Source organism: Triplophysa dalaica, chromosome 3 (assembly GCF_015846415.1).
Source record: "Triplophysa dalaica isolate WHDGS20190420 chromosome 3, ASM1584641v1, whole genome shotgun sequence".
NCBI lineage: Eukaryota > Metazoa > Chordata > Actinopteri > Cypriniformes > Nemacheilidae > Triplophysa > Triplophysa dalaica.
The window spans coordinates 23,940,505-23,998,460 of record NC_079544.1 but is presented as its reverse complement, the minus strand read 5'-3'; the positions used below and the strand labels follow the sequence as shown (position 1 = coordinate 23,998,460).

The 57,956-nt window shown below is 40.2% G+C and overlaps 4 protein-coding genes and 1 long non-coding RNA gene across 8 annotated transcripts; 4 read left to right on the top strand and 1 right to left on the bottom strand.

Annotated features, from left to right (window-relative positions):
• Positions 1 to 5,164: 5,164 nt before the first annotated feature.
• On the bottom strand, positions 5,165 to 38,759 carry fyco1b (FYVE and coiled-coil domain autophagy adaptor 1b). 3 transcript variants are annotated; one of them, XM_056744459.1, is made up of 18 exons: positions 38,735 to 38,759; positions 33,564 to 33,664; positions 32,131 to 32,237; positions 31,646 to 31,771; positions 26,654 to 26,760; positions 25,907 to 26,050; positions 24,434 to 24,524; positions 21,774 to 23,756; positions 21,538 to 21,630; positions 14,197 to 14,315; positions 13,914 to 14,081; positions 13,667 to 13,810; positions 13,264 to 13,457; positions 12,795 to 12,912; positions 11,813 to 11,899; positions 11,364 to 11,574; positions 7,257 to 7,366; positions 5,165 to 7,176 (listed from the first exon to the last, which is right to left on the bottom strand). In XM_056744459.1, the coding sequence occupies exons 2-18, from the start codon at positions 33,613 to 33,615 to the stop codon at positions 7,101 to 7,103; spliced, it is 3,930 nt and encodes a 1,309-aa protein (XP_056600437.1). In that variant the 5' UTR covers positions 33,616 to 33,664; positions 38,735 to 38,759; the 3' UTR covers positions 5,165 to 7,100. The 3 variants fall into 3 exon arrangements, with proteins under 3 accessions (XP_056600437.1, XP_056600436.1, XP_056600435.1); XM_056744458.1 differs by lacking the exon at positions 38,735 to 38,759 and adding an exon at positions 34,087 to 34,153; XM_056744457.1 differs by lacking the exon at positions 38,735 to 38,759 and adding an exon at positions 33,948 to 34,146.
• xcr1b.1 (chemokine (C motif) receptor 1b, duplicate 1) lies at positions 34,644 to 37,119 on the top strand. Its single transcript, XM_056744461.1, has 2 exons — positions 34,644 to 34,750; positions 35,016 to 37,119. The coding sequence occupies exon 2, from the start codon at positions 35,025 to 35,027 to the stop codon at positions 36,069 to 36,071; it is 1,047 nt and encodes a 348-aa protein (XP_056600439.1). The 5' UTR covers positions 34,644 to 34,750; positions 35,016 to 35,024; the 3' UTR covers positions 36,072 to 37,119.
• xcr1b.2 (chemokine (C motif) receptor 1b, duplicate 2) lies at positions 38,037 to 40,197 on the top strand. The gene is made up of 2 exons (XM_056744460.1): positions 38,037 to 38,060; positions 38,491 to 40,197. The coding sequence occupies exon 2, from the start codon at positions 38,507 to 38,509 to the stop codon at positions 39,557 to 39,559; it is 1,053 nt and encodes a 350-aa protein (XP_056600438.1). The 5' UTR covers positions 38,037 to 38,060; positions 38,491 to 38,506; the 3' UTR covers positions 39,560 to 40,197.
• xcr1b.3 (chemokine (C motif) receptor 1b, duplicate 3) lies at positions 40,072 to 43,687 on the top strand. Of its 2 annotated transcripts, none has more exons than XM_056744462.1 (2): positions 40,072 to 40,116; positions 41,824 to 43,687. In XM_056744462.1, exon 2 carries the CDS (start codon positions 41,832 to 41,834, stop codon positions 42,840 to 42,842), a length of 1,011 nt encoding a protein of 336 aa, XP_056600440.1. In that variant the 5' UTR covers positions 40,072 to 40,116; positions 41,824 to 41,831; the 3' UTR covers positions 42,843 to 43,687. The 2 variants fall into 2 exon arrangements, with proteins under 2 accessions (XP_056600440.1, XP_056600442.1); XM_056744464.1 differs by lacking the exon at positions 40,072 to 40,116 and adding an exon at positions 40,353 to 40,492.
• Positions 43,688 to 54,982: 11,295 nt separating this feature from the next.
• On the top strand, positions 54,983 to 57,229 carry LOC130418151 (uncharacterized). Its single transcript, XR_008906300.1, has 4 exons — positions 54,983 to 55,131; positions 56,006 to 56,175; positions 56,419 to 56,537; positions 56,733 to 57,229. It is a non-coding gene; the product is annotated as an uncharacterized LOC130418151 (long non-coding RNA).
• The last annotated feature ends 727 nt before the right edge of the window (positions 57,230 to 57,956 follow it).

The following is a 57,956-nucleotide window of genomic DNA, read 5'->3' as shown; positions in this document are numbered from 1 at the left end:
GTCACGTGATACACAAATGTTTAAGCACTCCTAAAACGTTATTTCGTTTTGTCGTTTTGATCTGCCTTAGTTAACCCAGGGTGTAATGAGCGCTCAAACTTCATGGCCAATGGCAGCCATGTTTTTTGAGATACGCCAATGTCCTTTGAGATATTCATGTAGCATGAGACAAAAACACACCATACCAAATATCAAGTCAATCGGGCCAAGGGTTGCGAAGTTATAGCCATTTTCTAGCTCATTCAAATTATAAACGTCAAACTTTTTTTATTGTGATCCCGGATTGAGGGTCTACACATATGTTCCAAGACCCATGAAGATATCTCAAACAGTTCACGAGTTATGACCATTTTAGTTAAATATGTTACTTCCGGTATGGACATTATTGCGCCCTCTAGCGACCGGGGATGAAAATTTCATAACTTGATAACTAGTTATATTCACACTCCGCAGAATTCATCAGCGCTGGTTTGGATCCAATCGGGCAAAATTCCAGGGACTAGTTCATTTATTTATTTTTCCCATAAAATGCAAATTAGCTAAAAAATGTACATGCCGGAAATGAAATCGGAGATATACGTTTTTTAAGTTTTGAGCCAATGATTACACTGATATAAAACACTTGGGTGTGCGACAAAAAGTTTAGGGGTTACGGTCGCAAACGCGTTAGGTATCGCTGTAGCGCCCCCTAGGGTCCGACATGGGTGGCTCCTTGATCTGAGTAGCGACAAGGACTACTACCATCTGACTGAGTCTCAGCTCTGTTGGTCTTACGGTTTGGGCAGCCCGATCAGTTTTAGGGAAGAAGTATAATAATAATAAGAAGAATAAAACATAAAAATACATTAGGTTTCAAGCCCTTCGGGCTCGAACCCTAATAAAAACTACAAATACAATAGGTTTCTAGCCCTTATGGCTCGAACCCTAATAATACTGTTAGATTTAGGGTATGGGTAGAGGTTAGAATATGCACGAACGCTAACATTAGGTTTAGGGTTTGGGGACAGGTCAATGTGACAAATTGCTGTTTAATATGCACACACGCTAAATTGGCGTATCATATGCACGCAAAAATAGGCGTATTGTATGCACGCAAAATCGAACTTTGACATGCGTACTACACGATATTGCACAGCGTGTGTTATTTATAACCCAGTTCATGCAACTGGATATGGAGCTGAAATATTCGAGAAAGAATCAATGAGTTTAAATGTCTCTTGTAGTGAAGATATGGGGTCTTGTAGATATAGTATGCCATCGGCGTATAGACTAATTTTGTGATGTATATTTGATGTTTGAATACCTTTAATGTAGCTGTTTTGACGGATGGCTGCTGCTGAAAATGTTGAAAAGGGAAGGGGAGAGTGGGCAGCTTACTCGGTGCGGTGAGAATCTTTGTGATGTTAGTCCGTTGGTGATGGCTGAGGGTGATGTATATAACATTTTGACTCCCCAATTATTATTTTTATTATTAGCATTACCGATACCGTTTTTAATAATAATACTAACAACAACAACCTTAAAATAATTACTGGCAAAACGAGAGGACTAAAAGGGCCGGCTCTCAAACATTGCACATATTTTAACATTTTATCGAAGCTGCTGCAAGTTGTCATGGAAACTGATTTAAAAGACTATCATTAGGAAAGCTGAAAAGTTGACATTCCCTCGCTCACCCCCTTCCACCTCCTCAAACAAATGAACACACCGGATATAAAGGCGACGGAAGTGAACACACCAAAAGCATGTGATTACAAACAACCGATAAGAAAGAGAAAAAATGAATGACTGCCACTACAATCGTCATGTACATCACTTTCTCTGAATAAGATTTGGACAAACGTAAGGTATTCTTTTTGATCCATGATCATAGAAATAATACAGTGTTCCCAAACATAAAAACTAAAATTGAAGTGTGATCACAAGCATGAAAAGGAACAACACTTCATATAAACTATAGTTCCCGAACTCAATGAAGGGCAGAAGAAACAGAACACAAACTACACTAACACAAATGAGGTCTGACTATCAACTGTACAGAACACAAGACCATGAGTATGTTAACACACAGAATAGCAAGAGAACTACACAAGACACTGGTAACTATGGAAACTATTGATAGCACACTAGGTAACTAAGGAAACTGATCAGGTGGAAAACAAGAAGACAACAGTTCTTACTTTCTTAAAGCAAATATATGTCTAAAAACGGTCTATAAATATCTGAAACACCTTATAGCCACGGCATTGCAACACCCTGGCAACCATCATGAGAATAACCTTTACACCGCTGAAATTTCCATTAGATAAAAATGTACAGAGGAAGATACAACAATGTGGAAAACGTCAAAGGAGGGCTGAGAGCAGACGTAGCCCTGTTGAAGAAAAAAGCATTTGCTGGTTGGGTATGCTTTGATGCTTGTTTAAGCTGGTCAAACCAGCTTCAAACATACCTAACCCAGCATAGGCTGTTTTTTTCAACAGGGAGGAAGGACAAAACACGTTAGATGAGACGCAGGGAGCTGAAATAAAAAGGGAGGTCTCGGTTGTCGTTTGACAAGGTGTAAGTTTGTGAAGAACCGTCCCTGTGGACAAACGGCGTGAAAAATGAGACCCACGTCTGCAAGATGTCAGCTGGGATCTTGTAATGCACACTGAATAAACAGCAAACAAGCAAGAGACCCGGAATATGAAAAAACCTATAAAGTGTATTCACACATCAGCCAGGACTGAGCAAGGCGTGATATCGTGTTATTTATTATGGTAATAAAATTCACACATGCTGTATCATAAGCAGATTTCAGGGGCCACGTGTGACTTTAGCCCTTATTTACATAATAAGTATAACCCGAATTCCCATCACCTGCATAGTTTTATGATAATTTTGTAAATAATTTTCACTGAATCATTTGCCAAAAAAAGAGAACACAAAATAATTTAAAACTAATTTAAGGTTACACTTTACAATAAGGTTATATTTGTTAAACATCAATGCATTTACTAACATGAGCTAACAATGAATAATATTTATCAGCATTTATTAATTTTGGTTCATGTCAATGTTCATTTGATCATTTACTGAAACCTTTTTAGGATGAAAAGCTGTAACTGTTAACATTAGGGTAATGCACAATGAACTATATTAACAATTATGTTGGCATTTACTAAGATTGACAAAGATAAATAAATTGTTCATTTTTAGTCCATGTTTGGCTAATGCATTCACTAATGTCAACAAACAAAATCTTTTTGTAAACTGTTACAGAAATAAAAATGAGTTTTCACATTAGGTATTATTTTTTGTGGAGTCTTTCGGCCATGCCGGTTAAGACAAAAAATCAATACATAATGAATATATATCAACAATTCAGCCACATTAAAAATGCTTATTTGCATAATTGTTACACAATGTTGGTTTTTAAAATAAAAGCCGTCAATCAACAGACAAACAGCAGGGGACTATTAAAGGGACAGTTCATCCCAAAATGAAAATTCTGTCATCATTTACTCACCCTCAGGTTGTTCCAAACCTGTATACATTTCTTTGTTCCATCTTAACTCAAAGGTAGATATTTGGAAGAATGTTAGTAACCAAGCAGATCTTATCCCCCATTGACTCCCATAGTATTTATTTTCTCTATATGGCAGTAAATGGGTGGTGAGATGTGTTTGCTTACTGACATTCTTCCAAATATCGTCCCCTGTGTTTAGTAGAACAAAGACATTTAGACAGGCTTGAAACAACCTGAGGGTGAGTAAATGATGACAAGAATTTTCATTTTTGTTTGAACTATCCCTATAACTGTCCATTTAAGTCCACTTAACCACATGCGTGGTGACTTAGGGGGTTGAAGCTCATTAACCTTTGTCATCTTATAGGTTTATTCAGTTATCTTAAAAGAAAGGCTGAGATAATTGACAAGAATTTAGATTTCAAAACATATTTCATACTTCATATTTTTCAGGTGGTTTAAATTAATTCCTTTCAGCAGTTGCTATATAAAAATTCTAGTCATTTTTAAAACACATTTAATTATGATTGTTTTAAAAAATGCACTTTTATGAATCAAAAAATATAAATACCATTAGTCTCATTCATGGGTGTAAATTATAACAGCTGCACTCCAGTAGGTAAGACTGACACTGCCACCCCGTGTTCAACACAACAGACCAAACAAATGAGTCCATATGTTAAAATTTGGAGTCGACTTTAACCTATAGTCCATATGCATAACATTGGAAATGCAAGGTTAAGTCAAGCTCATTGCATTATGGGATCGCAAGGACAGTATACAAGGGTAATCACATGATGCAATGTTTAATAATTTATTTCAAATATAGATAATGTGCAGCATACTGTATATACAGTACTACATTAGTATGATTGTATGCTGTTCAAGACAAGGCCACGAATGAAGAAAGCGAGAGAGAATCCAGAGCAATTTCCTTATGTCTAACAAATATAGGAATATGATGGAAAACACACCGCTTGGCCAGCACTGTGTGTATCAGACCTATAACCGCCACAGGCATTCAATCAGATTACTTGTTGAGCAATATTCTCCAAGTATTACATTTGACCTCCCGGTACTCTATACGCACAACCTTGAAGTGCATGCGAGTCTCTGTCTGTAAATGTAATTGTTATTCGTCTCACACCATTCACCCTCCCCCATCTCTCTCGCTCTGATTTTCTCACTGTATGTGTTGTAAATCTCTGATCATTGTAGGCCGGTCATACGATGTGATCTGATTTACAATAAGATCGTTAACCTTGACAAACGGTCTGCACCACAAACACTGCGCTGAGAGTCACTCCGCTGTGAGCTTAACGCCGCTCCATCTCCGCAGAGCTGGATGCTGTAACCACGGGCAACAGCACCCTGCTGCTGATTGGATAAGCCATGCCTGGGAATAATCAATATCCTTAGTGGATTCACGCATAGAGAACTAATCACTGTGGAGAATGTAAGAATATTTTAGGAGCAGATGGCAAGGCCAGTGGGGCATAAGATGCTGTGCGCTGCAGGGATGCTGTCATGGTAAAGGGATGTTGTTGGGCACACAGTCAAGGAATCTTTCAATCTTAAACATAAAATGAATCCGTTTTAAATCAATATAAGGTGTTATTACTTGATTTGAAATAAAAAGGATTAAACAGATAATCACGCTGCCGTGGGAAGTTTTAATTTTACAGCTTCATTTCAAACCAGTTGCAATATAACATCACTGTTATACCTGGACACATACATTACAATTGACTGTTAGTTACTCCTTAAGTTTACAGTATTCAGATTCGTACCATACAAAAAGTATAAACATTTTTTTTCTTTTGAATGATCTACTGTATTAAAAAGTCAAAAGTGCTATTTACTTTCTTCACCTCTAGCTTGCATTATTTGTGTTATTAGAAACATGATATTATTCTTATTTTACAAAAACACAATCAAGTTATTGCTTATAAATGTTAGTCTGGATTCAAAAACACAATCAGAAAATAGTTTGTTATATTATGATCTAAGTATTACACAAGCTATTTTAGGCTGCATAGAAATAATAGTTGTCAGGTTATCTTTTAACAAAAATGTCATACAAAATGAGTACTTTCGTGCAAACAATTGGATATTTTCCCTAATTGTGAATTCATCAGTTAGAGAGACTTCAAACATTTTGTACCCACTCAGACGTTCCTGTCCTGAAGTCACATCAGCATTTTCTATATCTCACTCTAAACTCACTCTCTCACTTCAATAAAACAAACAGTAATAAAGCTTTTCTGTAGTGCAAACTGTGCGGTCAGATCCTTCATATACGTATAAACATCTGTTTTACTTTTGACCAAACAGCTCTCTAAAGTATTGCAGAGTTCTTGTTCATATGCTTCATGTTTCTGTGTAAAAGTGAAAGTTCACCTAAAAATTAAACCTCTTCTCATTTACTCGCCCTCTTGTCATTTCAAATGTCTATAGCTTCCTTTCTTTTGCAGAACACAAAAGATGATATATTGAAGAATGTTGGTAGCCGAACAACAGTGGTACCACTTCACTTCTATTGTAGGGACACAAAACCAATGCGAGTGAATTAACAACATTCTACAAATTATCTTCTTTGTTTTCTGCAGAAGAAAGTCATACAGATGTAAAATGACGATAAACAATGACAAAAGTTTCATTTTGAGTAAACTATCCCTTTTAATATGTCAGCGGTCTAAGAAATAAGGTTGACACTTCGACTTATACCATAAACCATAAACTTGGATGTGTGATGAAGTGACATTGCAGAATGTGGCTTTGACAAATTGCAAAGTAGGTGAATCTCACGAAAACATGTCAGGATTATATTTAACCCCAACGTAAAAAGTTGCTGTTTTAATCACTGTTTTACAGTTGTCATAATATTTTTATGACGGTTAAGTGCTTTTCCCCTGCAATTTCTCCCAGACATTGCAGTATTTAACATTTTTGAACTATTTTAAATTATTCTTATTATATTGTCATTATTCCGTAGGGTGTGAGTGCGTGAGTGAATGAGTGAGTGTGTGTGCCCTGCGATGGGTTGGCACTCCATCCAGGGTGTATCCTGCCTTGATGCCCGATGACTCCTGAGATTAGGCGCAGGCTCCCCGTGACCCGAGGTAGTTCGGATAAGCGGTAGAAAATGGAATGGAATATTGTCATTATTGTAAACAGTATTTTTTTTAAAGATAACAGTAAACCTTGCAGTGCAGTGATTTCTGTCAAAATCAAATAGAAGCAGACTAACGCATACTGCCATGATGTACAAATACTGTACACTTCAAATTTAAATAATATTTTTTTTCCTATGTTGCAAATGATATTGTCATGATGCAATATAACAGTGGAGCTAATTTGAATGTTGTCCTAGAAAATGTTGACCTGCATAAAATGCTTAATATTTTTAAAGTCAAAATTAATTGAATTTGGGGTTGAAATATAGGGTGGGCATATTCTTGACAGTTTCATGATATTTCCCTCAAAAGACCACACAAATCTTTTGAAGCAGCAACGCAAGTTTGTCTTTAAATATCAGCAGAACCCTCAACATGAAGTCCCCTTGATCAAGTGTGTGATGTTTTCCTGTTTAAGGAGAATCACTTCCATTGCAGACCTCTGGTGTCTCTATACTCAGTTTGTACAGGACTTTCTTCGAAACGAACCTACAAACAAAAAAACATTCAGATTTTAAGTGTGTATGCCAGGAGTTTTGTTGAATGAAAACATATATCTCAGCACAAACCTGGAGAAGGAGTTGTCGAAGATGAGAGTGAATTCTCCAGGGTTCCTGACCTTCACCTGTCCCTGAATGGTTTCCTTATGAGAGTTGCATCTTGTCAGAGAGATGAGAACCTGAAAACGTCAAATCAAGTTTGGAGATTCATTTAATCACTATTTAAGATTTCCTCATCTGTCCAGATGTTTTTGTTTGAGGCGAGAGCAGGTGCTGGGGTCTGAAAGCTGTGATGCGTGTGACTACTAGCCCAGAACGAACCTAAAATCTGTTTAACGGCTAAATTAATTATCTGAATTAAGGGAAGGCTTAGTGTTGTGTGTGAACAACACCATTTATATATAACTACACACTATACGGCACAGCCTCTCGCAGCTTTAACACCGACACCACAAATTGAGACAAAACTTTTGGATGTACAGTAGTAACGTGAGTAAAGCCTGGCTCAGACCACAGGAGTTTTAAAATCATGAAAGATTAAAAATCTGGTTGCAGCACACATATAAAAAGAATCTTGCCAGATTATTTTATTTAAATTCTTAAACAAGCTCACACTCATCAGTGTACAACTAAATATATACTACATATATTTGACATATTCATAGGATCATACAATGCAGTTTAATAAAAGTGTTAATAGTAACCGTTTTAATGGGTTTACTATTTTTAGATGTTGACATCACCTCTACATTTGAATCTTTTTTGTAGCACTACAAAAATAAGTTTGCCCTTTGTAAACTTGCATTTGTGAAAAACTTTGGGGGGTAAAGTTGTGTTTATAAATAAGACTAAAGGTAGCAAGTGCAAAAATAAAAATTAATTGATTGGAAGTTTTTTTGTTTCATAATTGCACATCAAAAGACATTCTAAAACACCCAAACTACAGGATAATATTAAGATTATCATAACAGAGGATGCCTCTTACGTCATCTCACCGGGATACAGAAGTAAACAAAGGGACATCGCAGATAATTTCACGTGATCTACTGTTCCTATTATGAAAAATGTGTATTTCCACCATAGATGAAGGAAATGCAGCGGCTATGCCACAGGTCTAGAGTGTGTAACTGTACCATTTTAACTGCACTACGGTGTATCCGCCATGAAAAGCAAATGTTTCTGTAACAAATAGTAGCAAGGGATTTATACGTTACTATAGCAAAACTGTAGCAAGGTGTGTAACATTCAATACTGGAATGCTGTGTCTTTGTCGCGCTATGGATGATTTTCTGTTTGTCAGTCCAAAGCCGCGAGAACGTATTTTGAGCAGGTGTTATAAGGCTTTTTTGCTAGGGCTGAAGTTATGACTGTGCTTTCGGTGAGTCACTTAAGTTTAATGTTTATTAATAACGGAAGAAAAAATTGTCGCTGCAGAGAATAAAGATGAATGTCAATGTGATTATAAGATACAGCATAAAAACAAACACATAAATCCACGGTATGCGCCAAGGAAATGATGAACTGGGGACCTATGTGGATAGGTTCCTGGATGCCGCAGAGGAGGTGGTCTTTGGGGAGGCGGAGTTGGCGGTGTTGTTTAGCCGGGGCCTCAGGGATCCTATGTAGCCGGCGGAGATGAGGATGCTGAGACCGCTGGACATTGATGTTGTTTGGCGTTATGCCACAGACAGAACGGAGTCCAGGCTCCCAGTACGATCCAGTTACCCATCTTCGCTGGCCGCAATCCCAGAGGATCGTACCCTGCAGGTCGGGGTTGTGGGCATCACTATACCTTCCGCCTCACCCACAGCAGCTTCTACACCAGCAGCTAGTCCTCCCCGCAGACGTAACATCTACCCCGGCACCAAGCCCGGTCCAGAGCGCTGTCCAGTCGCCAGAAAAGCCCTGATCAGCCAAGATGTCAGCCGGCGATCCAGCCGGCCATCCAGCCCTTGTCCAGTCTGGCATTCCAACCGGTCATCCAGCCCTTGTCCAGTCCGGCATTCCAGCCGTGGTCCAGCCCGGCATTCCAGCCGTGGTCCAGCGCGGCCTTCCAGCCCTTGTCGAGTCCAGCATTCCAACCGGTCATCCAGCCCTTGTCGAGTCAGGCAATCCAGCCGGCGATCCAGTCGGCCTTCCAAGCCACATTCCAGCCGCCCTTACAGTCAGCATTCCAGCCACAGTCCAGTCTGGGTCCAGTTCGGCAGTCCAGCCGCGGTCCAGTTTGGCAGTCCAGCCGGGGTCCAGTTCGGCAGTCCAGCCGGGGTCCAGTTCGGCAGTCCAGCCGAGGCCTTGTTTATTGTTCCTCTTGTCCCACCCCAATCCATGTGTAATTCTGTATTGTTCAGTGGTCTGTATCTCAGTCTGTCTTGTCCTGTTAGTCTGCCCCTTGATGAACACCTGGAGGTGTTCATTTGGGGGGGGCTTATGTCATGATTCCGCTATCATGTCATGTTTATTCTTGTCTTGCAGCGGAGTCATGGCATAGCCCTTGGGTTTTGTGTGAGAAAGACATGGCTTTGCTTATATATTGGCTGACATGCGCTTTCTCATGTCTTGTCTGTGTCTCCCGCCATCTCGTGTCCTTGTTACCTTCCCATTTGTGTTTCATTACCCACACCTGTCCCTTGCCAATTATCCTGTGTTTGTTTCCCTTTAAAGCATCCTCTTGTCTATTGTATTGTGCTCTTGGATTGTTTGATGTTGCTGTACCGTACTCTGTTCCTTGTACTCTGTTCGCTAAGAAAGTACGCTGTGTCTTGTTCCCGTTCCCCGTACCCCTGAAACCTATGTTCCTTGTTCTTGTCAACTCGTGTCTAGTAAGTTTAGTTTTAACTTGCCAAATGAGTCTGTGTCCTTGATTTAGTTTATTATCAATCCCGGCTTTTTTTTCCCCATCTTGGGTTTTGTTTTGTCCTTTTGAAATGTTCCTTTTTGTATAATAAATTCCCTGTTAACCCCTTCGGACCCCCGTGTTTGCCTGCACTCGGGTTCTCCCCTCTGGAAATCATGACACTTACGTGGTACATTTAAAACCGACGCGACTTCAACCCAGCTCTTTTACGTATCTGTGAAGGATACATTATAAAGACAATCATGCTGTTGCCACAAATTGTTCCTCCATCTCCTCTGCTCCTTGCAGGAGCTTTTGCGGTCTACATTTTTAAAGGTCTGTCAGTCATCTCCTTGCAGATGTTTCTCTCATTGGCTGTAGCGAAAGTACCAATGTCATCACCCCGATTTTAAATCCTAAATATCAAACATGTTTGATATGATTGGGGCAGCTCCGATATCTATCGGAGCAGATCGGGAGGTGTAAGATTCGATCTGCAATGCCTCCCATTACGTGATAATCTGGGCCGAACCTCGGACCCAATTTTTTCAAAGAATCTCGGGAGGGGAAATCGGGGTAAAATCTAGCCGAGAATCCTGTAATCTGAGCCAGGCTTAAATCAAGTGAGCTCTGGAGGCTCAACAGTTCTCAGAACTCACTATCAAAATTTTTCCTAAAAGTGAAAGGAAATGTCTATTAACTTTACACCTCAAAATGAAAAAAAATATGTTATGTTTGTAAAAGTCCCAGTAAAATAAAAAATGACAATGCCAATTTTTTCATGAAATATTGCAGTGTTTATTGTAAATAGTTTATCAATGTGGGTCTTTTCTTTTTTAAATTTGTGCGCGCTCATAATCCTCAAAATCTGAAAATGCATCCTGTAATGACTATCCATCTTTAATCACGTAAATTCGGCGGCTTGGGCGGTGCATCCGTTAACTTCTCACCTTCAACTGTCAGTCTGCTGCCAGTTCCATTTCAAAATGCAATGGCTGGTTTTATACACCCTATCCAATCGAATCGCAAAGAAAGATGAAAGCTACGCACACTATATTTTTTATTCAAAATTCCATTTCACTCGGAAATGCGTCAAAATACGGAAGTAAAAACGATTGCAACTTCCAGTTCACAGGGACTTTGAAGCTGTTTATTACACGGCTAATTTGAATGCTTGATTCTGATTGGCCAGTCGCGACATTCCAAGGGTTTTTATTTTCAAATAATAATCTGCTTCACGTCGGGTCCTGATCACACTGTCGGGTCTTATTTCTGCGATAACAACCGGCTGCCTGTACATTATCCCTTAATTATGCACCTTGTGATATAAACGACTATGTTACCTTATCCTGTTCCAGAGCCGTGCCCGTGTTCTCTCTGTACACCACGCTGAAGGCAATGCTCTTGGGATCAGAAGAGAAGATCCAGCTGATGGTAGGACCGGGATGAGCAGCAGTTATGAGAACAACACTGTAACAGCTGGACTTGATGAAGAGTTCTCTGAACCCTTCGCCAAACTGAACCACGTCCTCCAGACTGTACGACGCTGACAACCTAAGAAATGGACCGTGTGTGATGTCATCATTTCGAAAACACCCTTTCTACTTGTAACGTGTGGCTTTTGACATTTTAGGATTCAGTACAGATGCTCATGAGAAACTCTTGCAGCCTCTATAGCTCACGCATAATAGTGAATTATTACTTAGAAGCCCATGGGTAAAACTGGAGCCTCGTGGCAGATGTTAAAATCTATGCTTTATAAGTTTTCAGAATGTTGTGTTGAGTGTTTTACGTCATCTCTCCAGATTTCAGCAGGCAGATTTCTGCATCCTGAACAGAGCCAATCAGCTCGTCCGATTCCTCTGTGCTTGTGATGTCACTGTTCAAAAACAAACAAACATAGACTTACATTAACATTTATTTGACTCTTTTTAATCAAGTAACACAAAGAAAAGTGCACATAATGTGTAACAATTACTGCAGACAGAACCAGAATAAAAATCTCTTACGAAATATAGTATTAATATTTATCAATAAATAAAGTATAAATTATAAGGTCAGTGTTTTGTTGATAATTATATAGCGTTTATTTATTGTATTATTATTATGTATTAATAAAAATCTAATTTGAAAATAGATATAAATATAACGGTCTGATCAGAGTAAAAAATTACTACAATACGCTATACAATTATTTGTTGTCTGTAGTGCTACCTTATGTACTCTTTATAGAAAATGTATATTACTATCATTTCTTTTTTCTTTATTTCTTTACTGTTTTGACCCAATGTCTCTATTGCTAAAATGTGTATTAAATAAAGCTGTTTTGCAATACAACGCAAAATTGTGAAAGCACATAGAAATAACTTTGAATCCTTTTCAAACTAATTCCAGAAAAAGATAAATGTTTGATGTAGTTAGCAGTACATTAGCACACTTCAGAATGTGCATCAGCGTGCGGTCGTGTCAAATTTACTCTGATGAATGAAAATGTAATTCAATAATGAAACTGTGTTTAGCTCAGCAGGAGCCCATTTAATTTTGTTTGACGTTTTAGCACAAACAAATTACCAACACGGTACCAACACTCGGTGTTTAAGTTCAAACCGAGTGCTGAGTATCTGTGTTAACAAGACAGGAATGTGTGTGCATGTGTTCTGGTATGACCTACATTATAGTCTGACATGTTACACTCTGAGGATAACCCAAACACTCTTGGGTTTTATATGACTTAATAAAGTAATGAACAATGTGCGTGCGTGTGTGTGTCTCACAGATGTCCAGTCTCAGAGAGTGCAGTGGTGTACAGCGAATTATCATGGATACCGCTCACTTCATCTTCAGATATGATGTCAAACACCGTATCGTCCGGCTGGGGGGTCTTCAGCTCCCCTGTGTGGAAAGTACTCACATTACACACAGAATTATACTGTGATTCGCACAGAGTGGATTACAGATCCAAGTAAAAATATCCCAATCTAATTTTAGGATGATGACCATCAGTATGATTTCAGTCATTCATTTCAATCTTTGACATCAAAATGAAAAATGTTAAGGTGATATTTTCACAGAATGTTCCTTTACACTATGTAAGACGATTTTATGTAGAAAACAATAAATCACATTATTATGTGAAAATGACTAAAAATGCTGTATGATGCATGGCATGCCAGTAGTTGAAGAGTAATGAATTAACGTTCACATAAAAAACCTGTATCTCTGTAAACCTTAATGACCTCTCACCTTTGACTCCAGGTGTGCTGGTTCTGGTAGGACTTGAGACTGTGCTGTAGGGTGGATGTAAAGGACTACCTGGATCTGTCTGTGGGTGGCTTTGCTGAGTGTAGCAGTCCTTACAGCATCGCTCTTTAGTGCCGCCCTGCTGGCCACTCACAGCATACTTGCAGCAGTTGTAACAAAAGGGACGCCCACATAACCTAAAACACAATGCAAAAAAGACATGTCAAGTTTAAAACATGTTTATTTACTTAATGTAATGTAATGTAAACATGTAGCAGTATTTGAGAGCGAGAAGCAGGGATATTATATTTTTGATCAAATTTTTAGATTTTTCTTTTTTAATGTAAATTTTAATTAAATATTTAGCAACTTTGTATTATGCTTTTTTCACTGTAATCTCCTTTACCTGCAGTTGTGTCTGCGCAGTATCCAGCTGAAGTGGTTGCGGCAGCTGAGACAGTATGCAAGGTCTCGGCCTGTCTGATCTACGGCCCTCCGTTTCTGCTCAAACTCTAGCGCATCTGACTTCTGCCACAAAGCATCTTTCTCCCTATAGGGGGCGCCAAAGTTTAGTAATAAATTAGAAGATACAACACAGAAACTATCAAATAAAGAACAAAAACTGTTCAGGAGGAAGGCACAAAAGGCGACACCTTATAAGTTCAATAAGTCTCTCTTCCAGGTTCCTCTTGGTGCGAGAAAGGTCATCTATCTCAGAGGACATCTTCAGCTCCAGGGTTTGCTTCTCCATCGAACTTCTGCTCAAATTCACACCCAGCTCATGACAGGCCTTCTGTGCAAGAGCCGACTGCTCCTCAGCTCTGACAGAAACATTCAGAATGACCGGCATGTTGTGAAATACATTCTGTTATCGTTATTTTGTGCATTCATGTTAAAACTGTGGACTATCTGAAAAGAAGTACAGAAATATCTTACTTCGATAAGTTCTTTCGGAGTGTTTTTATCTGTTCCTCTTTCTGATCAATAACGGTTTCAGAATCACCAATGCGGTTGTTTTTCTTTTCGATCATCTGACTGTACTCGCTGTTGACAGACTTTTAAACATAAACACACATGAGTAAAAATATATATACATTCGCATGCGTAAAGAAAACGTTTAATGATCTTTTTGTGCTCAGAAATCACAGTCAAAGTGTAATCACTTAAAGGGACAGTTCACCCCAAAATGAATAACTTCATGTCATGTCATGACTTCATTCCAAACCTGTATGACTTTTTTTCCACAGAACACAAAGTAATTTGAAGAACGCTGGCAACCAAACAGCATTGACTTCAATTGAGTTCCATTGTATGGACACAAAACCACAGACATTTTTCAAAATATCTTCTTTTGTGTTCCTCAACTCAACTCAACTCAACTTTATTTATATAGCGCTTTTTACAATTTTCATTGTTACAAAGCAGCTGTACATGAGACACATTTAATACAAGTATGAATTCTAAAGCAGCCCCCCCGGCCAGGCAGATAGTGCAAAACAATATGCAAACGGTGGTGAGGAACCCAAAACTCCCATCGAGAAAAAAAACCTCAGGGGAACCCAGGCCCAACCAGGGGATTCCAGTTCCCCTCTGGCAAAAGCTGCTGCCTCTGCACAAGCTCATCAGTGCTTGCACAACAAGGCTTAATAAAAATATAAAAATTAAAGATTATCATTAACAATCTAATAGCATTTGAAGTGTTGTAGAAAAAAACAAAGTTGTCGCGTCCTTTATCCAGCTCTATCCTCTTAGCACTTGTCAGGTCACCGCTTCCCATTCTCAGCTCTGCCATCAGGTCTGGGCATGAACTGCATCCTGCGGTAACCTTGGAACAAAGAGACAAGACTGGCTGAGAGTAGAGTACTGTTCTGCACTCTTTGATGCAACAAGTACATCATTTGTTGTTGGATGTGTTCCTGGTTCCGGTTGATCTAAATAATGCAGCCTAAATCCTCTGAGGATTAATATTATGGAGGTGTAGTGTATGCAAGATTAAAAAGATGAGTCTTTAGTCTAGATTTAAACTGACAGAGTGTGTCTGCCTCCCGGACCGTGCAGGGAAGAATATTCCAAAGTTTAGGCGCTAGATAAGAAAAGGATCTACCACCTGCACTTGATTTTGAAATTCTAGGTATTACCAACTGACAGGACCCCTTAGAGCGTAATGTACGTGGTGGTCTGTAATACAATAGAAGTTCATTCAAATACTGCGGCGCTAGACCATGTAGGGCTTTATAGGTAATAAGCAAGATCTTAAAGTTAATGCGATGCTTTATAGGTAACCAGTGCAAGGTTGACAGAACCGGGGTTATATGCTCATACTTTTTTGTACGTGTAAGAACTCGAGCTGCCGCGTTTTGAACCAGTTGCAGTTTTTGTAATAGGCCCGCAGGGCAACCACCTAGAAGTGCATTACAGTAATCTAGTCTTGATGTCATGAATGCATGAATTAATTTCTCTGCATCTGACAGTGACAGCATATGACGTAATTTAGATATATTCTTAAGATGGAAAAATGCAATTTTACAGGTGTTTGCGACATGGCTTTCAAATGAGAGAGTACTGTCAAATACAACGCCAAGATTCTTAGCTGATGACGAGGATTTTATGGAGCATCCGTCAATCGTTAAGCAGTATTCTTGGTTGTTACGCATAGCAGTTTTCGGTCCAGTAAGTAACACTTCTGTTTTGTCCGAGTTTAGTAGTAAAAAATTGTTACTCATCCACATTTTTAAGTCAACTATGCAATCCTTTATTCGATGAAACTGCTGGGTTTCATGAGGCATCGAGGAAATATAAAGTTGAGTATCATCAGCATAACAGTGAAAGCTAATTCCGTGTCGCTTTATTATATCTCCTAGAGGTAGCATGTATAATGCGAAGAGCAGGGGTCCCAAGACTGAGCCCTGTGGTACACCGTACTGGACTTGTGATTTGCGGGACACCTCATTGTTTATTGCTACAAATTGAAAACGGTCGGATAAATAAGACTTAAACCATTTCAATGCTATTCCGTTAATGCCGACGTAATTTTCGAGTCTATGTAGAAGTATGCTGTGGTCAATGGTGTCAAATGCAGCACTGAGGTCTAGCAGCACCAATAACGAAATACAGCCACGGTCAGACGCTAAAAGCAGATCATTTGTAACTCTGATCAAAGCAGTCTCTGTACTGTGACATGCTCGAAATCCAGACTGGAATTCATCATTAATGTCATTCCTTTGGAGGAAGGAGCATAATTGAGTTGAAACTACTTTTTCCAGAACTTTAGATATAAAAGGTAAATTCGATATAGGCCTGTGATTCCCTAGTTCTTTAGGGTCGAGTTTGGTTTTTTTTAAAAGAGGCCTTATAACAGCCACCTTAAATGCTTTAGGCACATGTCCTAATGTCAGAGATGAGTTAATAATACTAAGAAGAGGATCTATAATTTCGGGGAGCATTTCTTTCAGTAGTTCTGTAGGTATAGGGTCTAGCATGCATGTTGATGATTTAGATGATTTAATGATTTTAGACAGTTCATCGTGATCTACTGTAGAAAATAATTGCAATTTCTCCTTAGGGGTGCTGTAGTTAGTTTGTTCAGCGGATTTCACTACAGGTTGCATTGTTATAATTTTTTCTCTTATATCTTGGATTTTACTTGTGAAGTAGTTCATAAATTCATCACTGTTATGCTGATAATCAGAATCTGACGTCGATGACGACTTATTTTTTGTTAATTTAGCCACGGTGTTAAATAAGAACCTAGGGTTGTGATGGTTTTCCTCTATTAGTGTTGAAAAGTAGGCGGATCTAGACGTTTTTATTGCATTCCTGTAATTTCGAGTACTATCCTTCCATGCTATACGAAATACCTCTAAATTCGTTTTCTTAAAGTTGCGCTCCATTTTACGGGATGCTTTTTTTAGAGTCTGAGTGTGTTCATTATACCACGGTGTTGGGCTGCTATTTTTAATTTTCTTTAAACGCAGAGGAGCAACTGTGTCTAATATTTCCGAGAAAGTAGAGTTAAAATTTTCAATAGTAGTGTCAAAATCGTCAACGTTATTACTCATGCTGGATATTTTAGACAATTCAGGCAGATTATCGAGAAACGCATCTTTGGTAGTTGAAGTAATCGTTCTACCATATTTGTAACAAGGAGTTTGATTTGCAGCCGTAGGCCATTGAAGCAAACATAATATCAGATAATGATCCGAAATATCTTCACTCTGCTGAACGATTTTAACATCGTCCACATTTATACCATAAGAAAGTATTAAATCTAAAGTATGATTACGAAGGTGAGTGGGTCCTGACACATGTTGACTAACGCCCATGGAGTTAAGAGTGTCTTTGAAAGCCAGTCCCAAGGCATCTGTATCATTGTCTACATGGATATTAAAGTCACCGACGACAAGGACTCTATCTGCGGCCAGTACTAGTTCTGATAAGAACCCACCAAAATCTTTAATAAAATCTGTGTGGTGCCCTGGAGGCCTATATACAATAGCTAGAATAAATTTTAAAAATGTTTTGTCCTTAGTATTAGGTGTCGATACGTGAAGTACCATGACTTCGAAAGAACTGTACTTAAAATTAGACTTCTGAGAGGTAATAAAAGAATTCTTGTAAAGTGCAGCGACACCTCCCCCTCTACCTTTTAGACGAGGCTCGTGTTTATAGTAATAATCATGGGGAACGGATTCATTTAGAGTAATAAAATCATCTGGCTTTAGCCATGTTTCTGTCAAACAAAGCATGTCTATTTTATGATCGGTTATCAAATCGTTAACAAAAAGTGCTTTATTTGAGAGAGATCTAATATTAAGCAATCCGAGTCGTAACAGCTGATTATCTGTATTTTGTTCATGTTTGATTTGTTTAACGTTTATTAAATTACTTTCAAGAGGTTTACGCAATATCTTATGTTTGCTAATCCGGGGGACAGACACAGTCTCTATTTTATGTTGTTTGTAAGAAGGGATTATTACATGTTGTATATTTTGTGTATTCTGTAACGCGAGACGGCAAGCAGACAGTTGGTTAAGCCATTCTGTCTCCTTCCTGACCTGGGCCCTAGGTAGTCAGACTTTAGCATTATTAAGACTGTGTGCCAAATTTCTAGAGAGGAGGGAAACCCCATCCCAGGAGGGATGGAGACCATCTCGTTTCAACAGGTCAGGTCTGCCCTCAAAACTCTTCCAGTTATTTATAAAATCTATATTATTCTGCAGGCACCACTCAGACAACCAGCCATTTAGTGATGATAATCTGCTATAAATCTCATCACCACGGTAAGCAGTAAGGGGGCCAGAGAATATTACAGTGTCTGACATCGTTTTTGCGAGCTCACACACCTCTTTAATATTATCTTTAGTGATCTCCGATTGACGGAGTCTAACATCATTTGTGCCGACATGAATAACAATCTTACTGTATTTACGATTAGCCTTAGCCAGCACATTTAAGTTTGACTTGATGTCAGGCGCTCTGGCTCCCGGTAAACATTTGACTATGGTGGCTGGTGCCTCTATGTTAACGTTCCGGACAATAGAATCACCGATCACTAGGGCACTTTCAGCAGGTTTCTCAGTCGGTGCGTCACTGAGCGGGGCAAACCTGTTCGAGACTTTAATCGGAACGGTTGAGTGATGTTTTGTCCTGCGACTATGCCGTCTCACCGTCACAAAGTTTCCCAGCTGCAGGGGATTTTCAACCGGAACCGAGCTGTGTGCGCTAACATTGCTCGCATCCGAAGTGTTTTCTACGGTTCTTACACTCTTACTATCCTCAAATAAAGATTGGATGCGAGACTCTAATTCTAAAATCTTCTCCGTCAGCCTAACTACTTCCCTGCATTTATCACATGTAAAACCCTCGCCGCTGACAGAGAAGGCTAAACTAAACATATGACATGAGGTGCAAGTTCCACAGAGAGATTTGGAATGACATAAGGTAGGGCGGTCAAACGATTACTCGTGATTAATCACCTCCAAAATAAAAGTTTGTGTTTACATAATATATATCTGTGTATTCCGCATATTTATTTTGTATTTATAAACACACACATTTGTAGATATTTCAAATATAAAAATAGATTTTCTTGGCCTCTTGGAGCAGGCCATACACTATCGTCGAAAGGATAAGTCCAGTCAACTATCGCCTCCGCCAGCCGGGACAACGATGAGAGGAACAGGTGTACCACATCAACTTGTTAAAGAAGTGGATAGCCTCCCCAACCCAGATGGCGGCCTTCGCCGAGACGAAACCACCGGTGGTCCAGATGGGGGAACAGCTGTCTCCCGTCCAGAAGAAAGATCTGCAGTCCCTGGTCAGTCAGTTCAGAGATGTATTCTCCGACGAACCCGGGCAGACTCGGATAACCCAACACGATATCCGGACGGCCCCAGGGGTCGTCGTCAGACAGCGGCCCTACCGGGTGCATGAGACTCGTGGACTGGCTATGGAGGAGGAGATCTAACGGATGAAGGAACTTGGAGTGATAGAGCCCTCCCGCAGCCCATGGTCCAGTCCCATTGTCATGGTACCCAAACCGGACGGCACTCTCCGCTTCTGCAATGATTTTCGTTGGGTCAATGAGTATCCACATTCGACGGATATCCGATGCCCCGAATGGATGAGGTCCTGGACCGGATCTGACGAAGGGATATTGGCGGGTGCCCCTGACTTCAGATTCCAAGGAGAAGACGGCGTTCAGCACCCCTTCCGGACACTGGCAATATACAGTGCTGCCCTTCGGTCTACACGGGGCACCTGCCACATTTCAAAGGATGATGGACATCCTGCTACGGCCCCGTCAAGCCTACGCCGCCGCCTATATTGACGATCTGGTCATCCACTCGGGGACATGGGACTCCCACTTGGACAGATTGCAGAGAGTGCTGATGGACCTCAGGAAGGCAGGCTTAACGAATGCCAAGAAGTGTCATCTGGGACTCGCCGAAGCCCAGAACCTGGGCAACAGAGTCGGAGGGGGTTTGATCCAGCCTCAAGACTGGCATAGCGACCATTCCAGACCTTGAAGAAGACGCTGACATCCTCCCCAATCTTGCATGCCCCGGACTTTGGCTGCCCTTCACCCTCCAGACAGACACATCTAACACTGGATTGGGAGCTGTGTTGTCACAGACCAAAGATGGAGCAGAACACATCTGAGGGAGACGTGTACATAAGCCGGAAGCTCACCTCAGGGGAGTCGCGGTATGCCATGGTCGAAAGGGAGGCCCTGGCCATAAAGTGGGCAGTCCTGGAGCTAAAGTATTATCTGTTGGGACGCAAGTTTGAATTCGTAACCGACCACGCACCCCTCCAATGGATGAGTAAGGCCAAGGATACCAATGCCAGGGTCACGAGGTGGTTCCTGACGCTCCAGGACGAGTCACCCCTGGCGCAATCAGCATCGCCATGGAAACAAGGTTCATCAGAGCGGCACACCTGCTGGCCGTTAAAGGGGACTCGCAATGGCCATAAAAAGGGCTGCAATTGATCACACAGAGAGCCACGTCTCCCTCAGATAGTTGTATGCTGAGTGTAGTTTCTCTTGTGTCTTCCCAAGTACGGACTAGTAACGACCGGCAGGACCGCGCATCCACAAACCCGGAAGTACCATCGTTACCCTCTGCCAGAGACATTTCCACAAGGATTAAGGATGCTTTTCCCCTATATCGCTGGCAGAGACATTTCCACAATGACTACAGACGCTTCTCCCTTATAACGCTGGAGGACACGCCCAAAGGGAAGCAGGACGGCGTCTACCCATATCTTTATCCATAAATATACCCTTTGGGTGTCGACTAATTCTGTTCCCGAGTATGTGTCGTTGTTTCATCCCGCACAATGTCACATAGTGCATCCAGCAGCAGGGTTTCCGAAACTGTTTGTCTACCAGTGCATATACAAGTTGTTTCCATTACTTTGAAAAATGTCATTGCAAATAAATGTTTAGGAATAACAATAGTTGTGTAAAATACTAATAATAAAAACCTCAAAACAGATACAAAAATAAATGTTTTTGAAGTTAAATGTGCTATTAAATGATTTAAATTTACTTTCTCAGGGGTACTTCAATTCAATTCAATTCAAGTTTATTTATATAGCGCTTTTCACAATGTGTATTGTTTCAAAGCAGCTTTACAGGGGCAAACGGGAAAAACAGATAAGTTAGAACACAGCACAGTGCTTCAAGTAAATGATGTAGGTCAAAGAGAATCGGTTGACAAAAAAGTTTTAAAACCCCTGATCTACAGTGTGATGACACAATGATCGTAATACCTCTAGCTCTGATGCTTTGGACTCAAGACTCGAAACTTTCTCAAGTTCGACATCCAGTTTCTTTCTCAGTTCATCCAGTTCTTCATTTAGACGCTTCATAAAGACACAAAAATACATTTCAATGATATAAAACACATTTTGAAATGAGTCATTAACACAATACATCAGCATGAGTTGATTGGTGGATGTGATTAAAAAAACACAAAACCAACATCTATGAGAAGTGTTCACATTACCTGCACTTGTTTTTCGTGGTGTGCAGCCTCGTTGCTTAGCTGGGACCTAAGGGTCTCCACCTCTCTCTGTCTGTACACCTGATGACTCCTCGATTCTTCTTCTGCCTTTTCAAGACGTTCCTGCAACTCCTGATGGACTTTAGGAAGTCCCTTCATCTCCTTTAGCTGCTCCTGGAGTCTTGCATTATCCTTCTTCGTGTCTTCCAGAGATTCACTCAAAGTTTGTGCCTCCGTCTGTCTCTCCTGCAAGTTGGCAGACATCTCCTCCCATCGCAGCTCAGCCTCCTTGTTCTGTCCTGTCAGCATGCAAACGTGAACCCCGAGCTCTACCGTTTCCGTCTTGGCCCTGTGCAAGGCCTCACGAGCCTCTCCATTCTCCAGCAACAGACTGTTGTTGTGTTTCTTCCCCTCATGAAGCTCTTCCCTCATGGCATTCGTCTCCGTCTGGAGTCTCGCTTGGCCTTTGCCTTCCTTATCCTTTACCAGGGTCTCTTCTCTTTCTCTGCAACGCATCAGTTCATCCACGTGTCTGCAGTTTAGTTCTTCCACCTGGCTCTTGAATTGCCCCGTCTGAGCCCGGATGTCCTCTCGAGAGGCTTCCGTAACCTCTTGCAGTGTCTGGATCTTCACCCTCTCCTCCGAGCTCACCAGGAGCCGAGCCCGAAGTTCCAAAACCTCCTCCTGAAGTCTGCAAACCTCCTTCAAGTTGAGGTCAAGTTGAGCCTCAGCCAGAGCCAACCTTGAGGTGGATTCTCCACTATCAGAGCTTGAGGAGGGCTCTCTAGTCTCAACGTTCTTCACCTGGCCATTCAAAACACACTCCTCGATGTGCTGGTTCTCCACCGTAAATCCAGCAGACTCCAGTCTGTTTCTCAGCTGTGTCTCCGATGCCTGTGCAGTCATCAGCACTCTCTCCAGACCATTCTTGGTTTGTGCTAGCTCCTCGCTGCTTTCTTCATTTCTTTTCACAGTCTGGATCAGCTTGGTGTTGATCTCCATTAAGCTTGTGCACTGGTTTTTGTACTCCTCCAGTTTCCTGACTTGCGGTTGCAAGCTCTGACCGTCCGCAGCCAATCTCTCATTGTCACTCTCCATTTTGCGAATCTTGTCAATGCAGACGGTAAGCTCAGACTCCTTTGCCTTGAGTTGCTCCTTGAGCATGCCCTTCTGTTGCAGCTCCTCTTGCATTCGTCCCTTCATCTCCTCCAGATGGGACTCTCGAATCTTCAGTACGCTTTGCAAGTCCTGCAATTGCGTACAAAGGGTATTCGTCTCCCGCTCCTTCAGAGAGAGCACTCCCTGGAGGTGGTTTACGGTCATCTGCAGCTCATCTGCAGTTGCTCGTTCCTTGTTGGTAGTCGTGTTAAATGCGTCCAGTTTGCTGTCCACCTCATTTAGTTTTACCTCCTGTTGCTTCAGCTCCTGAGCAAGTCGCTCGGCCACTCGTTTACATACGGTTTTCTTTTGCTCCGCCTCTTTTAGTTTGGTTAGGAGCTCTTGGATCGTCCAGGCCGAGTCGCAGTAGCTGGCGGCCTGCTGTCCTTTTACGCTCATAGCTCCGTCGAGTTTGGCCAGCAGCTCCATGTTTCTGTTCTCGGCGACATTCAGTTTGGATTCTAGGTTGCGTTCTGATGCTTCTTGAAGTCGAAGAGCCTCCAGTTCCTGCGTGGTGGTTTGGAGACGATCGGTGCACTCTCTGACAGTCATGAAGACCTTCTGCTCAGCCACTGCAGACTGCACTCTTTTCTCTGGACTTTTAGCAGCCGAAAGCTGTTCCTCCAGATCCTTGACCACAGCCCTCAGATCAGCTGCTTCATTGGTCAGCACCCGGATCTTCTCCAGGAGCTCTTGTTGTTTCAGCTGAGACTGGTCAAGCTCTAAGCAAAGGTTCTCAGAAGCAGTACAGGAGAGCTCGCCTACCTCTCCCAGATCACCTAGAAGACTGGAACCGAAATCCTGGCCTGCAATGAATTCCTGATTTTGCTGCAAAATGTAAAAGGGACCGATTTAAGATTATTAACATGGACAATATGAATTTATTTAAATTATTAGCATTCTTGCATCTAATAACAAAATAACATTGTTAATGCAAATAAAACAATTATTGTATCATAAAATGAACATATACATAATTATAAAAATCTGTGTTTTAGGGGGGCGTACAGAACATTTTATTCAACTTCACTTTGGCTGTTCATTTACAAAATAATGGCGTTTTGGGGCCTGAAAATGCATAATGTTAGAAAACGGGTTGTAAAGCGCAAATGTCTGAAAATTATCTGTGCAAACCACAAAAATGTTCATTGGCAAAAACACCGATGTCAGGCGAGAATATTTGGCGAAACCTTCATAAACGTAAAGGAAGAATTCTTACATTATTAGTACACTGTTGTCACCCTTTGTTAGAGAAACACAACAATGCATTATGTTCAATTTGAGAAGTAGCATTCAGAAACACACAAAACAAAAAATGAATAGACATATCTGCTTTAATGTATGTTCAACTTTGGAGAATTAATTAATTAATTAAAATGTATTTATTCGATAAGCCCCTTGAGATGTACCATCTTGTTTTCAAGGGGGTCAATGTATTTATGTATCTATATCTAATGTACGCACCCAACAGTAAAGTTCAAATAGGGTTTTATCTGTTACTAAACCTGTGAGTAACTGCTGACCAGACTGGTGACACTGGAGCAGCGACTGGGTGGTTTCCATGCATGGGATGAGACTGCTGATCCCAGAGTCTTTCTGTATGTGAACAAAACAAACATCTCTTTTGGTGAGTTGTTTCATTATGGTCATGTTGATTATCGGGTCATGAATAACACAGGATGTTAGGATTGATGCCAATAGATGACCTTGTGTTGTTGCCTAATGCTTATGGGAATATAATAACAAAATGGATGTAATTTAAAGCAGAAATATTTTGCAATGACGCTATTGAATCTAAAAAACTATGAAATGCACAAATAAAAACTGGTTGAACGTGTTGAAATTGGGATAGAGTGCCCCCCACTAATATTGGCACCCTTGGTAAATATGAGCAGAGAAGGCTGTAAAAACGAATCTGCATTGTTTCGCCTTTTGAATTTTTCTTTTAAAAAAATCTACAAAATTCCAACATTTCATTCAAGTAAAACAATTTAAAGTGGGGGGAATATCACATTGTGAATATTGATTTTTGTCTAATACACCCTGTCCACAATTTTTGGCAAAACATCTCCCAAGTATATTCCCGCTAATATAAAACATTTCTGAGTGACTAGAAACATGATGTTGTCCAGACATGACTTCTTATTTCAAAGGAGAATAATATTAAGTAACACAAAGCCCACACCCCCTGAATCATTCATCACAATGGTTAAAACCAAAGAATACAGCTCTGATGTGCAGCAAAATATTGTGAGCTACACAAGATAGAAAGTGGATTTAAAAGGAAATGGTTGAAACAATAAAAATGTCCATTTCCAACATCAGGGAAATAATTTAGGAGTTTTAATAGACTGGAGGTGTTGCAAATCTTGAGAGGTTCTTGACATCTTTATCAGATACATGGCATCATGTATTATATGAAATACCAGCAGATATAAAAATCAAACCTGACTTGCTCTTTTAGAAATATTATAATGGGTCGTGGTTAGATCTTCCATCAGCACACTGCTTCAAAACAAACATCTAAATAAACAAACATTGGGTCACTGAACACAAAATCAAGATCCTGCCAAAGCCAAATATCCATTAGAAGGATCAGGAGAAAGTCTTTGTGGAGAAATGGACTCGGATGACTCTCAATGTATTCTCAAACCTCATCAGACTGAAAAGAAAACATTAAGAGCTGTTTTTTGTATTAATTGAGGTTGAGGAGTGTATTAAATGACAATAATTGTGGCCAATATGTATGGAAGAAAAACAGTTTTGTACAATGTGACACTCCCCCTACTTGAAATTGCTTTCCTTCAATAAACTATTGGAATTTTGTAGATTTTTAAAGAAAAGATCAAAAGGAGAAACAATGCAGATTTATTTTTACAGTCTTCTTTGCTCATATTTACAAAGGGTTCCAATAATAGTGGAGGGCACTGTATACCATTGTGATACACCTGTTCAAGGGTAAAACCATCATGAATTACCTGGCAAAGGTGGGCCAGTCGGAGTCAAGGTCGTGACCCCTAGATGTTACGTCAAACTGGACCTCATTGAGTTCATACAGATGGTTGATTATATCAGTGTTAAGATGGGACTTTAGGAATGGGCTGCGTTCATAATACCAGTCACTACAGATTAAAAAACAGGTATAATGAAATTAAGTAGATCCGTCATAGATATAACACAAGAAACAATGTGGTCAGGATCAGAATAAAAATTGCTGACATTACACGTCTATATGCTCTGGTAGAGGAAGTAGACAGGTTTCTTTAAAGCGAAGTGAAAATGGACTGAGGAAGAGAAAAACTGAGGTGCGGAAAAATGTTTTGCTTCAACATCCTCTGATGTAAACAGTGACTTTAGAAAAACAGAGATTTAACTGATGAATTATTGCATTAAATATCTGGACTGATGCTGTATCATTTCAATGATGCATGCTTCCACTCAAACCATTTGTTTCAAATCTAAGCCTTTAAAAAATGAATGGATCTAACTTCTCGTTTCACTGTTTGATGTTTTCAAGTGAAATTCTGATTTAAAGAAGGAAATGCAATTGCGGTTTAAACCAAAGGGGTTGTTTACAAGTTGCCCAATCCATGTCTTTATATGTAATATTGACAGATAGGACGGTTTACTTTTTCAATGCGAAGTTATGAGTTCTGATGTTAAAATATTACTCTACGTGAGTTAAGAAAAAGGTAGCGTGATCATAATTCCAGTGAGTACATTACCATGTGATTTTGTAGTTCATAACACATTGCTGGAGAGTATCTGCAAGTCTCTGGTGCACGAGACAGTATCGTATGAAGGACCGTCCTTTCCCAAGTGATGTCTTCAGCTATGATCACAAGAAATAAGCACAACAAGCTTTTGCACTGGATAAAAATGACTTAAAATACAGTACTGGCCAAAAGTGAAGTCTGTCCTATGATAAAGGCCACCGTCTCCTTTTATTCAAACATATTAAAGATGTTTTAAAGATTTCGTGTGTGTGTGTTTTGTAGTGGTCCTAAGAATGCAAACTGGAGCTTAGCTATGAGAAGAATTTGAAGGGATAGCTGGACAAAAAGGGGCCATAATTTACTCGTTCTCATTTTATTTCAAACCTGTGTGACTTTCTTTCTTCTAAAGAATTTTTTTTTTTTTAAAGAATACTGTAAACCGAACAACAGCAGTACCCATTGACTCCTACAGTATAGACACAAAACCAATGCAAGTGAATGGGAACCACCATTGTTCCGTTACCAACATTCTTCAGAATGTATGTTCTGCAAAAGAAAAGAGTCACACTGGTTTGACATGACAAGAGGATGAGTAAATGTTAACGGAAATAAAATTTTTGGGTGAACCATCACTTTAAGAAGAGACCAACTAAATTTAAATATTTTGAGGTCAACGTATGCTTTATTTCTAGTTAGCTTTTTGTTTTTGTTGTATATCAACCCCATATTTTCTGATATATTTCCCTAAATAAATTTGTCCAATAAATACCTGAACCATCCATCTCCCATGTTGATGCTTACCTCAAACATCTAGGGTCATTTTGTACAAAATATACCTTCTACCACTTTTGTTTTTGAAAATAAACAAGATTTGATCATGTAAGATTACTTAATGCTGAAACATAGCAAAACAGCTTCTCATTTGATCTACAACAACAACAAATCCTCAGCAAACATCACTTACTGTACAAAAACGTCTTGGTTACTCATGTAACCTCAGTTCCCTGATGGAGGGAACGAGATGTTGTGTCGAGAACGACAGATCCGCCCTTGAGAACCAATCACCTCTGACTACTATAGAAAAGGCCAATGAAATTTGGCGAATGAAATTTGCATGCCGGTCTCTGCCCCCGGGTATCCGGTATATTAGGAAGCAGGCGTGCAGCATTCATTTACCTCTTGTTCTGAAGAGCCTGAGAGCCTCTCATGACTGCAGCAGAATACGATACGTGTGTGGCACAAGGGACACAACGTCTCGTTCCCTCAATCAGGGAACTGAGGTTACATACGTAACCAAGACGTTCCCTTTCTGTCGGTCTCTCGACGTTGTGTTGAGAACGACAGATGGGGTTGCCTATGGAAAACGCCACAACATCTCTAGCGAAGCGACGGTAACAGGCCTGGGCGTGTCAGCTCGATGCTTTCGTGAAACTGTAACCTCCCAGTGTGGTGGTCGGGGGGTTCCAGAGCTTTCTTGGGGAAAGATGGGTACAAGCCCTGACCGGTAACCTTTCACGGACGGAGGCCTTAGCTCTCTACTGGCGAGAGGCCGTCCGGCTCGGGTTTACACCGGGTAAGCGTAACTTCCTTAATTAGGGATGCGCTGCAGAGGCCACCTCCTACCCATAATTTGTTTTGTTCGTAGTCATCAGCGAAGGCTCTCAAGAACAAAAGATAAATGAATGCTGCACGCCGGCTTCCTTTTATACTGGACATCCGGGGGTGGAGACCGGCATGCAAATTTAATTGAAAACTAGAACAGCAGCAGTAACATTCAAGTGTTCCATGAACACAGAAACTATGTAGAAAGTAAAAACTGCATAATTCAAGAATAGTATGTGTAGTACACTATTACAACACAACCAATGTCTGTCTCTGGGACACTACTGTCAGAAAAGCAGATGAAGGATTACAGTAGGTGACCACAGAACATATCGACAACAGATGGAAACATCGGACTACAGTTAATGTTGGATTTTTAGATCCGTCTGGACTCTCAAGAAGACTGCATTTTGGTGCTAAATGTATTTTGTTGAAACCCAATGACTCCTTATAGGGATAGTTCAAAATTCTGTCATTATTTACTCGCCCATATGTAATTTCATACCGTTATAAATGACTTTGGTCCGATGAACACAGGGAAAGATATTTGGAAGACTGCTTGTCATTTTCAGTTCCGGAGCATCATTGACTGCCACAGTAGGAAGAATTAACTAGTAGTCAAAATGGCCGGAGAACTCTTTGTTTTCCTAATTTCTTCAAAATATCTCATTATGCTTTCTACAGAACAAAAAAAATACAACATTGTTTTCCTACTATGGTAGCCAATGATGTCCTAGAACTGAAAATTGATAACATTCTTCCAAATATCTTTCTGTAAGCATATCATTGTTCATTGGAACAAAGAAATGCTTACAGGTTTGAAACAATCTGAGGTTGAGTAATTGATGACTGATGTTTTATTAATGGATGAACCATTCCCTATAATGCATCCGGCAGGCACTGTTATCCATATTGACTTACATTGCATGTCTTTGAATCTACATTTATATTTTATTCAAACCAACTTACATTGCACCAAATTACATTGAAAGGAACATATAACAGTGTTTCCCTGGTAATCTAATTCACTAACCTGCCATCACTAGCACCACACACTTCCATTTAAGCTAAATAAACTTTCATTCTTACAAATCTTTGACTAAATCCTACGTCATGTTCTTGTTGGTTGCTTTAAGCACCAGTAAAAGTATACACCCAAAGTCTACATGATATACTGGTTCCTAGTTTCAGTTAGTTTCAAAGTTAGTTCCTCATTCACTTCACGTCAAAAGTATTTTGTCTGTCATTTATTGTCCCATGGGTGAAGATCCTAGGTCTGATTCCTCAGAAAAGTACCCAAAAGAAATATGAACTGTCTTTCATATCTGTACTGGTGCACAAACGATATGGGACAATATATGCTGCAAAGTTAAAGTTAAAATACTTAAGTCAAGGGCGCCTTTTATACGCTAAGGAAAAGCAACTGTCATAAAACTTTAGACAGATCCTAATGCTACTGTAGTCTAACAATAACAACACGACCAACCTGAGGCCATACACCACTGCGACCTCCTTCTTCAAATCCTCAGGAGTAGAGAAGACAACGGATGTTAAAGGGGTCATATGGCGCGACTACGTGTTGTTCTGCATCTTTGGTGTGTTATAAGTTGCCCATGCATGTATTATACATGTCAAATTGCTAAAAGTTTAGTGTTGAAACAAAATATCCATTCTATCTAAAAGCAATTGTTCAACCAGACCTGCCTGAAACGCCTCGTGTAACCACACCACCACAAATGTACGTCATTTCGTGGTATGAGTTGACTAAGACCGCCCAAATGCAAACGCAAGTTAGGTGGGCGTACTTGTTAATCTCATTGTATCTTTGGTGCCGCAGCCATGTCCTGGAACGCTGTGTGTTTCGTTGCGAAAAAAGAAAGCCTCTTTGTTTGCCCTTCCAAAAGATGAGACAACTAAAAATGAATGTTTACATTTTATTAAAAAACACTGTTCCAGAAAAGTACAATCTGAATATTCAAGTTTGTGCAGCACATTTCACTGAAGATTGCTTCACGAACCTGGAAGATATTAAGACCGGCAATGCACGAAAGCTTTGGTTAAAAAGTGGGGACATTACAACCATTACAACTTCGCATGAGAGGTGCTTCAGATTCGCAGCCAGTAATTATATTTTTATTGTAAAAGACTTTTATTCTACAGACTAACGCGGGTTGAGTTTGTTGTGTGTTTGTGATCTGCAAATGCAGAAACGCGCGCAACGTGAAAAACAAAACACATAAGTCCTAATAATCAGTCATACTGATGTTCCAACTAGATGCAACAAATGTTGTGTTGGGATTTATTGTCTTTGCCGAGTCACGACGTGACGTTACACTGGTTGATCAAGAAGGGCCAACACACTTGCATTATTTATTATGTTTCCATTTGCTGCTGTAATGCGAGGTTCTTTCTATCTCACACAAACTCTGTATGATGTAAATGCTTGTTTGTTTATAGTCTTTATAAAGTCCTATATAAAAGGTAAAACAGTTAGCTATAGTTTTTAACTATTTAACATAATATATTTTTTATAATACCTTACCAATCCTTTACATCCTGCTCAAGTCGCACTGACAAAGTTATTGTATCGGTGTAGTGAGGAAGGCGTGGCGAGAGCCGTCAGACAAAGGGGCGGGGCCGGAGGCGTGAGTGATAATGGCAATCAGCTGTGCGCACACCGGCTCCGCATTTCTGACAGTGGAGATCGGAAGCATAAAAGAACGAGCTGACAGAAGGTACGACGAGAGAGGACCGGGCCCGAACATGGTTGTATGTGTATTTGTAATTGTATTTGTGTTGTGTTCGCCGGCGGTCGGCCGTGAGGGGCCGCCGGCTACTATTACTTTAATAAATGTTTGTTTAAATGTTTGCCGGTTCCCGCCTCCTTCCTTCCATGTCTTGAGACGTATTACAATCGGCTTGATCATCTTCATTTTTTCTGTATCAGATTCGGGCTCAAATTGATATAAGGAAGTACCGATGACATTTTATCACCTGTAATTACAATTGCTTTGGAACCTGATGTCCCGAATATGGTAAGAGGCGTTACATTTCGGTGAAACGCTCTAGTATTCGACCAATCACTATGCACTAACCAACTGGCCAATCATAGCACACCTCACTTTTCAGAGCGATGAGCTTTGTAAAAATTTGCGTGTTTCAGAGAGGCGGAGCAAAGAGGAGATACAAACATGCACGGTATGTGAAAAATACAGCGTTTTTTTTTTACCTTAAATCGTGTATACACATTGCATAACATCTTAAACAAACGATAATATTTGTTTTAGCCATGTCATTTGACTCCTTTAAAATGACTGAAAAAATAAAGAATACATGTGAAGAGCTGGAAGATGCGCGTTGTCCAGCGGAGATGTGCGCACGTGCAGTGGATTACTGTACCTCGGAGATCGATTTGACGAAGCGAATGCCATCATTAGCTCCTTTTATCTTGGCCAAACAGTAGCAGAAATAATCCCAGTAGTCTTTTCTGCTTCCCAGAAATGTTCTCTTCTCTTTCTGGTCAAACTGGACAAAAAAACAGCCACAGGTTAAAATAACACTGTAAGTGTATGAGTGTTTGACTCTTAAAATATCAAGAGGGCCAAATATGAAATAAAAAGAATTTCTTAGCATTACTTGCCACATGACTATGTCACTTCTTCTTGCATGCCAGTAATACCACAGTGACTTTTGTGAACATTTCAAAAATTTCAGCCTAGCAATGAATCTTTGTCATCTTTGTTACAAGCTCAGAACATTTCCGAGTATCTGTTTTACCATAATGTATGAAATGCATTATTATTCATTACTGTTTCTTTCTAAAATCAATCGGATAACAACAGAAACTCGTGTTACAAGTCAAATGATGAAAGACTGTGTCATACTTGCAGCAGGTACTCCAGTTTATAACAGAACTTGTGAAGGTTGGGGCTGTCATCAGTGATGGGTTCTGCTGTCTCACAGTGCTCTTTGCTCAACTCAGAAACTGCATCTACATAAGAAAACATCTACATTTAGGTCTTCTGAAAATATTAAACCTGTACCAGTGTGGTACAATAAAGTCAAAGTTGGATTTATACAGTACATGTACTAGAATATAAAGTGCTGTTTTATGGAGTTACACGTGTTATGTTGAAGAATAGAGCTGGTCCAGTGTTGAACAATGGACCAGCTCTATACCCTCTCCAGGGTGCTGGAGGGTTCATGGGAGTTTGCCCAACCAATCCACATGTGTTTTGTGGATTTGGAGAAGGCATTCGACTGTGTCCCTCGCGGCATCTTGTGGAGGGTGCTCTGGGAGTATGGGATTCAGGACCCTTTGCTAAGGGCTATCCGGTCCCTGTACAACCGGAGCAGGAGCTTGATTCGCATTGCCGGCAGTAAGTCAGACTTGTTACCGGTGCATGTTGGACTCCGGCAGGGCTGCCCTTTGTCGCCGGTTCTGTTCATAATTTTTATGGACAGAATTTCTGGGCGCAGCCAGGGGCTGGAGGGCGTCGGGTTTGGGGACCACACAATTTCATCTCTGCTCTCTTTAGTTTCTGGACAGATGGTTTTCAAATTCCCCTGGAGAATTCGCTCCTTCAGTCCTTCAATCATGGTAAAGTATTCTGGTGCAGTAAACATCCCTAAACCATAACACTATGACCAATATGCATGACTATTGGTATGAACGATTCCACTTGAATGTCTCAGGAATTATAAAATAGGTTTATAGACAGATGAAATCAAAAGTTGGACATGTGGTGAAACGCTGAAAAGCACTTGGTTACAGTAATAATAATTGCCACTGAGGGTGTAATAAGTAATTGACTATCATTTATATTTTATATAAATGTTTCTTAAAAAATGCATGAAGGATGAACCACATGAATGTATTTCTGTTCATGATGGGGCACATTGTGCATTCAAAGATTTAGTTTGAACAGCACTTGATGTTCAGTCTAAAATATTCTGGGATAAACACACATTTGGTCAGCAGCACTCTATATGTCCAGGAAGCTTACACTTGCTACAACTGATTAACTTGGTTCCTGCACCTTTCGACTGTCCATGTCTTTCCAATTGTCATTCAGGATTTTAAAACAATTTTTATAAATAGAGTTAATTATTGATAAAGAGCAACTTCTTTATGAGGATTTTTTTATAGCAGCAAACAAGTAGACAGGTAAAATATTTGCTGATTATATGGATATTATTATCATATTTTACAATACAGAGGGCAAACACCAGTGTCTCTTAAAAATGTTCTTGGCCAAATTCACTACTGCTACTCAGTTCACATGTTTGTTAAGAGAAAAACTGATAGAAAGAGTACCATGAAGATCTCTGATTATTCTCTGCAGCTGATTCTCACCGACTGTACTCATGTTGGCCTGAAAGTGTTAGTGCTGCGGATTCTTAAAATGAACATTGCGCCTGTAAAATAAAAAAAACAAGAAGGTTTTAAAAGGAACATCGTATATCCCAAACGTTCATTTTATTTAGAATAATTAAACTTATTTGTCTGGTAAACGAAAGAACAACCTTCGAAAAAGTTTGATGAATACTTGTGACAGGTGAATAAAGTACAAGCAGTGTTAAGATCAGTATATTACAAGACATTTCGAAATGATTGTTACTGACTGTTTTAAAGCGGCTTACGTTACATTTATAAACATCACATCCACAATGAACTTCAGATTGAGGAAACAAAACGCACCTGCTCAACTTAACTTCTAGAGTAAACAACAGCGTTTACAGCACCATAATTCGCCACGTTTATATTCCGACACGATAAATAAGTCTGTAATAAATAGAAGGATGTCAATTAAGATAAATATATGTAAATAAAGACATACTCCATAAAGAAAGATGATCTCCGCGGTTGATTATTTACAGTAGATACAAACCCTGCACCATTGCGGGGCGGCAACAATGGGTAACTGACAACGCTTTAGTCCAATCACAAACGAAAGATCTTGAACAGCAGTTCGATTGGTTCCGCAATCCACAAGTTTGGTTGCGCGGTAGGAACGCAGTTAATAAAATTATTATTTTTTTCCTTTAGTTTTTTTAAAGAAAACTTAAAGTATCAGGTGAGCAATTATTATTAATAAGTACTTAATCAGTGTCACTGACATATATAATTTTAGCATGAGCAATGCATATTTTATTTATCTATAAAACCTAGATTTAAAGATTTAAATTGAATTATGCATATACAACCATGATTTAAAAAATGTAGCGTGGTTGGTAGATTAACAGTTTACGTCTCAGATGTTGAGTATGATTGACATCCAATAACTCAATATATTATATAGGAACAGAAAACCGGGAATGGGCCTGTGGTGTGTTTTGTGTTTGAGGATGGGGGATATGAGCATTTACAACGTCTGTATGTGTTGGATGAAACTCTTATAGGAAGAAATACATGACGAGGGTTTCAGTAGTTTGTTGGGTTCAACATTAGTGCTTAACATACAGACACCTGATTAAAAAAACTTCAGGAAAATCATTATAAAGGTAAGTGGTAAGATGATGTTATGTGTTTCTTATTAATATGTAATTCTATATTTCAGTTAATATCAAATTTCTCCTTATTTTTAAAATCCGGCAATTACTTTTTCAATAATTTCAATCATACTATCACCTATAGGCCTACCTAGACAGATTATGTAAAATAAGATAATATAACAATAACTAAAAAGAAAAGATTCCCCTTTTTCTCAGGTTTTACAGCCTTTCTAAATGGATAATTATCACCTAATTTACATGTCCTTATTTACAGTTTGTCACCATGGAAACAAGTGAGTATGTATATGATGAGGATTATTCGAATGACAGTGAAATCTGTAGGAAGGAGAGCGTGGTTCAGTTTGAATCGTCAGTCACTCCAGTTGTTTTCATCATTGTGGTTCTGTTCAGCTGTGTGGGGAACACGTTGGTCTTGTGGGTCCTTGTGAAATATGAAAATCTAAAATCTCTGACCAACACGTTCCTGTTCAATCTGGCTCTCTCCGATCTGATTTTCACATTCGGTCTGCCCTTTTGGGCCTACTATTACATGTACGGATGGACTTTTGGAGATGAGGCTTGTAAAGCGGTAAACTTTGTGTTCTACACTGGATATTACAGCAGCCTCATTTTCCTCACAGTTCTGACCGTTCATCGTTACATAGCCGTGGTGCATCCCATGTCAGTGGTCTTATCGCGGAGAAGTCTGCACTGCTACATAACATCTGCTATCATCTGGGTCATGAGTATGGGTGCTGCCGTTCCCCAAGCCATGTTTAACTCAGTTGTGAACTACACAGAACAAGCGATAGAATCTACTGACAAAATGAATCTAAAAGTAATCCAGCTCTGTGATTTTGAAGGTCAGATTAACTGGAAACTTGCCGGTACATACTTGCAAAATTTCTTTTTCATTTGTGCTTTCGTGGTCATTAGTTTTTGTTACACTGAAATCTTGGCACGACTGCTTCGACCAACATCTCACACTCGGGCCAAGACCGTGTGGTTAATCCTCTGCATAGTGGTGTTTTTTTTCCTGGGATGGGGACCGTACAATGTGGCCATATTTCTGGACTCTCTGATTTCTTGGAGAATCTCTCCATTCAATGAATGTCACGTCAGCATCACTATCGACTATTTGATGTACGTATCTCGGATGGTGGCTTTCTCTCATTGCTGCCTGAATCCCTTGTTTTACGTCTTTGTGGGAATCAAATTCAGAAACCACTTGAAGAAAATGATATGGACTGTTTGTAAGAAGGGCAGAGAGCCTCAGAATCGACAGAGCAGGATTATTTACTCGAATGGTGAAGAAATATCCATGCATTAAATGCGAAGTGCGAACTGGCCTTTTAAAATGATGTGATTGATATTGGTGGATGTAAAACTGCTTCTACTACAAATGAAATGAATTAATGTCAAGTGTCTGTAATTGAAATGTTAAGAAATGCTCCAAATTATAATAATATAATTTTTTTAACTTTTTGCTGTGCAACAAAGAGATGCTTGTACTTAGCCATTCTATATATTTTCTGTGTTAACTATGCACTATTTGCCATAAATTCTTAAAATGCTACGATTGCAGTCAGCGATGATTTGTTTATTTAATGAATAAAAGTGATTGATAAGTGTCAGGTTTTAAATCTATGGTTATGTGATCTTAATATTTCAGGTTCCATAAGGGAGCCACATGATGTTTTCTCTCCACATAAAACAGATTTTACTTCGGTATTTCATCGTGAGGGTATTTTAAACAGGTTGTTACAAACAATTGCATTTGCATTTCACAAAAGTTTTGTTTTATTTTTATTATTTTCTCAAACTTGTACATTCCTGCTGTTAGGAGGATTGCTCTGGGGACCCTTTGATAATATGTGTATCAAATGTTAGCTCTGGTCTTTCCATAGTGAGGTTACTGGGAACTTTTTTGCCATCATCTTTATTTGCCAGCTTTGATTAACCATGAACATATATAATTGCCTTATATTTCTGATAGTTTCTCATTTCATGTTTAAATTTGAAGCATTTGTCAACTTGGTAATATTTATAAATTAAAATGATTACAATCTGACAGTACAGATTTCTTTTACAGGAAGTAATGTACATCCAATTAAAAAACATATATTTGTATTAGGAATACAAATAGAACATTTCAGTTCAAACATAGACACCCCCAGTTTCATCAAAGTACATTATAACGGAAAATAATTTATATTCATAATATAATTTATTCATATACTACGTTTTTCTACTGCATCTTTCTACAGTATATTCTTTGCATCAGTGCAAAATTGTGAAAAGCACTATATAATTTAATTGCATTTAAATTTGCATTATAAGTCACTTATGTCATGACAATAAAATCATTTTGACAAGTAGATGTGGTTCAGTGTGGTTTTGTTGTCAGTTTTCATGTATTGGGTTATGTAATTTTTTTTGTTTAGATCATATGATTAAGACAAGTCAAGTCAACTTTATTTATATAGCACTTTTTTTACAATTTTCATTGTTACAAAGCAGTTGTACTTGAAACATATTGACTATAAGCAAAATATTAAAGCTATACAAGTTAAAATAAAAGAAGTGAACACACACAGAATTCAGACACACACACAGGTTCACCAACACCCACATGCATAAAACATAACTCCACTCGCACTGAGCACAATATACAAACAAACGCACAAACACACACACACACACACATAGTGTGGTTATCTCAGTGAAGCAAAAATTTAAGATAGAAGAAGAGAAACACAGGTCTGATAATATACGGACTATAAATTCCCAAATGTTATAATAAAGAAATTAAGCATAATGTTACATTTTAAAGTGATATTAATAAATACGATCAAACTTTCAATTCTAAAACTGATATCAGCAGCCAACTAATCAAACTGTAAAAAATAACAGAACAATTTTGTAAAGGATGGTGTTTTTTATATTCTCATTCGACATAGAATCTTTTTCCAAGGGCTTCAAAGAACATTCCCAAAAAACTTGTATGTTTCGACTTTTATAACAGATCATAAGTGCATAAGAGTTATTAGTTAACTATTAGTAAAACTGTTGTTCTTTTTCTGATAATCCTGTATTTATGTCTAATATTGTATGTTTCAATAAGGTCTGTGGCACCAGTTTTGCAGAAAGACTAAGGCTTCTCAGAAATCGCAAACACACTGCAATGGCAAGTAACACTTTTGGTTGATTCATTGTGAAACTGCTAACATTAGCAAACGGAAACGACTGCATTGACCAAAGTAGGATGTTGCTTTTCACACAATTTAGCAGATACACATCTCTTAATCCAGACACTGAGGTAGGCTTCAATTTCATTGTCCTTTCGTTTTAAAATACCATTGTTATATCATTGAATACTGTAGATCGTACACCCTTTAATACAGGTGGTTCAAAAGGTCATTCAATGCCTCTTCAGTTCCATAAAGTACATTTATCAACTCAAGAACCTTTCAGTTTCATCAAAACCTTTCTGTTTTCTTCTTTAAAGAACCTTTGACTGTATTGTTCTTTGTGGAACCCCAAAATGGTTCTTCTATGGCATCCCTGTGAATAACCTTTTACGCACCGTAATTTTTAAGGGTGTAGATTGCATTTATTGTAGTTTTTGAATTTCTTACCGCTTGGCTGCAAAATGAGATTAAACTTCAAATATTTTCGCATTTCATTCACATTTCTACAGTGTGCTTAAATTCTCGCTTGTCTTTCCTCGCCATGTTTTTATTCCTCAGAGATGCAAGAAGGAAGATGGAATTGCTCAAGTACAACAGCAGCTATGATCAGAATTATTCAGAGCTTGAATATAATGAGTCAAACTATGACTATGGGGATGACTTAATCCCAATGTGTGAGGTTTACGACTACAATAAACCCACGGCTGTGTGCTACGCCATTATCTTCTGCCTCAGTATATTTGGCAACGTTGTCCTCCTGTGCGCCCTGACCTGTTATGAAGATCTAAAGAGAGCCACCAACCTCTTCATATTCTGTTTAGCACTTTTCGATCTGCTGTTCACTCTTACGTTGCCATTTTGGTGCGTAGAGTATCTCCACCACTGGGTCTTCGGTGACTTTGCTTGTAAGATCATGACGGGGGCCTACTTCGTGGGCATCTACGGAAGCCTCATCCTTCTGACGGCCATGACACTTGATCGCTTTTTTGTGGTGGTGGTGAGATGGGATTGGCTAACGGGAACTCGGAGGCTTCAGTTTTCGAAAGCAGCCTGTGCTGGCGCCTGGATCATCAGTCTGATAGCTTCTCTGAGAGACTCGATGGCATCCATTGCACAGAAAGATTTGGACACCTACGCGTGTGAAAGCACCCAGACAGAAGATGATCACGCAGGGTATTACACACAACTCATTCTGCTCTTCCTCGTACCGTTTATACTTATCGTTTTCTGTTACACCAAAATCTTGCTGACGTTGATGTCAACATCCACTAGACAGAAATACAGGACTGTCATACTGGTGCTGTGTATCGTCATCGCTTTCTTTATTTGCTTGGGGCCGTACCATATACTCATTGTGCTGATGTCTCTCTATGACCCCTGTAAATATGACCGACTGAATCTTGCGTTTGTGGTTTGCAGAATTCTGGCATTTTCTCACTGCTGCATGAACCCAGTTCTGTTTTTTCTCAGATGGAGGTTTAAAAGCTTTCTCTCAAGATTTTTGTTTTGTTTTCCTGAGCTCAGGCGAATGGGGCAAAACAGAGCACCCACCGACCCAAGCGACTCCAGGATTCATCCATACACCAATGAGAGAGATCTTGGGAACTGTGAACTCGACACACAGTAAAAAGCATTATGGAATATACTTGACTTTAGACTTGATAAATTGATTCATTGCTCAGGAGACTTTCAATGTCGACGGTTTGAGTACACAGAATATGCACATCTCAGATCATTTGGTCTCAAAACATTTTATAAAAAAAACATTTGAGTTCAGACTGTATCACTGAAATGTCTGGCTTTTGATTCCTGAGGTTTGTAAAATCTGAGACATTTGAGATCACTTAATTTAGTTAAAATGTGTAAATAGATATCCAAATAGATTCGTAGGAGCAAGTGTTTCAGTTCACTTTTCATTTATTCTCCTAGTCATTAAAGTCTAGAAGTAAAACTTGGGGGTTTTCTGCACAGAATTATGCAATTATTTTCAAAAGTGAAAGACTTTCTGCACAACAAATACTGCCTCAAAATGAGAAAATATATTTTATCTTTGATTTATAACTCGAAGTTGGTTTATTAGAGATCTGATGAGCAGGGGTTTGAGTGGGCTGGACGTTAATTCAAGAGTGAGACATGCAAAATAAGTCTAGTAGATATTGTACAGAGGAAACCACCAGAATCAAGGTAGCCTACTTCGTTTCACATAAATCTGTCTTCTTTCTTTCTTCCTCTCATTTTTGTTATGAATATGCATTGTTTCTGATAGATTTAAATAAAATGCTCAATAAAAAATCAGATTGTTCTCAGATTGTTTATCATATTTTTAAACATTTGAGCTCTTCTTTTATTTTATTCTGTGGAACACAAAAGTAAAAAAGTCTTCTGAATGCTTGCTGCTGTTTTTTATCGTCTTACATCCTCTAATATCTTTAGCTAACGCCAAACGCGCTTCATTTGAACCCTTTCCGCTACGAGCGCGCTGCTTCTCTCCAGCCAAAGACGCGCATCATTAAAAGCAGCAGATACGTTTTAACAACAATAGTGCAGACACGCAGAGCAGGTAAATGGACACACAACAGTAAACAAAATGCAGCCATTTTAAAGTATTTGTAACTGTCAGTCTGTTTACTGTTTGCTGTATGTCTCCAACCTTTCGTCCAGATTTGTGATATTTTATGAACCATAAGTTTTTATCTACATTTAACATTAAGATTATTGATCAGCATGTAAACGTGTGACCCTGTGAAAACCCAGGCTAAAACTAATTAAAGATAACAAGCATCAAAGATGCTTTTCAAGCATTAATTTTAAGATTTCAATCTTTAAAACGGCATTATCAGTCAATATTGAAGATTTTGTTGTTATATGTTTTCACCGAATATTCTTTCTGTATGATGAATTTGTGTAGAAAACAGTATAAAGACTTTTGCTCGGTATTCACAAGCGGGTCACATTTTGTAATGAACAACGTTCTAATTGAGAAATTATTTAAAGACAGAAGTAGGCTAGTTACATTTCATTTAGTCATTTAGCAGACGCTTTTATCCAAAGCGACTTACGTAGAGTTTAAGGAGCAATAGGGATATGTCATACAGGAGCAATAAAAGGTGCCAATACAAAGTTACTGGTTATAACAAAAGCTATGGAAAGGCTAATTTAGTAAGTGACTTTGTTTTCTGTTTATTATGAGAGCATTTTAATTGCTAAAATACATTTGTTTTTTAGCTATATGTTGTCAGTAGCTTTTTAATTCCCCAATATTAATTATAAGACTTGATAAGTGGATGTCAAAATATAAAACTAATGGCCTGATAAAATATCATATATTTATATATATATATATATATATATATCCCTGTGGGCTAAATTGATTAAATATTCATTATTTTTTATTTAAAAAAAAACATGATGTCTGGACCCCATTTGGAAGAAAATATAAAGACTGGACCTCTTGGAACTTTAATTGAATACCCCTGATATAGAGTATATAATGGTAGCATTGTCATTTTGGGTAATATATTTCTTTGAGAGTGGATTTGCTTACCTAACTACAAATGATTTCCTGTGTACCTAACTCCATTACTTCTCGTTTACAAAATGTATGAGGTTTAAGTGACAAGCATATATGCTCAATAAGAAATTGTCCTTGTTAGAAGAAAAAGAAAATAAATAGGTAAATAAAAATCTTCATAAAATCAAGTAAGAGATCAAATGTACAGTTGTGGCCAAAAGTGAAGTCGCCACGTTAAAACCATCAACATGTGAACGGTGCTCACAAAATTGAAAACACATGTGTTATATATTTAGGAAGCATGTGCAAAGTGATGCTAAACAAATGTAAAAAGACTGAATTATTCACTGTAACATGATTGAACTTCTGTCATTTCACAGACAGCGTGATGCATCAGGAGATTATACAGGAGGACTTGAACTTTAGCCATTATAACATGGACTATGTATACGATGGCCATTTGATCACATTAGAGGATCATCTGTCTTATGGCCCTGTGATCTGTGCTGTATGCTATATCATCATCATCTGCATCAGTCTACCAGGAAACTGTTTCTTGCTGTGGGTCCTGAAAAAGGAGGGTTTGAAGAGCTCCGCCGACTGGTTCCTTCTCCATCTCACAGCGTCTGACCTCATCTTCACCCTCATGTTGATCCCCTGGACCATCGATAACATCTGTGGCTGGGTCTTTGGCGAGCTGGGCTGCAAACTATTCAACTGGGGCATCTTCCTGGGTCTGTACAGTTACATGACATTTCTCACGGTCACAACGGTCCATCGCTACATGGTGATCGTGCATCCGGTGATCGTCACATCCGCTGCTAATTGTTTCAGACTTCACACGCACGTCTCATCCTCCATTGCGTGGCTAATCTCCATAGGCTTCAGTCTCCCCGAAGCCTTCTACTCTGCAACTGTAGACAATCCTGACATGGTCTTGTGTGTTCTCAAATATGACTCAGAATTCACAGAGACACTGGGTTATTTTCTTCAGATAATTTTCTTTTTCATGCTGCCGTTCATGGTTATTGCATTCTGTTATGCCTGGATGGGGTTTACCATTCATAAGAGCCACATGGCGAGCAGAAACAGACATAACGCTGCATGTATTATTTTCTGTGTTGTCGTGGGCTTTTTTATCTGCTGGACACCGTACAACATCTTCCTCTTTCTAGTCGTCTTGAAGAGTTTAGATGTCCCTGCATTGATGGCATGGGAAATCTCGGAGATGGTGTACGTCATCTGTCACATTCTAGCGTTCAGCCACTGCTGTCTGAATCCTCTCATTCAGATCTTAGGAGGAAAGAAGTTCAGGAGATATCTCTCATGGTCCTCACGGAGGTACACAAGACATACTTTCAGCACCCAGAGCAGCTTCTCAGGGCAAACACATCTCTGAATTTCTGGACACATGACAGGCAGAGAAAACGAAGAAAATATGGGTCAAATAAGAATATATGAGACAGAGTTTTTCAAATCAAATTTAAAACGCACATGGATTTGTAAAATACACACAACTTCACAAAAGCCAAACTAGATGCAACACGTCAATAGCAAATTTTGGAGCATAACAAACATTTTTTAAGTGTATTTACTTGATGTGTTTAAAAAGATTATATGTTGACTTTAAAAAGTGTCTGCATCAGTGTTGTTCTGTGTTACCAAATATAAAAGAGGAAGAGACAAAAAAAGAGGTTGTAAAACTTAGTATTTTCATTTCATTTTATTTACTTATAAAGCACAAACAAACACAACAAAGGTTGACCACTGTGCTGTACAAATGAGACAGTTAAAATGAAAGGAGTAAAAGAACATACAAGCATAGTACAAAATAAAAACTGTACAATTATAAATATTGGATAAAATTTAGACTTATATCGTATTAAAAGCAGGGCTAAAAATGCGACTTTAACTTAGATTTAAAATCATGAACAGAGGAAGCAGATCTAACAGATAGCGACAGATTGTTCCATAACATAGGACCGGCCACTGCAAATGCACGGACTTCTCTGTTTCAATCTTGATCTTGGATAAGATAGACTGATAGCCTACTATTTGAGGATCGCAGACATCTACCCGACCTATTCAAAATTACAAGATCCTACAAATATGTGGGAGACAGACCATTCATAGACTTTATTACAAACAGTACAATTTTAAATTAAATTTTGTATTCCACTGTCAAACAGTTTAAAGACAGTAAAATCGGGGTAATGTGATCTCGTTTTCGAGCCCTTATGTACATTCTGGCGGCGGCATTTTGGACTATTTGAAGTCCTGACAGGGAGGATTTTGGCAGTCCAACATACAGGGAATTGCAATAATCCAACCGTGATAATGCAAATGCATGTATGTACCTTTTTCCAGGTATTTAAACGATATAAAAAAAAGATCTATCTTTGGACAGAAGTTTTATATGGAAAAAGCATGCTTTGACTACTGACTTCATCTGGTGATCAAATTTAAGGGAGGAATCAAAGATAACACCCAAATTTTTCACTTTAGGTTTGATGTAAGAATTTAATTGTCCACAGTAGCCTATGTTGTGTAAAGCTATGGAAAAAAACTGTTTATCTGTGCAGTTGCTGTGAAGAACCCGATTGGCACATTTTTTTTTTAATAACTTACGCAGAAATTGACATGGAATGGACGGGTAGTTTATGCTCTTATCCAGCAGATGGCATCGCTGTTCAAGCAGTGAGCAATACAGCCGCCGAAAAAATGAAGATCGCACATTCAGTATTACTATAATGGTGTTTAGGTGATATTATTATTTTGCTTCATTCTGTAAACTACTAAACATATTTCTCACAAATGTCAAATTAGAATATTGTTTCTATTGGCATGTATTTGCAGAAACTAAAAACTGTAGAAGTGTGACAATAACCGAATAGATGGTCTGGATTTTTTCAGACCCCAATTCGACAGTAATGTTTGTACTCTTATTTAGGAAAAGCTCAATCATTTTTTTTACGTAATAACCTGGATTTTTATATCAGTTTCTTGTCTTGACTCCTGAGGCTTGATTTTGTTGAAATTCAAAAGACACATTTAGAAACGTAAATATATTTGGAATGGTCTCTTAATTTGCAAAACACAACAAGTCCATTTAGATACTGGAGAATAAATTAACAATTTCTTGGACAGTCATTTTGTTTCTCCACATTTCTAAATGTCCATTCTAAAGACCTAAACATACAATTACAAAAGCAATTTAGGCATCAATGGTAGAGCAAAACACTTATAATATGTCCAACGACAAATTATATTGTGTATTGTATTGCTTTACTTGATTTAATAAATGTAGATAAATTAAAATGACCATAAATGGACTGAAAAAAAGATTGAAATGAAAAGTGTGTTAGCTTTGCTGTAAATGCTTTATGATTGTGAATAAATGCATCTCTGTTCTCAACAACACTTAACTGTTTTAAATCCTGTATTGATTATGTATTTTCAGTGTTCCTGTAGTTCAATTGGTAGAGCATGGCATTCATTGCAAAAGTCACAACAAAGGTTTTGAATACAGTGTAAGTCACTTTAGATAAACGCATCTGCAAATGCATACAGGTAACTTTGTTAAAAACCTCATTCGAAGCCCCACTACTTCCATAAAATGATCCCAGAACACGTTTTCTTTATAGACGGCAGCCAGATGCTGTCTTTTCCGGACGCTTTCCCAGCTCGAACGAAGAGTAAATCAATAGAAATTTACAATTCAACAGAATTAACCACACAATTATATAGATAAAACAGACCTACAGTTACCTCAATCATTGTAATTTTACAAAACATATATCAAAATAGATCAATCCTAATAATAGCAAAGGAATGGTGATTCTCTTTTGGTATGGATCACACATTTTAAAATAGATCACAAATCTTACAATAGAGATGCTTTGACATTAAAAGCTCCTACATACCTTGTCCTCTTTCATGATGTGCAATTTCGCCATGTTAACATGGAGGTGGACATTTCAAAAGAAAAGGTGAGATCGAACTGCTATTGCTCATAACAGAAAGCAAAACATAGAAGATATATTTTTATTTTCTGTGATTTGATGCATAAAGAACTACAATTCAAATGCAAATATCTAACGGGTGAAACAAAATTGCCTTTGAAAGACTCTGCAAGGCTTTAGATTAAATGTGAACTCATTTTGAATTGTTGAAAAAGTTGAGGTGGCAAAAAACCTGTTCACTGCATCTGTTTATGAGTTTCTTGAAAGATATGGTCCTTTACCAAACTGTACCTCTCTGGCAAATGTGTACTCAGATTATAGCCAGAAGCCAAACAGATGTTGTTTTCTGCTCAATAGTGTCTCATTAGACCGATCTTGTTTTTACCTTCTCTTCTCCTGTCTTTATTTAACTTAACATATTGTTTCGATTCTTCTGCTCTCTTTTGTTTTCTAAAACATCTATGGATGAAAAGCAAATGTATGATCTTTTTTCATCTATTTTTACATGAATGCAGCCGTTTGAATATACAGCAAGTGGACGACTGTAAAGCTTGAAGTCTAGGATCAACAAATTAATACTTTTACATATTTTTCTTTATTTATTAATATCTGTTGGAAAATGCTTTGAGTCCCTTTTTCAGGACTGTGTATTTCAACAATAATGTTGTAAAAATCCAAATTACTTTACAGATCTTCAATGTAAAGGGTTTAAACAATGTTTTCCATGCATGTTCAATTAACCATAATCAATTAATCAACATGCACCTGTGGAATGGTCGTTAAGACCTTAACAGCTTACAGAGAGTAGGCATTTAAGGTCACAGTTCTAAAAACGCAGGACACTAAAGAGACTTGTCTACCGACTGTGAAAAACACCTAAAAAAAGAAAGATGCCCAGGGTCCCTGCTCATCTGCGTGAACGTGCATTAGGCATGCTGCAGGGAGCCATGAGGACTGCTGATGTGGCTAGGGCAATAAATTGCCATGTCCGCACTGTGAGACGCCTAAGACAGCTCTACAGGGAGACAGGAAGGACAGCTGATCATCCTCGCAGTGGAAGACCACGTGTAACAACACCTGCACAGGATCGGTACATCCGAATATCACACCTTCGTGACAGGTACAGGATAGCCACAACAACTGGCCGAGTCACAACAGGAACACACAATCCCTCCATCAGTGCTCAGACTTTCCGCAATAGGCTAAGAGAGGCTGGACTGAGGGCTTGTAGGCCTGTTGTAAGGCAGGTCCTTACCAGACATCACCAGCAACAATGGGCACAAACCCACCTTCGCTGGACCAGACAGGAGTGGCAAAAAGTGCTCTTCACTGATGAGTCACGATTTTGTCTCACCAGGGGTGATGGACGGATTCTTGTTTATCGTCGAAGGAATGAGCGTTACACAGAGGCCTGTACCCTGGAGCGGGATCGATTTGGAGGTGGGGGGTCCGTCATGGTCTGGGGCGGTATATCACATCACCATCGGACTGAGCTTGTTGTCATTGCAGGCAATCTCAATGCCTTGCGGTACAGGGAAGACATCCTCCTTCCTCATGCACTGTAAAAAAAATATCTTTAAAAAACGGTAAAAAGTCTGGCAGCAGAGTTTCCAGACAAATTCTGTTAAATGACGGTAAATAACCATTTCACAAAATTACATGCAATAACTGTAAAAATACGAAATAAAATTTACAGTCAAAATTAATTAAATTACAGTATTTTACTGTTGATGATTAGTTTTTAAACCATGGGAAACCTGAAAAATTATGTAAAATTACAACTGACTTTCAGGTTAATCTCTGTAAATATAGGGTTTTAATGAATTATTTTATAAAAATGTTCCGTCCTTCTACGGCAATTTGATTTTTAAAATATTGTGTTTCCATGTACAATAACTAATAAATAATTTATAAAAACCCAGTAAGTGTGTATATTCAAAACCAAATGTTTGTATACTTACAGGAGTAATCTGTCTTTTTACAGAAAATATAAAAAAAAATCCAACCAAACATTGTAAATGAAAGGTTTTTGGATTTATTTTATGAAACCGCTGTCTTCCTACAATAATTTACAGTTAAAATGCAGATATTATAAGCTACAATAACCAACAACTTTGTATAAAAACAAAGTATGTACATATTGCAAAGACAAATGTTTGTAAATATACAATTTAACAATTCATGTATTCTTGTGCGTTTTAAAGGAACCTGCACATTCACTATATAAAATCACAGTATGTGAAGATGTATAAATTAAATCATACGGAATACATGCGTTTAGTACATTATTAACATGCAAAAACACCTACATTAGCTGAAAACATTTATTCTTTTTATGTAAATGTATAACAAAACAGCAATATTAACATTTTCTGCAAAGCAACATTCAAATTAGGAGAACAAAAGAAGCATCAATAGGTGCAGTAACAAGTCCCAGTGAGACAATAGCACAGCACATGTGGCTATACATTATTTAAAAAAGTGTTCATAAAGATGCATTTTGCCATTTCTTAAAAATGGGTTGAGTTAGGCAGATTATTGCAAGAGCAGGCAATAATCAAAGTGAAGGTCCATGAAATTGAATTTGGGATAACTGCAAAACACAAGTTTCTGGATGGCACATAGGTCTTAAGTAGTGAATTTAAGTATGGGGTGCAGAGCCAGTGGCTGTTCTGTAGGCAGTCATCAAAGCCTTGAATTAAATGGAAGCGGCAATTGTGAACCAGTGCAAATTAATGCGAGGAGGTGTGACATGGTCTCTTTGGCTTGTTAAAGACAACTTTTGCTGCTGCATTCTGGATCAGAGGTTTAACAGTTGATGCAGAGCATTACAATAGTCCAGTCTGGATAGAGCAAGTGTTCCAACAAGGAGTTGTGTCTGCTCCAATAGTAAGCCTGTTCCTTCTATGTTGTCCAAGGCAAATGTGCAGGATCGCGCAAAGCCATGTGGTCTGTTAAGTTTGTGTGTCAATTATAGGTTGGGTGGTTGAAAACATGTGCAGTTCTGTTTTGGTCGAGGTTGAGTTGAAGGCCATTCACTATCCAGCAAGGAGTTTCTATCCAGCAGGATGTGTGCAGCAACCATCAGAGCATCTAGCTGGAATGAGAGGTAAAGACCCATGTCATCAGGATAGCAGTAATATGAAAACACATGCATGTTTCTGAATTACAGTCATGAGCACTGAACACCCCACCCACTTCACAACAACCTGGAGGACCTACCTGTGAAAGAAAACTTGAACACCTGAAGTGCAGTTTCTGAGACATGAGGGTTGAAAGGACAAACTGGAGGATAATTGTCAAAAGCAGCAGACAGATTCAGCAAAAGAAAGACCTTGCTCTCCTCACCAGACTAGTTGCTGTACGTACATGTCGCCACGTAGGACGTGGGCTGATACCGGGTTTACGCGAAGGTTGTAAAACCTTGCGAAGGTGGTGGGCGTAGCCCAACCCGCAGCTCTACAAATGTCTGCCAGAGACGCGCCTCTGGCCAGTGCCCATGAGGTGGCTATACCCCGAGTGGAGTGAACCGTAACCGCCAATGGACATGGCAGACTCTGTGATCGGTATGCCGTGGTGACGGCATCCATGACCCAGTGCGCTAATCTCTGTTTGGAGACAGCCTTCCCCTTCTGCTGTCCTCCGAAACAGACAAAGAGCTGATCAGAACTGCGGAAGCTCTGCGTGCGGCCTAAGTAGAGGCGCAGTGCGCGTACTGGACACAACACGGACCGGGTTGGGTCTTCCTCCCCGATGGGGAGCGCCTGCAAGTTCACCACTTTGTCCCGAAAGGGAGTAGTGGGAACCTTGGGCACGTATCCGGGCCTGGGTCTCAGGCGAACGTGAGAGTAGCCAGGGCCGAAATGAAGGCAGTCCGGGGACACAGAGAATGCATGGAGATCCCCTATCCTCTTGAAGGATGCGAGCGCCATAAGAAGAACCGTCTTACTCGAGAGGTGAGGAAGATCGGAAGCTTCCAGGGGCTCAAAGGGGGGCTCGGATAGGCCCCTCAGGACCACGTTAAGGTCCCAAGAGAGTATGGAGCGGAGACGAGGCGGGTTGCGTCTTCTCGGGCCCCTTAGAAACATAGTGACCAGGTCGTGCTGCCCTAGAGACCTTCCGTCCACTGAGTCGTGATGCGAGGCAATAGCGGCGACATACACTTTCAGTGTGGAAGGGGAGATGTTGGTCTCCAGCCTCTGTTGTAGAAGGACAACACGATCCCGACCGAGCATCTCTGTGGGTCTTCTCCTTGGGAGAGACACCAGGATGAGAAGAGGCGCCATTTATAGGAGTATAACCGCCTAGTGGATGGCGCCCTGCCCTGTATGATGGTTTCAGCCACAGCGGGGTGTAACCTACTCAGGATCTCCTCGTCCCGTCCAGAGACCAGACATGGAGGTTCCAGAGGTCTGGTCTGGGATGCCAGAACGTGCCCATCCCCTGAGAAAGCAGGTCCACTGTCAGGGGAATGGGCCAGGGGGGAGTTGTTGTCAAGAGCATCAGCTCCGAGAACCAAGTGCGGTTGGGCCAGTAGGGTGCAACCAGTAACACCTGTTGCTCCTCTTCCCTGACCTTGCACAGAGTCTGTGCAAGGAGGCTCACTGGGGGGAAGGCGTACTTCCTCTTGTCTCGTGGCCAGCTGTGCGCCAGGGCATCCATGCCGAGGGGGGCCTCGGTCAGGGCGTACCAAAGCGGACAATGGGTGGTGTCGCGGGAGGCAAAGAGGTCTATCTGTGCCTGACCGAACCGCACCCAAATAAGCTGGACAGCACGAGGGTGGAGTCGCCACTCTCCGCAGGGTGTGTACTGGCAAGAGAGCGCGTCGGCTGTCTCGTTCAATACGCCTGGGATGTAGGTGGCCCGCAGGGAACGGATCACCTGCTGACTCCACAGGAGGAGGCGTCGGGCAAGTTGTGATAGATGTCGAGAGCGCACGCCACCCTGGCGATTGATGTACGCTACGGCCGTGGTACCGTCCAGGCGAACCAGTACGTGCTGACCTTGCACTTGAGGCCGGAGCCTTCTCAGTGCAAGCAGTACAGTCCACAACTCTAGGCAATTGATGTGCCAGCGCAGCCGGGGGCCCGTCCAGCGCCCCGCTACTGCGTGCCCGTTGCACACTGCACCCCACCCTTGCAGCGAAGCGTCCGATGTCACCACGACGTGCCTCGTAGCTAGTCCGAGGGGAACTCCCGCTCGGAGAAAGGTCATGGAAGACCAAGGGGTTAGGGTGCGTCGGCAAACAGGAGTTACCACCATACGCCTGCTGCCGGTGTGCCACGCCGTCCTCGGAACTCGACTCTGTAGCCAGTGTTGAAGCGGTCTCATGTGCATCAATCCGAGGGGTGTTATAGCCGCGGAAGATGCCATGTGTCCCATGAGCCTCTGAAAGTGTTTCAGGGGGACCGCTGACTGCTTGAAATGATCCAGGCAGTCCAACACTGACTGGGCGCGCGCTGCGGACAGCTGCGCCATCATGGTGACAGAGTTGAGTTCCATACCGAGAAAGAGGATACTCTGCGCTGGGGAGAGCTTGCTCTTTTCTCGGTTGACCTGAAGACCCAATCGATCTAGGTGCCGGAGCACCATGTCCCTCTGAGTACACAACAGATCTCGCGAGTGTGCCAAGATAAGCCAGTCGTCGAGATAGTTGAGTATTCGCACACCTCTCTCCCGGAGAGGAGAGAGGGCGGCCTCCACGATCTTCGCGAAGACTCGTGGAGACAGGGACAGACCGAAGGGGAGGACTCTGTACTGATATGCCCGACCCTCGAAAGCGAACCGTAGGAACGGCCGGTGTCGAGGAAGAATCGAGACATGAAAGTAAGCGTCCTTCAGGTCGATTGCCACGAACCAATCCTGACACCTGATAGATGTCAGGATGCGCCTCTGGGTTAGCATCTTGAAAGGCAGCTTGTGGAGGTGCCTGTTCAGGGTACGTAAGTCCAGAATGGGGCGCAACCCTCCGTCTTTCTTCGGAACGATGAAGACCGGGCTGTATAACCCGCTGAACATCTCGGCTTGTGGGACGGGCTCGATTGCCTGTTTCGCCAGGAGGGTGGAGACCTCTGCCCGAAGCACGGAAGCGTCTCTGCCTCTGAGAGAGGGGGAGATGATGCCCCGAAACTTGGGAGGGGCCCTGGCGAACTGGATCGGGTAGCCGGGACGGACCATCCGCATTAGCCACCGAGACAGTGTGGGCAACTTCAGCCAAGCTCCCAGGGACTGTGACAGGGGGACCAAGGGTACGGCCTGTTTCATCATTCCCACGGAGGGTGGTTCGTAGGTGGGTGGAGCCAACCGGGTGTCGCCGGAGATTCCCCGGAGGGATGGTTGGCTCCGCCTTTTTGCCTGCCTGGCGGGACAACGGCACGCACTGTCGGAACGAGAGTGGTGACAGCTGTCGTATGTATGCGGCCTCACACCTCACCAGGGTGTGAGGGCGGTTCGCCGAGCACAGTCCGGGGGAGTGTGCGAACGGCTGGATTGAACGCGCGGGGGAAACAACTCTCTTTGTGAGCAAGTGGGCAGGATTCGTCCCATACTAACCTGTCAGAGATGGTACTGTGACGGTCGGGCCAGATGTTGTTTTCCCCGGCGTCTTCTCGTCAGGGCCGCTTCCTAGAGGGTTGCTGGCGTGGAGGGGGCCTTGCCTTCGGAGTCCTCTTCCGGGGTGAAGCCTGGGGGTGCACCTTAACCGGTGTCGGGTTCGAAGAGGCCCTGGGCTGTCGGGGAGCAGGCGCTGCGCGGGAAGTCGAGGGCCGGGGGGCCGTCGATTCACGGCACGGAAGAATGTGGCTTATCGCCTCCGTCTGCTCCTTCACCGCCGAGAACTGCTGAGCGAAGCTCTTGACGGTGTCACCGAACAGCCCACCCTGCGAGATGGGTGCGTCGAGAAAGCGTACTTTGTCGGCGTCACTCATACTCGCAAGGTTCAGCCAGAGGTGTCTCTCCTGGACCACCAGAGTGGACATCGTCCGACCCAGGACCCGCGCCGTTACTTTAGTCGCCCTTAGAGCGAGGTCAGTGGCGGCGCGGAGATCCTGCATGTCACCCGGGTCGGCCCTACCCTCATGGAGCTCTCTCAACGCCTTCGCCTGGTGGACCTGTAGGATGGCCATGGCGTGGAGAGAGGAGGCAGCCTGGCCCGCAGCACTGCAAGCCTTCGCTATAAGGGAAGCAGAAGTCTTACAGTGCGGGCAAGATGTGTCCACTAACGCTGCTTCGGCGTGCTGGACGCCCAGACACCTAACACAGCGCTCGTGCCCATCCCCCTCCTCGATGAGGGTACCGCACCCAAGACATGCCGCGCTGTAGAGGATTAAGTCCTGAAAAGGACTGTGGAAATAGCTCTGACACCACTGGAACCGGCGAGACACCCAGGGGAAGATCGCTGCAGGAGGGATGATCCGCTGGGATCCAGATCCGGCATTGTGTTGTAGTTGTAGTAAGAAGAGAGATATATATATATCTGGAGTTGAACTCATGAGTCGATGGCTCTGAAGGACAAAAGGTGATGAATGATGCACGCCGGCTTCCTTTTATACCGGATATCCGGGGGCGGAGCCCGGCATGCAAATTTCATTCGCCAAATTTCATTGGCCTTTTCTATAGTAGTCAGAGTTGATAGGTTCTCAAGGGCGAACCCCATCTGTCGTTCTCGACACAACGTCGAGAGACCGACAGAAAGGGAACTCTGTTTTACAATAGATGGTTGGATCTGACACAATGGAGACACTTACTGTTGTGAAACAAAACCTTGCTGATCCACAGTAGCAACATGATGATTAAATTGATATACAGTATAAAAAGCACGACATCATCATCACTTCTTCATGCACATAAAAAAAAACTTGTTACACCTGCATTGCCATCGTCATCTGCTATAGATCTCCAGTCTTTTCACGTGACCTGGCATTAATAAACAAACAATTATTTTTAATTACATTCTTGCATTGCACAACATGTTCCACTGAGACAGTGATCTGAGAGCCTGGAAAGGCCAAAACAATAATGTTTTCAACTGCCATGTGACATATTTAATATTATTTTATTTATATAAAGTCAATATATTATTACTTTCACTTAGCCACTGCATAGGGGTGTAACTGTTCATCTGTATCGATGCAATTTTCCAACAATCCAATATGTAAAAACAAATTCAGTTAATTTTACCAAAAACATATGTATATACAGGCGAACCTATTACCGCAGAATGTAAGGATAAGAAAATAAAAAGTTCGTTTTCCAATCTGCTTTCCTGTACATTTAGTAGCATCTTCAATAAGGTGTACAGACACTGAATTAGATCAATAAAAGTTAATGACTTGATACAGTTAACGATAACCCGCCTTTTACGTTTAACATTTAAAAACGTTTGTATATTGCAATAACGTTAACGTTTCTTACGGTTACTGCCATAACAGACTTGAAAAAACTTTGATTTAAACGACAAGTTGACTCGTTTTGAGTCAAGGTAAAATGATCTTTCGAGCCCTAAAGGAATGCTAATGTTAGCTTAAAAATGTTAAATTTAGCAGAAATACGCAGCCTTGCTATATGAAATGTCGTGTCATGTAGTATGAAACATTTACCTCAGTCGGTGATCAGGTGGCAAGATGGTGTGTACGCTGTCGTATTTTACCCATATGAGCCGCGCGCTCTTCCAACACGTGAAGATTCAGATTGCAGACTCGGAATGAGTGAGTGGAGAAACAAATTCTTGGGCGGGAAAAGTATTTGGCGGCAAATTTTAATCTGCGCCTACGCACGCATGCACACACACGCCTATGTTTTATTTTTAAATGAATACACTTTGGTGAATTAAAGTTTGGTTGTTATTATTTGTCTTCTAGGTTGAAGTTTAATAATACTTCAACAATTATTGTAATAACAGTGCATAATAATTGTAATAACAGTGCATAATGATCTTAAATGATATGGAAACCCGTTGGCTGAATTGATTTGTGGTAAAACATTTTCATATTTTTACAGAAAAAAACTTCAACCTCTCATGTACATTTACACATTGCTCTGTAAAAATACAGAACAATTTATATTAATAACAGACAATTAATATAATACCAAAATACAGGCAATAACCTGTAGATTTAACAGTAGAACTTTAAAATACAGCAAATATCTGTAAAACAACAGTATTTCCTTGAATAATGAAAAAATTCGAAAGTTCTGTAAAAAAATACAGACCTTTACCTGTAAAATAACTTTTTTTTAACAGTGTGTGGTACCCTTTATGCATGCTCATCCGGACATGATCCTCCAGCAGGATAATGCCACCAGCCATACTGCTCGTTCTGTGCGTGAGTCAGTGTTCTGCCATGGCCAGCGAAGAGCCCGGATCTCAATCCCATTGAGCACGTCTGGGACCTGTTGGATCGCAGGGTGAGGGCTAGTGCCATTCCCCCCAGAAATGTCCAGGAACTTGCAAGTGCCTTGGTGGAAATGTGGGGTAACATCTCACAGCAAGAACTGACAAATCTGCACTGTAACGAATTGCTGTAAAAACTACAGCGTTATTTTACAGAAGCTGACTGTATTCTAAATAATACAGAATATTGCTGTAAAGTGCAATGCATTCTGGGGTCACGTGACGGATTAACTCAATGTACAGAATATTGCTGTAAATTTCAAATCTACAATGGCGGGATGATCTTCAACAGTCGAGATTGGGGTAGTGCGCAAAATGAATGATTCACACCTGTGGTAACTTATCACGTATTTTTTTTCCATATTTGGTAACTATCATGCTGGTAACTTTATATAGAGGTATCTAAATTCGCGGTTCATATTGCTAACCCCGGATTCAACCTCCATCCGCGGGGACCGAAGGAGTCTTGCGGGGTTTCAGCAGCGCCGTCGCGGTAAGATTTCAAACATTCTCCGTCGCTATAGCACCTGAGGACAGAAGTTGTTCATGTTATTTAGAGTTTTTGTTCACACCAGGAGTGAAGGCGGTATGTGACGAGCTACAGTTCATTGTATTAGTAAGTTGACGGTTGTTTTTTTAATGTTGAACATCGCGCCCGCCGTAGACTCGGTAAAAGTTACATGCTTCGACAGTTGTGATACCACACTCGCTCGTGATTATTTTGTGTCGTAATTCAAATTTGCAAATGCAGTCATCCGTTAAATCGAGCGCCCAAATTAAAATGAGTCACCATAGCTTGAGGTAAGTGGATGTTCACGGAGGATAGCCCGGTAAAGTGATTAATGTACGTAACCATCTAGATATACAGTATATGTATCGGAGGCCAGCTGAGAGCTTGAGCAAAAGACGTTAGCGACACCCTCATTGTATAGCAGGCCTGTCTCCCAAATAGGACCGTTGGAGGGTGGGAGTGAGACCCGTTACAAAATACTAGTGTGACAATTTCTTGACCGTGACATCCCTAACGTTAGTTGGATTACATTTCTGTATAAGTACGGTTTTAAGTGTAAGTTACTCTGTTTAATTTGCTTAGAGTTTGGTTGTAGAGTCACTTATACTAAAATGTAGTTAAAATGTAAAATGCTTAAAGATAATTGTATAGTCACTATTAACTATTACTATTGTCACATGTATAATTGTTTGTTTTAGGACACACTTTGCCATGCAGGCCACTGGATGCTGACTACTGAAGGTTAGGTTCTGTGTGACGGTTCTCAGCACAGCTTCATGTCTGGCCTTCCCACTCTGTTCATAGCATGTTACATATTCAGGCTTGAGTACCAGGATGGGTCAGCGTGTCTCTTGGAGTCCACTGAAAGGTATTAATTGAACAACTTCCTTACCTGCTTTTTATAGATATGTTAATGTTATATACCTGTTAAGACCTTTAAAACAATATTTCTCAACGAGAGATGCAATTTTTTTGGGCAAATTATTTAGAAGTCTCCCCTATTTAACACTAGCAAGCTGATGATTTAATTCATGTGTTTTAATATAATATATTTTGTACATTTAATATATAACATTTAGTTTTTCCTGACTCTTTGTGGATATTAATCCAGAGAGTGGAACAAGCAGCGTCATCTAAAATGCCAGGATACAGAAGAAACAGGTTGCAGTGAACCCACATGTCGCCGCTCTTCTAAACACAATGATGAATATTCAGTGTAATCGATGAAAAGTAAGAAGCACACACACACACACACACACACACAGACACACGCACACACACATACACACACACACACACACACACACACAGATCTCATCATTGAATTACATCATTTTATTATTCTCTGACTGTAGATGTTGTCCTCTGTTTTTCTCTGACTATAAATTGAATATCTAACATTATTCTCTTGTTTCGTTTCCATAGTTCCAGCTACTTGTTGTGCTCTGATGGATCAAGATGTGGACCGTTTTACAGACTCACTTGGGCCTTGTTTTGCAATGTTGTTTCATGATGGTAATGTTGGTTAACGTGTTGTTTAAACATGAATGTTTAAAGAGCCATGTTGGATACTATGAAGTTCTTACTGAATAAAATTATTTCATGTACAACAACGTACACAATTTGTCTGTAATGTATTTTTGTATCAATTAAAAAAAAATAAACACTGTATATCCAGTATGCAAAACATACTGGATATACAGTGATTTATGTATTTCTTCTAAATAAAGTAAATTAAAATCAAGCAATTTGCTGTAAAAAATACAGCATTATACTGTTGCTATTCAAAATTACAGTTTTTCCTGTATTCTGCAATTACAGTAAATGGCTGTAAATTAAATTACAGTACTGTGGCTGTACAATTTACAGTAACTGGCTGGCAACCCTGCTGCCAGTAGTTTACTGTAAATTTTACAGGATTTTTTTTACAGTGTGCAGTACTTCAAGCAGCTGGTGGCCACACCAGAAACTGACTGGTACTTTTGATTTTGAGCCTACCTTCATTCAGGGACACATTATTCTATTTCTGTTAGTCACATGTCTGTGAAACATTTTTAGTTTATGTCTTATGGTGTTGGCTCTTTTAGTGTTCATACAAATATTTACACATATTAAGTTTACTGAAAGTAAAACCAGTTGAAAGTCAGAGGACGTTTCTTTTTTTGCAGAAAGTAGCTCATTGATTTATCCTAAAGAGGGAAATTTGACTCGGAAGTTTCGGAAGAGATCTCAACGGTATCTCATACAGAGCTCAGATTTGTCAAGTCGGTATTCAAAAGTCAATATTACTGAAGATTTCATTATGAACTCAAATCAATATGAACGTCAAATTCAACCAAATCCAGATTATTTTACCTCTACAATTTACATTTATTTTACACCTCCATACTGTTTGAACAAGACTCATTTGTTTCAGTTTTTATTTCTCTTAAACAATGGAATATCTCAGAATATGTTAAACAAAACACAACTAAGAACTCCATTAGCTGCTGAGCTATGAAAGAGCAACATCATCATTTTCATCTTCTGTCTGTATTTTCATCTGTCTATATCTATAATTGTTTAATCATTTGTTGTTTTATGTTTAAAATGACTGATTCCTGTATTATTGGAAATAATAACAGGTAAAGAATGAAAAGTTCTTTACAG

Excerpts from the sequence above, each read along its gene's own strand:
- fyco1b (XM_056744459.1), bottom strand. The coding sequence starts at position 33,615 with ATGAGTACAGTCGGTGAGAATCAGCTGCAGAGAATAATCAGAGATCTT. Across the intron at positions 32,238-33,563 it reads AATAATCAGAGATCTTCATG|ATGCAGTTTCTGAGTTGAGC; the intron begins GTACTCTTTCTA and ends TTTCTTATGTAG. Across the intron at positions 13,811-13,913 it reads AGACTTATTGAACTTATAAG|GGAGAAAGATGCTTTGTGGC; the intron begins GTGTCGCCTTTT and ends CGCCCCCTATAG.
- xcr1b.1 (XM_056744461.1), top strand. The coding sequence starts at position 35,025 with ATGGAAACAAGTGAGTATGTATATGATGAGGATTATTCGAATGACAGT.
- xcr1b.2 (XM_056744460.1), top strand. The coding sequence starts at position 38,507 with ATGGAATTGCTCAAGTACAACAGCAGCTATGATCAGAATTATTCAGAG.
- xcr1b.3 (XM_056744462.1), top strand. The coding sequence starts at position 41,832 with ATGCATCAGGAGATTATACAGGAGGACTTGAACTTTAGCCATTATAAC.